This window comes from Lineus longissimus, chromosome 18, assembly GCF_910592395.1.
Source record: "Lineus longissimus chromosome 18, tnLinLong1.2, whole genome shotgun sequence".
NCBI classification, from domain to species: domain Eukaryota; kingdom Metazoa; phylum Nemertea; class Pilidiophora; order Heteronemertea; family Lineidae; genus Lineus; species Lineus longissimus.
In genome coordinates, this window is record NC_088325.1 from 5763531 (window position 1) to 5824182 (window position 60652).

The window sequence follows — 60652 nt, forward strand, 5'->3', positions numbered from 1 at the left end:
GTAAATTAGCTTGCAAGAAGACATCATTAAAGGAGTGTAAACGGATCATTCAAAAGGGCGTTTTTTTAGAGGCATTGCTGGTTCCTGCGATTAAAGCCATTGGAAGTATTTTTGGCGTTTAATTACTAGCGGTTGTGATCAAAACGTGCAACGGAAATTAGCCAAATAAGAAAAATGTCCCTAATACCTCATGAGATGGTTGAAAAATATCTATATCAGCAAAGTTACAAAGAGGACACTAAATCGTGGGCACACAATGCGATGGGTATAGACCATGAAATACAAGAAATATTGTCCTCGACCTCTATGAGTGATTACGATAAGGCGATAGCATACTCACAACTGCTGCGCAAATATTTGGGAGCTATACATTCGCCGTCTGTAGATTCAAATGTTGCACCAAAAGCTCAACAAACGCAGCCGCCTACTGTTGCTGCGTTTGTTGAGCTTTTGGTTCTGCTATCCTGTTTTCGAGATCGGCTCCGGACATTTAATCCGATCCCGATCTCGGAGACGTGACGCTCTATTTCAGGTTCTGCTACGCTGGTACGTGATATGCGATGTGTGATTCAGCCGAAAGATGTCAGCCTTGTATCAAAGTCAAAATGGCGGCAGATTTGAGTTTGGTCGAGCTGGCAGCTCTTGCAGATGATGACGATTTAATGTTGTACCCATTAGATAAAACTATAATTACTGGTGAATCAACCAATCCTCAGTTCGAACGATTTAACATCAACAAGTATAATGATGAGCAGTGTAAAGCTATGTTCAGGTTCACTAAAGCTGACATTAGCCAACTCGCCGATGCGCTTGTAATTCCACCTGTCTACAAATGTAAACATGGGTGTATTGCGAGTGGGCATGATGGTTTATGCATGTTTTTGAGGAGACTGGCCTATCCCAACCGACTTGATACAACTGGAACACAGATACACGTATGGTTAACCCGCATAGGGAGGGCGGGGGGGGGGGGGTAACATACAGTTTGCTCTTGGACTGTGTGTCCGTGTGTACCTAGTATGTAATGCATGCATGTAGGCTACATGTCATTACATGATTCACAGCTCTTGTCATGGTCTGTGTCTGGACTGTAAAACGGCACTTCACTTTACCGATGAAATGGTCATAAATACCATGAAATAATTGCGCAAAATGCCGATTCACTATGGTCTTCATGTGCTTATCTAACTACTTAGCACTTCAAATCAGGTATTTTAATTCACATAAAGAAGAAATTGAGGAAAACCCTGCGCCTATGGCAAGCGGATATGGCAAGCGGAGTGTCCAGTAATTAAAAAAACCTAGATTTATTTAAAAAAACTGATTTTTTTACCTAATAAACTAAGTTTATTTGGAAAAAACTTTAGGTTTTTTAAAACAACCTTGTTTATTTGCTAATAAACCGAGTTTCTTTAATAAAACCAATTTTTTTACTTTCTTTCCTAATAAAGTACATGTAGTTTTTTTTAACAGAAACTAACATTTTATGCTAAAAAACCTGGTTTTTTTACCTAAAAAACTTGGTTTTTTACCACATAATCGTATAAAATATAAGTTTCTGTACAGAAATGTCTATGGCAAGCGGAGTGCCCAGTAATTAAAAAAACCTAGATTTATTCAAAAAAACTGGTTTTTTACCTAATAAACTAAGTTTATTTGGAAAAAATATAGGTTTTTTTAAAACAACCTTGTTTATTAGCTAATAAACCGAGTTTCTTCAATAAAACCAAGTTTTTTACCTAATAAACCTTGTTTCTATCCACAAATGTCAAGTTTAACAAATAAACTTGGTTTTATGCACTAAAATATAAGTTTTTCATCCAGTGGTAATAAACTTAGTTTTATAGAAAAGAATATTGGTTTATTAACAATAACTGGACAAATGGCTAATAAACCTACCTTTTTACGTAAAAAACTTGGTTTTATACAAAACAACCCAGTTTGCCCATCCTCGTCCCGATAACATCGCGGATTTGTGTACATGGGGCGAGGTAGAAAATACAAAGTTTCTCGATAGAAAGTAGGTTTTTGCACGCCGTTTGTCCAGTTATTCAAAACAACCTACATTTTTACAATTAACCAGGTTTTATTGCAAAAAACTAAATGGTTTTGTATAAAACCAAGTTTTTTACGCAAAAAGGTAGGTTTATTAGCCATTTGTCCAGTTATTGTTGATAAACCAATATTATTTTCTATAAAACTAAGTTTATTACCACTGGATGAAAAACTTATATTTTAGTGAATAAAACCAAGTTTATTTGTTAAACTTGACATTTGTGGATAGAAACAAGGTTTATTAGGTAAAAAACTTGGTTTTATTAAAGAAACTTGGTTTATCAGCTGATAAACAAGGTTGTTTTAAAAAAAACCTATATTTTTTCCAAATAAACTTAGTTTATTAGGTAAAAAAACAGTTTTTTTGAATAAATCTAGGTTTTTTTAATTACTGGACACTCCGCTTGCGCCGTTTGACACTTACGATATACAGCTGATTTTTCTCGGGTCACGGCAACGCGATAGATACAAAGTGCGCGCGGATCGATGACGTCACGACATTTTATGATGACGCGACGCTGAGCTATCCCGGAGGTGATCTCGGAAACGGGATAGCAGAATCTGTCTAGTACCCCTGTAACAACGACAGCGGCACAACATATTGATACAGCGACAGTAAGCCCAACGGCTGTCGCATCCCCATTACAGTCCCCTCTTTCGAGTAATGCAATATTACAGCAAGTTCCTGGATACTCGAAATCAAAAGCCCAAAATTAGTTAAAGCACTGATGGACGAGGTCATTCTCAAATCATGCCTTCACTTCAACGTCAAGGACCTTGGAACTCAAGGTAACTGGCAACTAGGTCGATGATAATAGCCCAGAGTCATCGTCGATAGTTCGCAGACTGCGGAGCCCGAGGTCAACTCCCCGCCGTCAGCACCGCCGTCGCTCGGCCCACCGTTATTTCCACGTCAAGTCGGCGTTATCTCCATTTAAAACATAACCTCCCTCTAAATCGACGGTTATATATACTACTTCCCTTGCTGGGTATATGCTTCCGATGTCCAGTGTGGCTAGCCTAATACCATTAAGCCCCGCGTGGTGGCGCTGAGGCGGCCGCTGCAGATTTCACATGAGTCAATCTATCCTGTGCAGTCAATCATGGAAGGATTATGATTCTGCTGGTGTCAAATTAATCGAGAGAGCTTGCTCTTCAAATACATATATATATATCTATAGAATCGGTTCTAAGACATCAAAACACTCCATACAAAATTCACGCCCCGTTCATTATTACGGTGCAGCCCAGCTTCGTGTTCGATCGTGATGTCCTTACGTCTACGACTTGGGTGCCCGTTCTCGCGCACGTATACATTGGTCGCATATCGAAGAGAAAGAAAGTCTCATCAGCGTTTATGACAAATCGCATCTCCAGCCCAAATCGGTCAATGGAATCGGTAACGTTATTTCGAAAGCGTTCACAACGGTCAGCGGCATCAACCGGTGACTGGGTAGTGTTTTTATTCACCTTTCTGTACGAAATGCTATTCCTCCTTTTGAACCCATCGGCCCATCCGCAAGATGCTCGGAATTCATGCCTGATTGGCTTGGTGTTCGCAATGTCCTCCCTATCCGCCTCGTCTAGTTCTTGCCACCACGCTTGGAACAGTTCCAGTCCCTTTTGCCAGAGGTCTTTCACGGAGACAGGAATTCTTCTACCACGGACACCGTCGTACCATTCAAACAGTTCATTATCCACTACCATCCACGTGCCCACGTTCTTTGCTTTGCACTTCCGGGAGCTCGGTTTGTGGCCGTTTTCAAGCTTCTGTTCCATATCGAATCGGTTCCAATAACGTATTGTCCCATACGGAATTTTGTAGTTAGCTGCAAACTGTTTCATGGTGCGAACAGTTCCAGCCACAAGTGCAGCCTCAAAGTCGTCTAGGTACTTCAGTTTCTCTTGAACGGAGTAACTCCGGCATCTTTTCGGCAACGCGTCCATACCGTCGGCTTGGTGGGCGTGCAAACGGATGAAATGTATTGGAAGGGAGGTCATTTTATACTCTCTCGACCGACTAAAATTGCGTGCAAATGCATAAGGACAATGTTTTAAAAATAATTTCCATTGAAACACAACACAATGACCCTATCCTAGGCCCTTGTCTTGGCCACAGTCGGTTGCGAAAACTAGACTTACTGCATAATAATGAACGGGGCGTGAATTTTGTATGGAGTGTTTTGATGTCTTAGAACCGATTCTAGGTTATGTATGTTTGAGGGTAAATGCCCAAATAATAAAATATATTAATCATTTTGTAAGTGTAACGTTTTTATTGAGCCACTCTGTATTATTTCATTAACTGCTAATTAGGTGTAATCTCTTTCCTGCCTCGCATGCATCACTTAATGTAAAATTATCTCACCGCGTCATTCTTTTTCACCTCATATAGCTGCCGAGTCTAGCTTAGCTTGAGTAATTAAATACTGATTTCACGAGAGCAGTTGTATAAAAAACGAGTTCGTTGATTTTGCATTTGAAATTTCGCCGCAACGGCAAACTGTGACGTCTTTCCGCTGTAGTGGAAGAAGGCCCTTATGCTTAATAATCCTAAAAGCTGTTTACAATTCCTCCGATCACATTGTGTGGTGCTTGAGCCCCTGCCCCACCCAGATCTGATGCAAACTTATTAATATTCAGATGGGCCAGAATAGATCAAGTCAATTTACACCACGGATGTATGTACAGCACTTTCCAATTGTGTTGACACCCACTTGGCATGTTTCAAAGTGTGTCCTTCTTCTATACAGGATGAGTCAAAAAAGGTCATCTTTTTTATTGACTTGTCCTGTATAATTGTTTATTGCCATATAATGCTAAAATTCTGATTCGATATCTCTATTTTGATCGAGTTAACCATCAACACATGACTCTGAGCATCGAAGCTGAATTGCGTAAACGGTTTGCCATTGATTGTCAAGCTGTTTGGCTTCGTGTCAACTCCTAAAACCCTTACGGTGCCCAGCGTCATTGAGGTTTCGAAGTGGCTCTGGACTACTACGCCGTTGATATAACCTCCTTGGTTCGTCTGAAAAAGAGAAAGCGACTGTAAAGACTCCATTTTTACTGAATTTAGCGCCTACATTTTTTGGTATAAAATGCTATTACTACTCTACAAATTATGCAAAAAAACGATGATAAAGTCCGTACAGTGGGGAACGGAATCGGGTACAAAGTATTTTTTGCATTCTCATCCTAAAATAAATACTTTGTGTCCTGAAATTAATGTTCATTTAACTTCCTGATAGAGTTCAGTGTAGGTACAGGGGGTGTTGGACTCCAATGCTATTCATTCGCCTTCCGGCCCAGTTGGAGTCATTCTTAAGGCCCTTTCCACTACCATACAATCTGTCCCTGTTTAACTGTGCCGTGCTCAGTCCGGACCCGGCCCACTTGTTTTGTACCATTTCCATTGCGCGCAATAATATCCAGGCCAAATTCATCTCCACTGGCCAGATCTCCGGCAATACTATAGATATCCTCCACTGGCTCTGACAGGCTCTCCCCCGAAGTGGAATCCTGCAATTTTGAACCTGCAGCTGCATTGGCAATAGGTGCCCCTAACGCGGCAGGACATGGCTTCTTGGTCTTGGAAGTTTTCGTTTTTGCAGACTGGAGCAGAATTGACGGCCTTGACATCGGCCTGTTTCCCAAGATTTCATCCATCCTATCGTAGAACTCCCAAGTTTTCCGCCCACGGCCGGACCGGCCATTGTTATCAAGAACTTCCCGATACTTTTTTTTCATTTTTTTCACTTTTTCCTGGTACTGCTTGCCATCACGTCCTTCGAATCCTGACATTGAGAGGGACACGGCGATTTGCGAAAAAAAATCTTGTTATTGTGTGGAGCCCCCTCCAATTGAGCCTGTATCGTCTCCTCGCCCCAAATAGTAATCAACTGGAGCGTTTATGGAACGCTCCATGTTGCCCCTCTTGTTGTTGCTGAAGGTGCTGCTGCTGGCATGTTGTAGCGATATAAATCAATAACTTACGACAGAACTGCACAGTGACAGAAATACCGGGGAATGACAACGGTCAAGGTCATTAGTGAGCATGCGCACTATTACTCAGATAAGTGGGCCCGGCCCAGTTCGCGTTTCCACTGCTCATTTTTATTGCCGAACCGTGCTCGACCCGGGTCGAGCTCACGTCCTTTTGGGGGGTTCGGCCGACATGGAAATGGCACCGTGCCGAGCCCGGTCGACCCATTTCCATTACGCTTTTTTTAACCGAGCCGTGCTCGACCCGGGTCAAGGCCCGGCAGTTTTTGATAGTGGAAAAGGGGCTATAGAGTTTTCCTACCGACAATAGGCCATTTTCCACTACCGTACAATCTGTCCCTGTTCAACTGTGCCGTGCTCGGTCCGGACCCGGCCCACTTGTTTTGTACCATTTCCATTGCGCGCAATAATATCCAGGCCAAATTCTGGTGTCCACATCGGCCGCTGTCAGCAGCGCTACTCTCCTATTTTTGGAGTTAGGAATGCTCCATGATTTGACAACTCTAATGCAGTATGCTTGCTTCATATGTGATCGTAATACATACTTTCGCTGCTGTGAGTGAGATAAGGTTGCCCATGTACTGTCCATTTTGCACTAAAAGAAATGGAAACAAAAATCTCTTATCAGCAGATAAGTAATTCAATATGCACTCTTATCAGCAGATAAGTAATTCGATATGGTATTATTTAAGCCCCCCTCCCCCCCCCCCGTCCTAGCTGAACACGTACAGCGACGTGACAATTGCTGCTATGGAAGGACATAACAACGCTTGCGCATCATTATAATTAGAATTGAAGTGTTGCACGGATATAGATTATAATAATATGTTGGTGATGATATGATATCCCAAAAGCGCTTTGATCAGGCAAACATGGAAAAGCGCTATATAAGAACTCAATATCATTATTTGTGTTATTAATTCTTATTTGTATCAAATTGGCCTTTTGTAGACAAAGTTACATATCCCCTAATGTGATGCATTGATAAATGTACACAAGCTACTTTCTGAGAATACCATCGCCACTATGAATAAAAACAAAACTTTTGATAAATGCTGATAAAGCACTTTCTCGCATAGCTCGTTTGGCCTTAATGAAAATAGAAACCCTTTTTCGGTCATTAAGTTGTTTTGCCCCTCATCCTGTGGTTAAAAGAATTCAGGCCTACTACCGCATCACACAATTTATTGTCTTCAACTAAAGCCCACTTGCACTCGCTAAATTCCCATTGTTTTATTGTTTTATCAGGGTTATCAGGACAACTCTTGTTGACATCGACCCCCCACCAAACAGTTACATGGGAGTCAATAGGCATAAACCGGCACGGGCAAATAAACGCGATCGTACTTACTTGGCGAGTCACCGTCATCACAGTACCATTGAAAGTTGAACGGATTAGTCGTATTAGGCAGGGCAGCGACCAATTCAAACGGGTTCTTCCGGCGGGAGGAAAAGAAGAACTCTATTTGAAAGGATGAGGCAGATTTTCCTTCAATGCATGTTCTTCTCTTTTTTTCAATAGTAAACATTTTTTTTCTGTACATGTTTGACGATTTTCTTCTTTTGTTTCAACTCTTATTTTTGGCACGGGCCGCACAAATCCAGGTGCAGGAAACTTCACGCCTCCTTGATCGAGTGAACCCGAATGTTCGACTTCATAAACGTCACCTCATCAGACCACGAGAATGTGACATTTATAAGCTACTCGTTATATTTATCTTGGTCACCGCAATAACACAGCGCTGTACACGTCATTGACAGTAGTGTCATCATTGTATCGGGGGAATCGAGAACAACTCACTGACGTCATGATGCCGTGCCTCACCCCGTAGCCAGGCCCGTTGATATATTCGATGCTTCGAAAATAATCAAGCCCTTAACGCAGAGGTAGCAAATAAGAAGATTTCGCAAGCCTTACGAAGCGCAACGAACGAAAAAGTAGCAGTGGGTAAATGCATATTATCGACGTATTATCAATTTTCCGATTCCGCCTAAAACTATGTAACAATATATTAAATATAATTTGTTCGAGAGGCTAATTAGCCGATATAATTAACTAAGTGCGGTTTAACATTTGCCCCGTGTTACGACTATGCGGCTGCCTCCTCTCTCGGGAGATGCATGTAAGGCTATGTATCATAATTATCTAGCAGTCTGTTGTAACTACATGTAGTGTATTACGCGTGCATTTTTCGGGAGCAGAAAACAGGTCAAAGGAGCCCTTTATGCCAATAATTTGAATCATGTAAGATGATGGAAAAACCCTGGTTGTTAAGATGTACCTGAGTGTAGTTGTAACATTTGCCCCCTGTGTAACTACTATGCTACCTCCTCTCATATGCACGTTGATCTTATCCAGGGGAGCGTCAAGCGTGACCGATGCTCCCGAAGCCGCCATCTTATTGCCCGTCGCGTAGTCGAACCAGACATCTTTAGGGAAGTAAGCATCAACGGTGGTGGCACCCTAGGCAAGAAAGAGCACGTCTTATTTGCTGTGTTTTTTTTTAGATATTTAGTTGACACTCATCGAATAACGTATCAGTTCGATAGCACAAGGATGTATTAAGGAACAGGCGATACAGATACAGCATAAGTACATTACCGATGCGATTCCATCTGCATTTTCTTATTCTTAATACATGTAATAATAGGCCGGAACTTTCTCGAGCAATGTTCGATTTTCTGCTCGATCCCGAAGTATTAGTAAAATGTGGTTTAATTTCATCGATCCATTTTCGCGGACAACCAAAGGACACAATTCCATCGACATCGACGAGCGTACTGGAGCTATTTGCTATCTACCTGAGTTAAAACTGGTGAAATCATCAACGAGTCTCCCCACAGGAACTGCTTATCAATGGTATACGTCTTGGAATCTTTGGGGTACCTGGCCAAAGGTAAAATTTGAAACGTTTTTTAATTTTAAGATGTTTACTACTTTCGGCGACAGAGGCATAGTGAGGACAGAGTACAGGGTTTAATTGCCTCAACCCATGTTGCCATTTGGGATTAAGGCGGCCATGTTGAACTTTAGGCAAAATCCAGGGTGACCCCAAATAATGTTCGCATTGCTTTTCAGCCATGTCAACCTCTACTGCAATCCCACCAGACTTAATACAGAATGCTTCATATTTCTCAAATATGTTGTTTACTGAGAGTCAAGAAAGGCACTGACCACTCATTGGAATGTGACACTTACTGGAAAAACAATGGCCTAGCTACTCCTGTACCATTGATATGACTTTTGTAGAGCAGGGAGTATAACGTTGGCAATAAGGTGTATCTAAGGGTGATGGCGTCTCTCATGGCGTCCTGGGCCGATTTTGGGAAACTTGGGTTGGCAGGGTCCTGGTCCTGGTGGGAACATTAAAAAACATAATGTTTAATGTGAATGAATTAATGTGAATAAATCTGGCTGATCTTCGGACCAAGCCTTAACTTGCCTCGATGAAATGTATCTAAGAAACCATTAGTTCTAAAACGCATTTAAGAAATGCGAAAACCGAATTGTATAAGCCTAGCTACATAATCAAAAATACTTTTTATGGTATCGGCAAACTGGATCGAGTGGAACACAGTCAAGAACATGGACGTGTTGACCCTCATCCGAAGGCGTTTTATGAAGTTTCTATTGAACCCTTTGGTGCAAGAGAGACCGGATAAAGGAACACAAAACGTAACATAATTTACTCACGGGTGCACCTTTCGTATTATGGTTCCTCATGAAAGGGTAAAATGCTCCAAGTTGCATCCATCGCGCGCACAGCTCAGCGGTGGTTGAGCCCATGAAACCACAGATGTCAGCGCCAACCATTGGAATACCAAACATGTTGAAGTTCAGGATACCTGGTGTGGAATACAACAAAATGATACTTCATGCAACCATTGCAAATATTTTACTATCACAATTACCTGAAAAGGTACGTGACAGAAAGCGACGACTCTCCACTCACTGGGGTTTCCCGGAATGGACGGTAAGAAGAGGTCAACAGGCCTGGCGCTCAGCTGTGTCATTGAAGGAGGTAGCTGACAAATAGAAAAATAACTGCAATGTTGATGGTTTGTTGGGAAATATCTCACGTTAGGCCATTCAAAATTAATTTTTAGATTTACGTTACCGCCCGCCCCGGTTTTTGCCTCCGTCCCAATATTTTTTTGTTTTTTGCTAAATTTAAAAAAAAACGTTTTTTTGTATTAGTTCGGTATTGAAGCCCATTGGAAACCTTTTTTTATGGCCCTACTGGCACAACTCCTTATAGGGATAGCTTCGGTACAGTGCTTATATGACCATTTACTAGCCAAAATATCCAACTCCCGTTAGATGTAGTACGCAATAGTATACCGACGCCGCATTGCAGGAATAGACTAGAGTGGAAGGTTCTTTCATCTTTTTCGAACTGAGGAGGACACGGATGCCGCGAATTTGCGTTTCAGTTAATTAGTATAGTCCTAAGCTTCAAAATGATATCTTTGACAAAGAGATTAGAACAATATGAACTGAGTTATGAACTTGGAAAGATAGCGTACTGGGACTAACGATCGGGTAGAGTTGTCTCATAGTGTGTTAATACTCGGACTACTGCTGAATTGTTGAGTTTAAAGCTGACTGCTGTGACAGCTATGTAATTTCTCATGTTTGTAGTTGCCATCATAGGCTCATAGTGTGTTAATACTCAGGCTCCTGCTGAATTGTTGAGTTTAAAGCTGACTGCTGTGACAGCTATGTAATTTCTCGTGTTTGTAGTTGCCATCATCATTGGCTCATAGTTCAAATTAATGATAAAGATAGTCTGTTTAGCATATCTTTATTTTGTCCATTTTATACATGTACATGTAAATTTGAGTGACGTAAATCTAAAAATTAATTTTGAATGGCCTTAGTGGAAGCCACCCTATAAATCAAACGAGGAAACGGTCCAACTGGACTAAAAATTGAACCCACTATTGCAAAACTTAGAGGGATCCGCATTTCATCCATTGGCGGTTCGGGATTGTTTGGCAAAAAGCAACTGATGGCACCAACATCTAACCTGGTATATGTTTGTATGAGGGTCCAATTGCACCATCAATATAGTTTGCATAATCATGTATTTACGGCCGACAGGGGCAGATTCTGGCACCACAGCTGGTGATGGTGGCGCTGGCAGACGGGATGGGGGATATTTTCAGCCTGCTCTGACACAAGGGTTGCATTTGCAAGGACTTTTTTACACAAGAAACAATCTTACCGGGAATCGAAAAATATATATTATTCCAATCGGCATTGTTGTCACCGAGCCAGTGGAATCCGTATTTCCCTGAGCCAGCGAAGGTAGAACGGCTCACGGTGAATGGTCGCTTCTTCGTCAGGTTGGTGAGAACCCTAAGGAATAACATTAATTGACACTTCATGAAAATATTCACGTTTTCTTGAAATTAATGATGTTGATTACAGGGCATAACGTTATGAAACTGTAGTCGTTTCATCGCCAATTCTGATTGATTTGGTCCGTATCATAACGAAGATGACGATTATCATTGTGATTGTGGACAATTTCAACCTTTTCGTTCATTTCCCGCATCACCAAAAAAAGAATGAGAGGGATGATTTATAGACCAGCCGACATTTTGTTAAGAATAGTTAGCTCTGCAATTGGGTTTCAAATTTAAAATGTATGTGTTATAGCCTGGCTAATCAAATTCAAGCGAAATTTTTTTGAAAAGAGGTCGTTGTACGATAACAGCTTGTTAGGAAATTGGACAATTTTAGATTTCGTTAGGAAATTGGCGTCTGATAAGATGCTAAAATCTCACTTGTTTGTCTGTACAATCTCAAAGTGTCCATACAGACTGTGAAGATTGTAATGAATGGAGAGGTTCTGCGGGGAGGACGGACAGATAGTCTTGTCTCGGAGGTTGCCGCCAAGGACCCCGGGGACGAATGGTGGGTAGTCATATTTGCTGTTGGCAGGGCACCCCTTGGTTGAGCCAACAACAAAGTTTGATGGTTCGTTCATGTCCTGCAAAAAACATCACAATAATGTAATGTTTTGCATGTTAATACAGTGTTCAAATGATGCCCTCCCGACAAAATATTCACAGTCAGATTAAATATTTTGGGCTTTTCCTTCAAGAAGGTGCTTCTAGAGGTTGCGTTCCTTTATGTAGGCTGAAAAACCCTAAAGGTTATTCGGAGTATCATTCCAATGAACTTCTCATCAATCTCAACAAGCATTAATTGCACCAGACCAGCCTGTGGGCGAGGCTGGCGAAGTAGAAAACCTCCTTATGATTTTAACTTACAATCCAAATTCCATCAAATGGGATCTGCTTTCGATAGCCACTTGCCAAGTCCAACCAGTAGCCGTAGGAAGCTGGGTTGCTGAAGTCTGGGTAGGCTGTGGTACCAGGCCAAACCTGAAAGTAAAGTTAAAGGAGGATAATCATACTTGGAGAACATCTTCTATAATAAACGTGACTCCGAGCCCCAAATAACTTTTTTCTGGTTTCGATCTCAGATTCGTGCCTTTAGCGCCCAGCAAACAAGCAATTTTTGTTGCTGCAATTGTGCGACAGAAAGATCGCTCGTCTGCGGATAAAACCTGTATCTGGGTTTGACGTTAACCGCAGGTCGAAGCGATCATTGACCTTGTATATCAGGCACAAAAATAGTTTCCTACATGGTGTCAGAGGATTTGCATGAAATTATGATGGCCAAATCCAGGGTATTTAAGGGGGTTGCGTCACATACCTTACCGTTGATTAGATCATGAACCCGTCATTCCATAGCCGTATGTGTTGGATGAAGATACACCCTTCTGTTTCCCTGAGCAAGGTGTTGGGGATGCCACGGCAAAATATCATGGTGTAATGCTTACCAGTGTGTTTAGGAGGAATGGATGACATGCCACGCCAACGCTTATTTTCATTATTAATACTAAATGCATACGGGCTGTATCCCTTGATGTTCGAGATAACCAGTCCCACGATCGTAGCTAAAATCTTTGTGAATAAGGTCCAACACCAGGGCATTTGGAGGGTTATTTGACCTACCACACCGATAATTGGACCAGAGCCGTCCGCCGCCTGGATGAAAATCCCCTTTGCTATACCAGAATCGTAAGGGTTGTACCCCTTGATGTTGGGGATTCCCGGGTCCACGATCATGATGTAGTGCTGGGTGTGGTTGTGGAGATCTTCGACCACTTTGTCGAGGTATGGATAGTTGACGGTGTCGTAGGTCCAGTCGTAGTGGTTATGCATGTAGTCAATGTCGTTCCATTGAGTGTCCTGCAGGTAAGGAAATAAGATCAAAGTGACACTCTCATTGTAGCTAAACGGAGAATATATGAAACCTCGCCACAAGTCCGAAAAACGTACTTGTACGTCACCTCCAGGGCTACAAGGCATTTTTTGTCGTTACTTAGTACCACCATACAGACCTTACCGACGTTGAAACAAATAAAAACTTACGTAAGGGAAATTTCCGGCTCTCATTCTGTTTACCACACGCATCATGCCATCTGTTCCTCCATAACCCCACCGACACAAGTGAAACCCGAGCGCCCAGTATGGCGGCATTATGGGCCGACCAATCACAGCGGTGTACTGGCTGATGACGTCATCAGGAGTTGGACCAGTGAAAACCCAGAAGTCCAGAATGCCTCCAATGGTCCGGTAGGTGATCGTTGAGCCGGATATAATGATATCTGTGAGTGAAGATATATATAACCTCATCAACATGCGACAGGTAACATCCAGTCCGTGCAGATTAACTAGTAATATTCCCTAGTTTTATTCCTTCAGGCGTTGGTCCCTCTCTTAGGGACAAATTTGTAAAACCTGCAGTCATCGCACTATAGCCAAACAAGTGCTTCTATGATAGGCCATTATTGAAAGGCTAGCAGTGCACACCACAAGACCCAGAGGTACACTCGCCATGAAGGAGGCCTGTTTTGAGACATCTACACCTACGATGTAGTGTCGCAAGCTCTCGATCGACTCGTTTAAAGTTTCTCGAAAGAAAATGGTGTCATCTTCCTCCTTCCAATTAATCTTCATTCTGATCAACACGGCAACACCATTTTTTTCTGATATTTGAAGTAGATGTCGCTTTCATGACAGAACACTCACCCATTGCATTGCTGTTAAGCAGAAACACGCCATAGGCATCGCCATCCTCTTCAATCCCGATGAAGAAGGGGTGTGTCCCGTACAGGTTGGTATTTTCCTGGGGTGGGACGTCCCTAGCCCAGAAGGTCACTTTCTTGGTGTTGGTTCCATCCAGCCAAAGCTGTCCCCGGTGTTCACCGAGGCCGTAGATATATTTTGTTGGGAGACTGCTGGAGATTTCGATGAACTGGTCGGCGTAGGTTAGCTGGTATTTGGTTGTGTCGAAACTGAAAATTGAAGCCGAAAGAAGGGTCAATGACAAAGGTGCTGCATATCGCTGGAGCCTTGGCGAGTTGCAATATGCTAAAAAAAGCAACATTTAGCCCCAAAATATGTTCTTTTACATTCTCTGCACATTACTTTTCACTGCGTTAAACAATTGGCATTCCAAAATAATGTGTGAGAGATAAATTATTAATATTCCTCATATAACTCAACAACATTTGTACAAAAACATAGGTGCTGCCGATGACCCATTAACTTACAGTTTCGAGCCCGTGCTTGACCTCGAGATGGTCAAGCCAGCTGGAACCTGCTGGAAGTCGACCTTGTAGTCTGTACTGCTGACCTTGCTTGTGACCTTGGGGGTGTCGATTGGGACTTCGTAGCGCTTGTTCTGCGGGTCATAGATCTGGGGAAAACGGTGTAAATACGCTGATTTTAGAGTAGTAGGCATATGGTCATCTGGACTCAGATATGTATTTGAATACATCAAAGTAAGCACAGACTAATATAATTATACTTTAAGATTTATTTGGATGAATATACATTACTGACAGTGAGCGTACGGGCTTAAGCTCAGTATAGCCTCCGCCCATCGAGTTCATCCAGACCCGTAGCTTTATTTGGATGAATATTTCACAGTATATACAGTTAGCGGACGGGTAGGAACACATTTTATGACTTTTTTTCCGAGTAACTGTTGTTTTGTTTTGTAGAATGTTCGAATTCGTCTTCCTAATTTTGCGTTTTGAACTCTGATCAATTATGCATCCAAACTCCACTCGCATTTTGGTACATAAAACACACAACTATTTAATATTGTTTTCGTGAAATAAGATGGTTTAGAATTCCAAAACTTTTACTGACAACATACTGACAACATTTTAGCAACATTTTTGGGTTGCAACAAATGTTGGCAAAATCTTGCCTAGTGTGTAAAGTGAAAAATGCGTGTAACAATATTTTTACAACACGTTGTAAAAATGTTGCAAATTAAATTAAATGCAAAGCAATTCTTCGTTGCAGTACAGCTGGCACGCGGTAGTGTGGAATTCCCTTGGCGGGAGTGGAGGCGGGGACCCAACAACAACACCTTGCCCTGCATGTGCAGGGTTAGACCCACTATATCAGAATGACAGCCAAGGCGAGTCGATTCCGATACGTTGCACTTGACGTCAGCTGGGTAGAAGCAGTATGGAATTCCCCTTGGCGGGTAGTGGAGCTAGGCGGGAACCCAACAACAATCTCTCGCCCTGCATGTATCAGGTTAGACCCGCTATCAGGATGACAGTCTGTGCGAGTCGATTCCGATACGTTGCACTTGACGTCAGCTGGGTAGAAGTAGTATGTAATTCCCCTTGACGGTAGTGGAGCTAGGCGGGAACCCAACAACAACCTCTCGCCCTGCATGTATCAGGATGCAAACTACAGGATGACAGTATATGCTGGTCGATTCTGGTAGGCTGCATTTGACGTCAGCTGGGTAGAAGTCGGAAGTGGCGGCGAGAAATTAAACCAACAAGAGTGCCGAGCCATTTATGTTAACGAGCTAAGAAAAACGGTGCCATTGCATGTAGAGTTATATTTTTCTGGAAAGGCCAGACATTTGCCAACAATAAATAATTGGAATTCTGTGCATAACTCCAGTAAATTATTTTTTAGTGTGATATTTCCTAAAATGCAAAATGAGGAAGAAGTGAGGAAGAAGTCAAAAACCGGTGTGACAGCGGATATAGTCCCCCTGGAGTCATAGTCCGGTAGCATTGTATTTGACCAATTAAGCAGCATGATCTATTGTACCGCTAACCCTAACCAAAACATTTAGCAATGCGGGCTATTGTTACACGGACTATCAGCCCTAGGACTACTATCCCCGTCACACCGGACAAGTCACCTCGGCAGTTAAAGATAGAGTGAATACAAATAAGAAGGCTATCAACCTTACAATGTAAAACGGGTTCTTGTTTTGGTCTCCATCATTTGGTCTGTCTGCAGCGTCATCACATCGTGCGACCAATGGGAGTTTTTTTTGTTACGTTTAAGCTTGGCAGTTAATAACCTCGACCTCGGCAGTTTATAGCGATATAGGAAGAGTGAATGCAAATAAAAAAGGCTAGTATCTACCTTAAAATGATCTCTTGTTTTGGTCTCCATCATTAGGTCCATCTGCAACGTCATCACATCGTCCGGCCAATGGGAATGTTTGTTACGTGTAAGTTTGGTAGTGTAACCAAAGGACGTCGGCTGTGGTTGGCTCATGTTGTATCCTGTAGAATTATCAGCTGGGTAGAAGCAATACGGAATGCCATTGGCTGTACTGGATGCCGGGACCCAACAACAGCCTTTAGCCTTACATTTATCAGGGCTTGCCCCGCTCTCGGGGTAACAGTCCAAGCGAGTCGGATCAGGGACGTTGCACTTCGGATCCGGGGGAGTCGATGAGGGGTAGAAGCACCACGGCGTATCCTGAACCATGCTGTCAACTCGATTGCTGCGCTCTGTTGGCTTCCAGCAACATCCCTTTGCCTTGCATTTGTCCTCAGAAGCTCCGCCCTCGGGAAAGCAATCTGTCCGCGTTGCAACAGAACAGGACGGGCCGACAGCACTCCCAGTCATCCCAGGCAGTAGAGTCCTGTCAGATTCTGGCCCATTCCCTTCGTATACCAAATCCTTATTTTCTAAATCGTTAAGACATATTTCGCTAGCATAGAGAAATAATGCGGTAATCCCAATAGTCGCGAGGAAAGCAACTCCAGATACCACCATCACGAAGACCAGACAGTTCCTCCGGGCTCTCTCGGGGTCCTTTGGGGAATTCTTCTTGCTACGGACGGGATAAAAGACGAGCGTGGGCAAGCCGGACTTTACTAATTGATGCTTGTCTTCCTTCATAGCTTCGTCATGAAGTTAGCCTGAAAAGAATAATTAGAGATGTCTGCCCTGTATTTTTCACTTACGAAACTTTTACGTACGCACAGTGTATAAACGAGCATGCTATATCTCCCGGAATAGAGTCCATTGATCACATTCTTCCTGTTGGTATAGCATGCTCTGACAAACTTGTGCACAGTGTAAAACCCGATGTAAAAGTCGATATCCGGCCCTATTGTATTCCATGCAGGCCTACGGATGGTATATGGTTCTATATAGAGACCATGATCGTCAATTGCTCAGAGGTTAAAGCGCATAATATAATCCTTTGTTTCAAAATGTTTGAAAATGTATTTCTGTATCTTTTGTTAAGGTGTGTAAAGGGTTGATAACACTGATAAATTTTTACAATATATAACAATGGAAAAAATATGCATCACTCAAGAAAAACGTTGAGAAAGTTGGCAAAGACCGCCTAACAAAATCTGCACTGCGAATAGGAAAGGTCAGGGTAAGACATTTGGTTGCATGTTCTGACGCGTTTCTTACCTTTTCGTTATCAAGTTGATAGTCAGTTGTTGAATAACATAGGCCTAGTAGGAGGTCTGATATTTACTTTGGAGCGATAGTGTATGATAATTCTATAATTGGATAAGTAATTAGGACAATACGAATATGATCATCACGAGCTATGAAAATTTGTCAAAGTTCAAGAGAGTTTTTGTGCAGGTAGGAGTTAAGAAGACATTGAGAATCAATATCACGACATAAACAATCCACCATTATCATAATCAATATAGCAGCTCGTAGGACGTTTGTATGCCCACAGATGGTAACGGACATGCATAGCATCTTGACCCTCAATGTATTGACATTTCCTTGGACATTGCTCGGCTTACAGAAAATGTGCGTCGAGGCTACGGAGGCAATTCCGATGGAAGTTCAGTATGCATGCTTAGCGGCCTGCACTCGACCGTGGGAGCACCATCTTTTTACGCCATATTTCATCAGACACCCAAATTTCTTGTTGCTTCCCCCTGCAGCGCCAATGATGATGATGATGATGATGACTATGATACATACATCCTTTACAGCCTGTGGTCACAGGCGCGTGATGAAGACACCAGACTAAATCAATCAATTCGCAATCGATCAGTCGCCAACCTTTAATGCCTGTTATTTATTCTTATGCATCTTGACCACCAAGGTTTTTACATCCTAGCAACATTTAGGATTTTATATACGCCGGCTACATTTTATAAACCCCGGCTACATGAGGTCCCGGATGAACGTATATGCTGAAAATCAGTATATGTTGTAAAATGTATTCTAAACATAGAATAATAGTATGTGGTTTCAAAACAGCTCTGCAGATGGCGATAGTGAGCTTCGACACCGTGAAGAGGCTTTGATGTACGTACCTTTCGGCAGGAAAGCGAAGGCTCATGTGACCGGCGGGAAAAGTAACCAATCCAAACAATACTACTCACTTTCTTCTGTACTCGTGACGGGAATCCCACTCGTGGCATACATAGGCCAACGCGGAAGACCTACTACAGCTAATTACAATCATGTGACACAAGTGTCCGTAATTGCCAATTCTGATAACGGTATAACATGTATAATGGGTGAGAGTGTCACGCGAGATGACCTCAAATGGGTCAATGGGAATAGCTATCCAATGTATGTATATCTCAACAAGCTGCTGATCTCAATAAAAAAATAGTTTCTGAATTTAAATGACAGATACATGTACCATTCTCCATAGCAGACATGATAATATTCAGGCATGACCGCCTGAACAAACTTCTATCACTGAGCCGGAGTATGGGCCAATATAATGACATTATCAAGGGCATTATCACTAAAGCTGTTAGACTCCCGGGGCAGTCTATTTCGTCATCCTATTCAGATTGTCTCATAGCTGTCGGCTACCAATTCACCTCCTTCCACTCGAGTGTAGTATTTCCCATCATCAAATTCCACATAAAAGTGTTGAAATTTTAATCTGACTGAATTATCACGCCACCCGATTTCAATCCCGACTCGAACCTGCGTGCAGCGATCATCTTGTATTTGTGCGGGCCGGTACATTTACGCCGCGCAGCGTTCATCATCACCTATTCACCTGTCTAGAATAAGACATCCCAGTTTTGAGACAGACAAGTTATTTCTTGCAATTTACTGCACACAGTGTTTGACCCCTAATAGGCTGCAACTAGCGCCATATACAAATACTCGAAATCTTGGGACTACCCATTTCCCATTTAAATGACCGGATCGTAGACCGTTAAAATCACTGGCACCGCGTCAATCTGTGTCTTTTTGGTTCACAATGTGATCCTTATTTCTGTCACTAAATTTGTTTTTCCGTCGATTTTTCTCCTTGAATTCTATCACAGCAGGTCTTATTATTGTTCATAGACTAGCTGAATTTGTATGCAATTTTGTCTCTCATCATATTTATTTCGTATAAAGGGCTGTTTTTTTTAGAAAAGGTTTTTTCGTGGTCATTTGTCCGTTTATTTCATGGATATTTTGGGTGATGTCCGTTTACTCGATAACCGCTTTTAAAATCAAATTAAAGGTTTTTAAGGTATTTGATATTAATTAATATTACTATTAGTCGAGTGGGATTGTCGTTGGATGTTGACTGTTGGACAGTTGTTATGAGGGAATGACGAAAATATGACCAAATTGTTGAGATTATATTCACTTCGTGAATACCTTTCCCTTTGAGAATGTCGAATTGTAAAATAGAACGTGATCGACAAACCTGGTGTTTTTCGCAAAAATTCATGTGTGCACGTGTTATATGTTCATTTCAATTTATTTTAATTTATAATTTCGACGTGTTCTTATGGAGTATTGCATCTCATTGATTTTCGTATGTGCGGACCGCCTTCTAAGTTTTTCAAGGCAGTAAATTTGAATCGAAGGGGTGAAAGCTAAATAGCTCAATTTTTGTCATTTGAAGCTGTTTCGGTTGCCTAGTGGATACACTCTCTGCGTATCACACGGTAGACCCGAGTTGCCCTTTCACCGCCGTAGTCATAATAATATTCCGACTACACGGCAGGGCGCCAATATTTCAACACTGAACTTTAGTTCACTCCCCTGTTATGAGAGGGCTTTCCCGTTGATTTTCGTCTGCATCACAAGTTTAAGCCGGTGTAATGTTTTTGAGTGTTTCCCCTCATTGTTTTGGAACGCTCAAAAATAGATTGACAAGTTTTTCTGTGTATCCCCCCTATTGAAAAGTCGTGGTCTCTCTAGCTGCCTATTGTTTGGAAACACTGACACATGGGAAACAACCACAGATGTTACACCGGGTCGCAGTAGAAAGTTTTTTGCTATTTCACCAAATCAATGTATTCGTCAAAATTCTGAAGGCACGTTAAAATGGCGTCCAGAAGAATAATTAGTTGAAATGAAGTTGTTGGTCCTCGATACAACCTAAGTTTCAGTGGCCTGAGGCCTAACCAATCCCATTGTAAACCTGACGCCGATAGGCTTGCTCTGTTTTTGCCTATATGCGGGCCCTCTATTTTTTTCGTAACGTGTCAACTACTGTTTTTACATGATGACTTTTCTAATTGGACATCATAGAGGCTGAAAATAATTTAGAAATCAAATTAGAAGTAAATGTAGTTTCAAACATTTCCAGCAGATGGTGTTATGGCTGCACCGAACCCCTGGTAACAGCTTTACGTCATATGCCGCATCACCGCCAGAATCTCGGGGTTGACGTAGCATGTCTGACCTCTGACCCGTCTAGTTGGCCGTTACGTGTCACTACTAACTGTTTCTACATGACAAAAACATTTTTGTGGCCCACCAAATAGGTTTTAAAGGGGGACTATAGGCAGGAGGAAAGGGGCTAATTTGGCCAACTTCAAGTGACTAGTATACATAGAACCGGCCAATGGTCATGTCAGGCTCAGTACTAAATATATTCCTCGTACAAACTTGAATAATTTCGACGTACTGTGAGATATTAGAGAGACCCCTATTGGCGGCTTTTTGTAACTTTATCTTGCCTGCCTAGCTGCTGCCGATAGTGTCCTTCGTCTTATGGTAGACATAAATCAAGATACCTGACACGAACATACGAAAACAAGCCCATTGGGTTCCAGAGTCGCAGCTAGTGAGGCGGACGATGGCTGAGGAGAGGTAAAAGGGGTAAAATACGGACTAAAACTCACCAAGGCAAAAATACCATCAAACTGGGGAAGGGGAATCCCCAGCAATACACTGCACGGCGTGTTAGTACTTATCACTAGACGGAAAAAAATCATGCTCTAGATTTCTGCTCTAGTTTTAACTGCAGACTACCAAGGCTCATACACGGTCACAATGTACACTGTAATAACAAGGAAAATGTCAAAGAGCCTCCAAGATTTCCTATAGAAATACTTCATTCTCTCTCAAACTGAGTTATTGGCATCAACATTAGGCATTGTGAGATTTTAGAATCAATGTCAGACTAGTCTGTGTATTATTCATTAGCTCGTTTAGACATGTAGGCCTCCTCCACAAAAGTGCAAAACGAAACGGCTTGGCTATGCGTCAACTATAGAGGGAGCGAAAAGCTTAAGGCTAGCTGCTCCCAATAAATCCTTTGTCGATGATTGTTATATAATATTTTGCCACCTGTTATAGAAACAAATCCACGTGGCTGTCATTTAATCCTAATGAGAAGTTTTTGTTGCTGTTAATTCACAATAATCATGGAGCAAATGGTAAATATTTGTCTTTGATATTCTTGTTAGTGTAGTATAAGATATCTTTAGTGCAATTTATTTTTTATTTGCCGCATTGGGGAAATTAATAGGGTAAATATAACCAAAGTTCAAGAGCGAAAATTCAACCCATATGAGGCTTTGATTGCTGTTAATATGATCACCAGAAACAAACTTAAAATTCGATGTGGCCATTATCATAATGCAGATGAGAAAATGACATGTGATAACGAGTGACGTCGTCGATATTTATGTTAATTGTCAGTAACTAATCAGAGCTTTTATTTGTGGATGTGCCCAGGGGTTATTAAGAGGACCTCCGGAAGTGGGGAGCGCATTGAGCCCTGGAAATAGAGGTTGGAAATTGTTGGCCTCTTATTCCTCCGTACTGTTTTGTTGTGACGTATTCCTTAAAATGCCACCTCGAAACGCCTATCCTAAGGAAATTGTCCAAGTAACCTACCTATTCCATTATGCGCGTTGAAGGGTGGTCACTGGCACATGCGCCACAATTAAATTTGGCCAGAACTTGAACACCTTAAGCAATACCTCCATCAGAAAGATGCGAATGTCTATTTCATGGGTGGGAGCCTGTTCCTTGGAAAGCAACGAACTGACTCTCACCCTTGAAATTGGCATCCACCCCGTTTTGAAAAGTTCTAATTGCTTTTAGGATCTAAAATGGTGGTGCCTATGGTCACTCCATAATTATCAGTGGTAATTTCGGTCATGGTCTCCAACAATTAATTGAAGGCTCTACCTTAAACTTTCAGAATACAATACAGAGACGGACATTATTATCTTGTCGAGGGCGGTGCAGTGATAATGCAGTGAGACTCGTTCTCAGTTCAGATAATGTGCAGTAGAGAAATCTTGGTTAAATAACTTTCATAATCATGTCTGAATAGTGTGTCCATTGGATTTTTCATTTCATTTAGTTAGGTCATGAAGCTAACATAAATATTAATGTTAGCTGCATGGTTAGGTTCAGTGGAGTTACACTGAGTAGCCTACCACTCAATTGTATCTCAAAAACGCGGTTTTCAGTTCCTCAAATAGCCACTGCAAGTGTTTGGCGCTGCAATGCCAATTAGGTCAAAATTTGAGAAGTGGACACTCGTATCGTAAAGACGATGCGAAGGTGCTGAGGAACTCGCAATATCTTTTTATCAAAACAATAACAAGTTCTCTATTCACCTGTGCCGAATTCTTCTTGGTGTTTTTAATCCGTTATGAGGACAATTTCGCAAGGATTTTTCGACAGATCGTTTAAAAACCGGTAAGACAACTTAACCACTTCAATTTCTTGAGTGTTAAATGCATAAATGCCAATACCGGTACATCTGGCATGTGTACTTCATACTCGACTGTGTATGTCGTGAGCAGTTGGCAGTGTGTGGGCATTAATGCCTTTATTTGGAGCTATTCATCATTGTTCACTTTTGTTATCTTGTCATAGAAATACCTATTTCGTTCGTCATTGATCAGCCATGCAAGTTGAGTCGTTTTGAGACCAAATGATCAGTACTGCACATCATTAGAATTTCAATTCGTCCCTTCTCAAAGCATATTCTTGAAGTGGTCTTCTGGTTGACGTTGTGGTGAAAATGGCCCAGGTAAATGAGGTAGGCATTTTCCGTTTGGGGGGGGGGCTATATAAGTCTGTGGCAGACTGTTCAAAGCAGCCTGGCCCTGTCCCTATGGTCCCTTGTAGTTAAAGTGAAGGGCATTTTGTCCGGTGTAGACAATGGCACAACCAAGACAGATTGTATGGGACAGGCGTTGTGAAGACCCTATACCCAATGTTGTGCATAGCTGGCTGCTTTCAAGTGGATCGAAGGATATCGTAGGATTGGAACACTGGGATGACATTGTCCATCCCTCATTATTCAACTTGTACCATGGACGTGACTGCAGATATTTCTGATATTTTCAAGCAAAAAACAATTCCCCAGCCAGAAACAGAGAGTTTTATTTCTAGGCCTGAATCAAGTCCTTATAATCCACTACACAATGCTGTCACTGGAGCACCCAAGAACAAGAGCCTGATTGCACATTTGTCAAAAAGACATTCACAGTGTCTCAATCAGGATGAGCAACAGGGTCAGCCTGTGTCCAAGACCCACTTTAAAGTCGAGCCAACAATTTGACCTCTCTAATCAGGACACTTCTCTATTTCGTAAATCCCCAGGGTGACCTTGAGAGGAAGGGTCGACCCTATACTTCAGATTGAATAGTATTATCATCAACCTGGAGACAAGCATTTGTTCATCAATAAACTTGTGTATAGATCGTCTCTAACATGTCTAAGAATGCCGTTAGGCGGTCTCAGCATGTGCTGTTTGCTGGGTGGTAAGGGCGATTTTTCTAACGTTATTCCAGTTAAAAACGGCAACTTCAGGTCCTGAATTTCACCAATTTGGCTGATCCAATTTTCATTAAACTGCCAGAGGAGTTTATCAAAGGCATTTTGTACCAATGGCACAATTTTCTCAAAATTTGGGCCACTTTTCAAATTAGGAATAATGTAGAATAATGTACAAAAAGTGACATTTCATAGTTCAGGCAGATCCAAACTTCACATGATCTTGCATGCAGATTGAGTCTCCCTGTATCTCTCCCCCCCCCCCCCCGAGGGTTTGTGTCCCTTCTTTCTCTGAATCCACCCCTATGGCAATGTATGGTGTATGTGATCTTAGTAAAACATGGTGCAATTTTTCTTCTTGGTATGGCGGCGGACAGATTTCAGCAAGGCAAGGCACAAAATGCTAATATGATATTATCTTATTTATCTCATGAAATTGTGCCGCCATGCCTGACCGAACCAATATTTGTGGCTTCCTACTGCGTAACCCAATGGCCATTTTCTCCCGGGCTAAGCCTACAATAAGCGACATATCATTGTATGAACTGTAAATTGTGGTGTCTTAAAAATCATGTTTTTAAGCACAGTACTAAATTCAAGATGAATAGAATCCTCGCTGAATTTCCATAGTGTTTTTTGCGTGTTGCCGCAGGGGATAACTTATTTACGGACATTCTCGGTAGGTAGTTGAATGCGATATGATATGTCCTGCTGGGTCGAAACGTCGTCCCTTCTGGATGAGGTTATGCCTTTCCAAAGTTATTCATTTCGGGCCTGATGGGAAATAGAATATATACAGTGGAACCTCCCTTAGCGGACACCTCTCTATTAAGGACACTAGTTCTGGTCCCAAATTGGCTGTTTTCATTCAATTTGACCTCTCTAATCAGGACACCTCTCTATCAAGGACAGCACTTGTCAGTCCCGAGGGTGTCCGTAATAGAGAGGTTCTACTGTACTATAGTTTCAGTGATGTAAGACCGTTTCTGAATATAAAAAAGGGAAATTCGATACATCTCAAAGTGTTTAATTTGGATATCAATGGGTTGGTAAACACCAAGTTGTCTGCTGGTCTTGAAGTCCTGTTATGGTCTTGATCAATGTTGTAGGGTTTACGAAAAATGAATTTGTCTTAGATTGGTGAAGCTAGAGTATTATTGTAAAGCCTTGCTGAGGACTGTAAGGCTAATAATATTATGATAGAAATTGCATTTCATGTATTTCATAAATTTCATGTATTTGGACATTTGATATTAATATTTTCAGCCAGGGTTTTAAAAGGGAGGCATACCTTTTATTAGGTGTCAGACCAATTCTATTAAGCATATGCTAAATAAAAAAAACACATTGTTGAAAAAGGCAGGGCGTTTTCTTCTTGAAAAATTGACAACGGGGTGCCCTGCTATTCTGCTTTAGCTGAAGCACTAATTAGAGCAGGTAAGAATAAAACTGTTTCTAACTCAAACTTGTTCTGTGGACTGGGGTGGAGGGTCAAGAGGTCTTTTTTCCTTTTCTATTGATGGTACAGTCCGAATCACAAATGATATCCCGTCAGTTGTGGGTAATGTGAAGCTATGTAACGTCACGTGTGACGTCATGTAACGTCATGTGAATTTTCACTCATTTGGCGTATTCTCAATCAATCTTGAGATCGAATCGCTATACACCTTTCCAGAAATGGGACGCTGAGTGTCCGAAATAGTGATGTCATAAGGGGAAACTAGGCCTTATGGTGGAGGGACAAAAGAGATAGTCATGGTTGACCAACACACTTGAATGCCTTTAATGACGGACAAGGGGGGAAAAATTAGTTCCAATGCAAGCCACCAATTTCAGGAAGCATGGATATACTTATATACTATATAGGCTTATATTTTACCTGAAATCAATGATGGTTTTAAAGAAGACCAGAGTTCAAATAACCTAACCGATGTGATTGAAATGTACTACTGTAGAACCTTTCTTTTAAGGACACCCTCGTGACTGACAAATGCTGTCCTTTAGAGAGGTGTCTTGATTAGAAAGGTAAATTTGAATGGAAACAATCAATTTGGGACCAAAAATAGTGTCCTTATTAAATATGTTGTCCTTAATAGAGAAGTGTCCTCTGTAATTGCTTTCCCTGAGCTTTAAAAAATGGTCCTGAGGGTACGTCAAATAATCTTGATTGACCCATTTCGTGTTTGGAATGCGTAACTTACATCACTAGCCTGCAGCACAATGCACCATATACTGCGCATTGCAGAGGAGATGTCAATTTTGATTTAGACTGTAGCTATTGGTATGAGACGTTCCGACATTTAGAAGATTTCCATTTTCTCTCCTATGTGTTGGTTTCAATGAAAAAATCTTTGTGCTAGTCGCAAACAATTACAAAAACCCAAACACTAACATGTTTTTAATGATTCAAATTGAAACATTATCTATCCTTATCCATGCATTTCAGCCACCAATCAAATAACTGCATGTTATTAATGTTAGTTCTGATAAGAAATAATCATGCGGTTTCATACAGCACTTCCTGCATATCAATTGACATATATTTTTTTAGCTATTAAATGCGTACGCCGTTCATAATTACTGGTGGTTCACAGGGTTACCTCGAACATGTTTTTCATGGGGGTACAAAAATAAAAGAAAAATGACCTCTCCAAAAGCTTTTTTGCAGTCTGTATGCAGTACATGCAGTATATATGCACGCATACACAATGCTGAAATGATGTCAATTGTGACTTGGAATTTAAAAGCATTCTTCTTCTTCTTCGGCATTCACTCTGCACTTGGAGGTGAATAAACCCCATGGAGTTGTCCACCTCGAATGCGGGATAGGCATTTTAGCATGTCACTACAGTTAGGTTCCAATTGGGTTGATTGGCCTATTGACTCCGACTTCAGCCAGGCCGACACACTCTGATTTCGGCCAGATGAGTCCACGCAAGCTACTCATGTTTCTCACTTGGTGGGTTTTTTATAAACCTGCCCTGGCATAGACACCAGAAACAAGGAACCTCGTTGAAGGACTGTGAAGGGCCAGGAATTTTAGTTACTTGAAAGCCACACCGGTTCATTCAGAACTACAAACCCAGGGCCCTATTGCGTGTGTAGCGGTAAAGGGCTTATAAAGGTTGTCACTGTAAACGTTTTACAACTCTGAACTCGAACCCAAAGACTTAGCCAACTAATTATATCTACATGTATTTACATCATTTAGTACTCATATCACCCTCAAACCTCTCACCTACAAACAACACTGAAACATTACAAGTCAAAAAGGCTCTGGGGCTTTTCAAGATAGTATCTTGATTAGCTACAGAATAGACTTGTCATGGTTGGGTTCTGGATTTTGTGAGTTATGGGGCTACCAGGAACTGACTAAAATATCCAAACATCAACCTTTATACCTAATTACCCTCAGCCCTAATGGGTGAATAGCCCGGCCCAAATATCAGGCTCTCAACCAACTCACACTCAGTAATTAAGAAGACAACCAATCAGCACACAGCTGTATCAATATAAAATTACCAGACAGGGCCTAGGGCAGGGGCCTAGTAACCAGGTACTAATCAGCAGCTTACAATTCAATTCAATTCAATTTATTCTCCACTTTTAAAAAAAGTACAGAGAAGAAAAACCTAACAGTAATTATACATGATGGCTGACGTACACGGTCAAGGGTGGACACAAGGTAAATGAATCACATATAGGGGCTAAACTAGATTAAACAATCTGCGACACGCCAAGAGGAATTTGGATAGTTTTACATGAAAAAAAGGGATCAAACATCTTAACAGATAAAGATAGTAAAACAATGGAAGAGATCAATTAAACAGTAAGGTGTTGAAACGCGTAGCAGCTAACGAATCTGGATGTCTTAGTTTACTGACAGCCAGAGAAAAACACACTAATGACACTAGATTTGGTACCCAATTCCAAATATCGTCACACATGGTAGCCAGCAGTGTTAACCACTAGGCTATGAGGCTCTTAGGACTTTAGCATTTCCTGATAACCCTGTTAAATTAAATTTACGAAGGGTGTTTAAGAGTTAGACGCGTGTAAATTCTACATAATCAGTTTCAGGGCCTAATGCGGTTTTCATGAAGAAACCCTGCAAGGCCCTGACTCTGTCTATTCAGACATTAAACGCTGTTTTAAGCTAAACACCCTTTGTAAATTCGGCCCAAACTGTTTTAGTGGTGCTTCGGAATCACGATTGTGATGGTGACACATTTCTTTAAAATGATTTGTGTTCCTACATGTATCAAGGAGGATATGGAAGTGCATAATAATGGAATTCAAGTGGTGCGTGAAGTGGTTTTTAACACATTGGGTGCCAAATAATGGCGGTTTACACTTTTGGGGTAAAATCCCCACCTTTCTGAGATCTGTTTACGTGCTAAAATAGAAGGAATAAAATGTTGTTCTTCAATTAAAAGAGTTGAAACAAAATTGGAAAAATGTCAAACACTTCAGTGCGGCACCGGCACATCCAGAATATAAAGAAAGGTGGCTCAGAGTCCAGGAACGAATCGAGTTTAAGGTGCTTTTGCTTGTTTTCAAGTGTCTCAACAACTCTGGCCCTGATTATCTTAGCTCCCTCATTGATATTCATCAGCCAAGGCGGCAGCTTCGTTCTACAAATGGCCTACTGCTGTCACGACCAAGGAGCAGGTTGATTAATTTTTGAGACCGGGCTTTTTCTTGCGCTGCTCCAAAACTTTGGAATCGCCTGCCACGTTCTATACGGGAAAGTGGCAGCATCCCGGTCTTCAAGAACAACTTTCAAACATTCCTCTTTCATCGCTACATGCATTAGACTTATTGTACAAAAAAGTAAGTAAGTTATTGTAAAGTGTCATTGGTCACTTCAAGTGGATTTTGGCACTACAAAAACATTTAATTATTAATTATTAATTAATTTTTATTGTGGAAGTTACCCAACTAAAGTTACCTTTGGCAAGCTGAATAATGACTCACTGTAGTGCATTTCAGTATACACACAGTATTTCACAGTTTCCTCTAAATTTTTCTAAGTCCAATTCTAGGCCCAGAGAGGGGAATGGTTCTGACTTACTTTACCCAATTCTTGATATACCCTCATTTATTGGATAGGCCATGCATTAGTCATGCATCCGAACCCTCTCGTATTCCCCTTAACTGTGAACTTCCTTTAGTGATTTATAGTGTTTAGTTGGACTTAAACGAATGAAAAGATGGAAAATGTGGTGTTTCAAACATGGTGGCCAAATTAAAACTGCCAGGTGGCATCACCATAGCAGGTATAAAAAGAGAGGTTGAGTGAACTGGCCAACAACTTCAGAATAAAAGTTTACCAAGGTAACTGTAACTGGACAAGAACAAACATATAGAAATAAATAGCGGCCCAGGCACTTTTTAAAGCAGGTTTTGATTCTGGAAGATTCTTCCAAGCCAGCGGCCGGGTTATAGTCTCTTCACAATTTCTCCATGACATACTTGAGGAAATTTTCTGGCATGCCTTGTTGGCTCACCGTATAGGGGAGTCTATTCAATACTGCAGTGTCCGGCGTCTGTCATGAATTAATTCTTAACCACAAAATATATATACGGTGAGCACAATGGCCTCTGGCCTTTTCATTTGTGGGTGAATGACTATTTTTTGAACAGAATTAAAACCAAAATGTTCTGTACCCTGTCTGCCTGAGGTTTACATCCAAAATATACAATTGCAGCCTTAGATTTATTCAAACAGACTAACAGACAATGGTTGAGGCCATTTCCTAAATCACAAAATCAACCAGACAAAGATAAAACAAATATTTTCTTTGACCACCCGCTAATGGCATTTTCGTCTAGATATCTTTGAGCCAATATTCAGAATATTTGCAGTATTTTGCCGTGTCAGGGTTAGATTAATAAGGTACTCCCTGGTTCATCAGAGGTGTGGCCAGTATTTCATGAGGGGATGGTTTTCTAGCATATGTCCTGTGATACAACACATTTCGAGGGCAATTCATTTTCGGTTTCAAAATGTATTTCAGTTAAGGCATTTCCTGGTCAGTTTCAGCGTTTTTCCCCAATGCTCGCGTCATTTGCCTACATCGCCCCCTGCTTTCTCTGACTGTGGGATATGTGTGGAATGTTACAGTCCAAATCACAAATGACCTCTGCCCTGCTTTGCGTCAGTGACGCGCATCATACGCGCGAGTTACGTGTCAATGACGCATCAGTGACCCGCTTATCTCTCTATGTTTTGCACAAATTACGCGCGACCTACACGCTGGGAAGCGCGTCATTGGGGAACAATTGTGATTTGGACTGTAAATTTTCAAGTGAAAATTTTCTGCTGTTCATGCACCAAAATGTTCCTCTTCATGCACTGGTCAAACGTAATCTTCAATCCCCTCTCCTCAAGGTTGGATGCAGAACCTCCATACTAGTCACCTTATGAAATCTTTGCCAATATATTTCTATCATGTCATTTCAGTCAGAATTTCATATAAACAAAAAATGTGAAAATAATAGGCCCTATGTATGCCTTGGTTTACAGAAAAGTTTTATTGATAGTTTATGAATCCTTGGTGAATCTTGACCCAATCACTTCTAAAGTGGACTCGAGGTGAATTTAAAGGAACATGTGAGATGGGTTGGGTCAAGGCGTAGTTTGACAGCTGCATTAATTCTTTGTAAAGGAGTGAAGAGCCAGTCATAAAATTTGGAAACTTGCCATTATGGTGAGGTAGATAAAGTGGTACAATTATCACCCTGGTACAATTATGATAGCCTTTGTGTGCATTTATTTATACTGTCAGCTAATTTCTATACTGAAAGGTGCTCTAATTGTACCATGGCTAGTTGTACCACTTCATCTTATATCGACACCTGTGAACATGACCTTTATTTTGCGAACAACACATTTCCAGTGTAATTTTTCCCTGCTTTAATTAGTGACTAATGGACCATGGATTCTTTGACAAAGTTTTCAGAAAATTGGGTCAAATACAAGGTAAATGTATACCTAACCTGATGAAAGTCACAGATGCATGAAATTCCTATAAAATGCCTCTTAAGAACCTGTACTATATGTTTCTTGTTCAAATTGTAGTCCTACATGATTACGATTATTTACTTATAAAGCAAACCGGTCAGGATTGTCAACAATATTTTGGCATGAATTGTGGATCAGTTGGACTTGTGTTTAACCCTTTGAAGCCCGATCTCGACTTTGGTCAAAAAAGAAAAAAACTCTCTATTTGCCCGATTTCGACTGCATGACTTGTACAGTCTCCAAAACTTGATCGTCCCCCCCTTTGCATAAAACACTTATAACAGCTTTGTGAGACTGATGTATTCTGAATGACAACTTTTGTTACATAGTGCGGTAGCTGAGCATGAATTTCATATACGGTTTTGCAGGGTGAAAATTAAGATTTGTGAGAATTTAGGCGTCAAAGGTGATGTAAAGAACATTTTGCTCCAGACACTTGGGTTTGTGGAAACTCTGCCTCTAAAGGGTTAAGGGACCATTCGAGCAATTAAGGGCATTATGACTGAACTATCAGCTGCTCAATAACCTTGTTGTTGTACACTACAGCATCAGCTACCATCACAAAATTTCACAGAAAATAAAACAATTTCAAGGCCTACTGAATTATCAGCTTTGCCCAATTTGCAATTAGTCCCCAGAGTGAGCTCTCTTTACAGCAATCATCATAGAGAAATAACAAATTGCCTAGACTTCTGAATATACATAATAGGTGAAGCTTAGTTACACCATTGAAATCTGACACAACCTTACCATGTATAAATCACAATCTAGGCCTTATTGGATCTCCTGAGGTGGCATCTTATTCCATTGTTAAAAGCAGTTGAATCAGAACTTGTGCGATTGTTGTTGTCAGTCTTTAGTTTGGGGCTATCTGACGCATTGCATTTAAGGAATCGCCTACAATTTTGTAAAAACAAATTTAATCATCAGTTACTGGCTCACTTCTATCATTAGAAATATAATGTTTTTGATATCTGTAGGGTACTTTTTCATATCATTACATGAACATGTGATATTTAATAAGAAACATTGAGGCCAGGGGGTGGGGGGGATTCATGACCTGGGTGCAAGTCCATACCAAGTGGTGATCTCATTAAACTTCCCCCTGGATACAAGCTTGTGGGTAATGTCGATTGAAGGGGGAACCCAGGTGGGCATTTTTGTCTTCTCAACATGAGCACTAAGCTAACAGATCTTAAAAAATCTCGAAAAGTGGCGAGCAGAGACAAGATTAGGGGACTGGCGTATATAGTCCATCTAATACCACCGGACATTGCCATATTGAAAGAAAAGTCCGTGTAACTACCACGTGGTGATTGTGACGAAGTTGTACAGGTGGCATAGTGAATTGGCCAAAATATTTCTCCTCAAAATAACCCAACACATCAATATGTCATTGTGTGCAGTGTTTCCTCTTAGTATGGTATTCATACTGCTCAATAAAAAAATTGATTTTAACGTTTGACTAGATCTTCCTGTTATAATAACGTGATAACACTTATAGATTTTTCATGATGTCTTTATATAAACGCATATCATTGTGGTGTTAAATATGCATGTATTGTCCTTTCGGTCTCTGATCCCCGCCCAGCCATGTCATTATAGACTTAAGATTAACTTTACTCTGACCAGGAAGAGATAACTGACTTTAAATATCTTTTTATTTTCCGTATTTGTTGTCATAAGATATCAATAATGGGTTTAACCCTTTGTTGAGGTGATAGTGTGAGTGAATAAAGAATACAAATGACTGAAAGCAGATTTGTAGGTGTGGTGTTTCAAATCAAGTTTGTCCCATGACGTTGCTTCTAGTTTGCCATACATACTACAGGGTGGCCCAGAACACTTTTTCATTGCACAATGGAATTCTATTTTGTATCCATTGTGTGAGGAAAAGTTTTCTGGGCCACCCTGTAGACAGGATTCCTGTCCCTTTCGATATACCCTCACATCCGACAGCTTGGGGCATTATGCTTCCACCCTGGGTGTCTGTTTCTCTGTCTTTCTAGCCCTAAACTTTTCATATCCAGAGCATATCTATTGTAATGATAAAAAGTGCTGCACTTGGTACAGTCCAAGTCACAATATCTGTCTTGCTTTGCCTTAGTTACGTGCAACGTATGGGCGAGTTGTGTGCCAATGACGCTTTAGTGACACACATGTATGTTTTGTGTGTATTACACGCAACCTTCACTCTGAGTAGCGTGCCTATGGCGTGAAATGCGGGATGTGTCAATTTTGATTTTGACTGTAGCTATTGCTTAGCACTCGGGGATACCATTAATCCCTGAGAAGGACCTGGCCAATAGTATGTCCTATCTAAACTTCAAATCCACATTCCAAGCTAACCACAGCCTAAAACATGTAGCAAATGCTGGGCAGAGATGTCTTTTTGACTTTGAAAAACATCTGTACAGTGCTAAAATTTTAATTCCCTTTAAAGGGGGGACGATAGGCAGGAGCAGGAGGTCAAATTGAACATCTTTGGGTGACTTATATGCTCAGTGACGGCACTGGGTCAAGTTTGATTCAACACTTGATATATTCCTGGTACAAGTGCGAATAGTTGACGTACTGTGAGAACGGAGAGACCCCTATTTGGGACTTCATGTAACTTTATCTTGCCTACCTAGTGGCTGTTTATGGAGTCTCTTCGAAATGTTGGTAATCCTGCTATCATTAAATGTTCCTTCTTTTTTTAGGTGATGACGAACAAACGAGAAAAAGTGCCATATTCCCACCATGTGATCACAACACTCTTGTTCATTAGCCTGATTTTAAATTGTGCAAATGGTAAGGTTTTTTCATGATTTCTGTAATGTAAAGACGGTAATGTCACATGACCAATACAATAATAGCTTTTTTATGATAAATTTAATCCCATGCCAAGACTCCATCCCTGTTTAGCAAAAAACTATCTCAAAATCACATGCGATGCCATTAAGGGCAGAAAATCATACCAAACCCTATGTCATTTAATAGTCTTTCGGTTAAACAGGATTACAGCTGATTTCAGACTCGGTAATACATCTTTATTTAAACGTTTCATTGTGTTGTCAAGGGTGCTGTCCCCACCAGTATAATATTTTTAGCTCAGCTGACTAAGTCAGCCGAGCTTGTCAAATAAGTTGTTCAGTGGCGTCCGTCTGTCCATCCATCCATCCATCCATCCGTCCGTTAAACCCATGGTGCACATTTTGTAACCGTAAGACCTAGAGACTTCAATTTTGCATTTCTGGATACTTCTGGTCAAACTCTACTTTCAAAACAAAATTTGTCGCCATTCGACCTACTTCCTGCGAGCGAGAGTGCATGAAGGAAACTGGCCTATATCGGCCTAGGAGCAGCAGAATGAGTCGAAATATGCTCTAATATTAAGATAAAATTCTTTAAAATCTATTTTATTGAGAAAAAGTTCAAAATTTTAACAGGAGAGGGCGCTACCTGCCTTTTAATTATTTCTGCCGATTCAAATTCCCGCCCGATGACGTCAGCCATCAATGAAGTCTCCTATTTGCCAGTTCTCAAAACATGGCAGCTACACAACAAAAGCAGTAGCTCCAGGAATAAATCACTGTTCACTTCAGCTTCGTAATCGATTGTACCCCCCCACTTTATTGTGTTTTGTGTGGTGTTCCTATTCAATCAACGATGTTAGGCCTTATTATGTTGGTTTTAATTGAGAAGGTGCATTATAAGCGGCGTACGAAATACCGAAGCGGAGACAAAATGGCGGCATGTTGTTTACGTCATGTGCAATAATCTTGGAGCTCAATGACACTCAAGTACCCAATTTTCTGCATAAAAAGTAGTCTGGTAGGCGATATTATCACCAGTTTGTTTCAGTGGTAGTCATAAGGTCTTTAGGGACTACTTTCAGAAATTAGTTCTTGAAAATTTGGCCACATTTCTGTGAAAACGATATCGGAAGTGCATGCTCTGTTCGCGATGACATCGCCGATGTGTATTTTGAAGTGGAGAATTCCCACAGTATGTGCAGTGAATCGGCATGATTCTGTTCGCCTATTAAGTTTTAGTTCTACGATTCTTTCATGAGTAAAAAGTAGACATTCTCAGCAATACAATAATGTCACTCCCATAAAAGTTGATTGGAAATTGAGGGAACTACGGCATTCTGTTCGGCAACTGGCAGCGCTGAAAAAATACATTGCATACAATACCAAATGGCACATTTTAAAAAGCGCTCATTGGACAACGTAGGGAATCACCAGAAATGACGTCATCGCTTGTCTAAATAGAAAACTACGGTGGCGCAGTAGAGCACAAGAAAAGGTTTAGCATTAACTTTGTCATGCAAGCTTCAGCAACAAAACGATTTCTCATGAATGATTTATTTGATCATCATCAGCTTGTTTCCCCTGATAGATAAAAAAATGATTTACAATTTCCATCAAAGTTTTCTATTTTGTGTATAGTCACATGTTATTTAACTGGCAAGGAGCCAAGCAGTTTTGAATATTCGCGGGAAAATACTTCGTACTTGTAAACGAGGCTATGACAATGAGCATCCTCATTCAAGGCATAAACTTCATGTTTCGGTAAATATTTTCATACGATGATTTCACCCGAATTATGGTCAGGATTGAGGAATGAACAGTGGCATAATTATGTCAACCAAAAACATTGGTACCGTAGTGAACGCAAAAGGATATCAAATACCATGGAGCATGCCATTTTCATGCATAATGAACTAAACACCGGGAAGATATTAATGATATTAACTCAGCTGAGCGCCAGGCCCTTGGGCCTCTTGTTCCGTATCACGTACACAGTTGTATCACATGGGTGGGTGCGCAGTTCAATGAATCCATGTAGTAGAAACTCTTGGTTCATTGATCTAAGGCCACATCATAAACCTATAGGAACTCTACACAAGGGCCAAGCCAAAATATGACATGATAACCATCATACAAACTGGTGTCGTCAAACTGTTGTTTAAGGAACTATTGTTTAAGGAAGATTTTAGCTTCACCCTCGCGGTTTTGCTTTGACAATCAATACAGACAGTGAGGTATCAATTTCTATTCTAAAATATCTCAAAGTAAACAACAAAAAATGTGGTTTTAAATGCTCTTTAGCTCACCTCTCTGAGATGGCAATGACATGACACCTTGGAGGCCAAGTTTCGGTCCAATCCGATTACCGGTTTGCCCACCAGGTGGCTAAAACCGAAAACACTAAAAGTGTTATATTCCCTAAACTAAGGGCTTGATCGTCGCTAAATTTCTATCATAGCTGCATTTAACAATGATACATAACTTTACACCCGGGTTTTTGATTCGACGTACTTTTCAAGGTCACAGAGGTCAAATGGAGTAAATTGGCCATTTGAGTGTAACTATGGCACGTTGCTTAACCCCTAAAGCTATGAACTTGAAATTTGGTAAACATGACTCCCTCTGTCATACAACCTCCGAAACCGAATTTCGGCTTGATATTATTCTTGACTTGGCCACCAGGGGGCCAGAAGTGAAAACCTAGAAAGTGTGATATATCTTTGAGTGACTCGTTTCTTGATAACATTTTATGGTAGGTTCTCCTAGCAAGGATACATCACATGTCATACGAGTTTTTGATATGATCATTTAACCACCATACAATATATGTCGCACAGATTTTTAATTTCACCTTCTTTTCACGGCCACAGAGGTCAAATAGTGTAAATTGGCCATCAGGCTGTAACTATGGCAAGTGTCTTAACCGCAATGACTATGCCTATTCATCACAAATTGAGTACACAATGTACGTTATTGTTTGACCTACATCAGACTTATAAGGGTTGACCATATCGTGTCTGAATGAAGTAATTTTGTCTTTGATCAGACACTGTGGCTATTATAGATCGGTGAAACTACATCAACTGGTGGAGTGCAGAACTTTCCTTTTATCTGACGATTGATGAAGTAAAAGTGATTGGATTTTATACTCCATAATTCTCAAAATGAATGTTATTGTTTTTTTTTCAGCTGCTCCTTCTTACAGTGTGAATGTTTCACCGACTACCGTTGGTATAGGCGATAGTGTTACGTTATCATGTCGGATTACTGACCCTTCTGGGTTCACTGTGCAGTGGAGGAAAGCTATCAATGGTGAATTCAAAGATGTTGGAACCGCAACTAAAAATGGTTGCAAATTAAACAGACAGCTTGATAGCACAAACTACAGATGGGATATCTGTGGTGCTGCGACAAATGTCTCCCCAAGAGACTTTAATTTAAAGATAATCAAAGCTCGACCTGCTGATGCTGGTACATGGGATTGTATTGATATTGGGAAGGGCACGCCTAGTGACCGTGTGGAAGTCAAAGTACAAGGTATACAATGAGTTTCAATGTAATATTGATTTTGCTTTGCATGACCCAACCATATAATATCTTGTGGACAGATAGCATATTATGAAGCTGATTGATGATTGACGGGCGGATCGACCTGTGATTTTCCAAAAGATCTGACATCAAGGGGTTATGATTTTCATCTGATTGTATCTTGCCCTTGACAAAACTTGAGGTATACTGTCAATGGTATTTGTCGAAATCTCTGCCAAAGTACAGATAATATCCTGATATATCTAGGGTGTTTTGGGGATAAACTTCTTTTGGTGACCTGGCCCCTCCTCCTAAATAGCTATGACCTTGGATTTATCTGAAATTTTAAGGAGCCCTTAAAAACTTGCACTCATAGGTGAGTAAAATTATATTTGTACCGCACTGTTTCCACTTATGATAACGTTGCATCTAGCGAGCAGTGAGATTGAAGCAAAATCAAATCTCATTAGTCCATAATGGACAGCCGAGAAGTCTGACTGTGACAGCCCTGAACTTCATAAGTGCTATCTGGTTACAAGGTATTAACATTGACACCCCGCTATGCAAATGGCTTACCCCACCGAAGGCTTACAAACTGCATGATTTTCTGCCTACGTGTTTAAATACCGATTTTACAGTCAGAACCAGCAAGTTTCAACTTGCCATTGGGGATAATGTCATCCTCTATTGTCGACTAAAACGCCCCTGGGGTTTTTACCGTTGACTGGCGGAGGCGGCCAACTTCTCAAGGATCAGCAATTATTATCGCCCAGACCACTTATAAACAAGCTTGTACGATTGTATCAGGTACCGGGAAATATGAATGGGATACATGCCAATCTCCAAGCCGCGCAGCGACTAATCTGAATTTCAATTTGTGAATTCTGAAAGCTGAGGAGTCTGACTCCGCCTACTGGGATTGTTTCGACATTGGCAAAGGTGACGCTTGTGATTTGTTGCATATCCAAGTGAAAGGTGAGAGTGATCTTGTTTGGCGTAAGGAATTGAAACCAAACTGGAGGTACAGTGGAACCTCCCTATTAAGGACACTAGTTCTAGACCCTAATTGGTTGTTTCCATTCAATTTCACCTCTCTAATCAGGACACCTTTCTATAAAGGACAGCATTTGTCAGTCCCAAGGGTGTCCTTAATAGAGAGGTTCTACTGTATTGGTTGTCTCACCAAATACAGCAAGGGTGGAGCTAAGAATTAGACCAAAACCTTGTCGAGGTTTTGGCTAAAATGACAGCTCAAGCCAAGCAGTTTTTGGCAGTGAGGTATCTTTTTGAATTCGCATTTGTGGCATATGGAGTTGTCCACAAGTCCATATGGCTCAGGCTATCAGCTACTCAATCTCCATATCTTTTGTGGTGCCTGTCTTTTTCTAATACACTGTTTGCTAGCTTAACTCCTGTGTCTTTAGCCTTAATTAGTACTCCAATGTCTTTTGATACTTCAGTGTCTTTTATATGTATCCTTAGTTTCTACATGTACGGCAATTGTCTTTGTTCCTGCTCCTTCAGTGTCTTCTTAGGCTTGTAGCAGTGCACTCTGTCTTTCGTCATCTGTACTTTGTTCCAATGGCGATTGTCATATCATAGTATGTGAGAGTCTAAAGTCTTCAAAGCGCTCCATTGTCTTTTGGCACTTAAGTTTCCTCTATCCTTTGAGCTGAATACAATTGTCTTATCCTGTTGTTACATGAAGCCCTCCATTGCAATTTGATACTTTAGCATCTATTATCATCAATGTGTTTTTGGCTCACCATAGGGGCGTCTATACAACACCGCAGTGTCTGTCGTCCATCGTCGTGTCTGTATCCTGTTTCAAAAACAGTGGCACATTTCTTAACTGTTAGAGCTATGAACTTGAAACTTTGTACACAGGACCCCCCCCCCCCCCCCCCCCAGGTCCGGTGACTTCTGACAATGAATTTCGGTCTAATCTGATTCTCGACTAGGCCACCAGGGGGCCAAAACTAAAAAAGGTCGAAAGTTCAATTTCTCGCTTATTAGTGACTTGTTTTCGATGATATTTGTACGGTAGGTTCTCCTAGCAAGGCTACATCACATATCCTACGGGTTTTTGATTTGACCTTATCTTCAAGGTCAGAGAGGTCAAATGGTGTAAATTGGCCGTTTGAGTGTAACTATGGCACGTATCGTAACCGATAAAGATATGAACTTGAAATTTGGTACACGTGACTCCCTATCACCATAATTTGCTGGGTTTAGCCTTGGTGCAGATGACTGGTTCTTGTAGCAGGCACATATGATGACAAACGTGAACCACATTTTTTGTCGCATGCAGTGATGATTGTAGGACACAGCAATGAAAATCCCCTGTTTGCGGGGCACTTTTGCCATTTTTTAGATGCAAATAGTGTTCCCACCAATATGCTTAATATGGCTCTGCACTGCTTAAAAATAGAAAACATTATTTTTACTTTGTGATTGTATGCATATCAACCCTTTGCCTACAGATCTACTCACCAAAGGCCACTGGTGCCATCGTGGGTTTTATGTATTTTTTGGGAAATATCGAAAAGAGTTGCACAAATGTTTGGAAAATCATTTTGGCAAATATCTGGCCTTTCCAAAAAATATAACTTCTTGGACCTTATTGGTAAATGGTAAATTCACCAAAAGTGGCCAAAAAAGATGATAAAAAAGAAGAATATAAATTATAGACATTTTTAAAACTATAAAAGGTAAATTAATCACAGCAGTCATTTTACTTGCTTTTCAATAAGTTAAAATAAGGCATTAGTACTTACTCCTCTGAACTCAATATCTCAATTTTTGGAACCTCTCTATTTTGAGCCCAGGATCTTCAAGCTTCAAACCTCAAATTTCCTGCCATCGCACCCTCTCATGGTGTTAAAAAAACTATGGATTCGATATGGGCCAGAGAAAATTATAATTATCTTGCTTGCTCATAAAACGACATTATCTTATCCTTTCCTTTCGTTCGTAAAGTGCCACCACACACGCCTACAGTGACTGGCCTGGACAAACCAGTGGGTGTAGGGACGACACATACCTTGACATGCGATGCCCACCAGCCGGGAATATCAAACTCCATCGCCTATACCTGGTATAAGGACAACATCGCCAAAGCTACTCTCAGTGATCTGTCCTTTAATCCGGTCTCGAAAGCAGATGCCGGATCATATAGGTGTGAAGCGAAGAATGCTGTTGCAACTACAACTAGCAAGAGTCTAGACTTTGAAGTGTATTGTAAGTATGCTGGAATAATGATACCAAGAAATAATAACGACTAAAAATATGGAAACAAGACTATGTCATCGTATCTGGCACTAGGTACCACTTTCAGACAATAGGGGATCGTCCAAGATAAATCAGCCTGAGTTTGTAATGAAATCGACAGTGATAAGCGACTGAGCAGATTACTCCTATCTTCTACCTCTATATTGTCGTTGAAACTTCTTCTAGGGGTATGAACTTTAATTAACGAAGCGAAGTTTAATCATGAAATATTAACCTTTGATAGAGTAAGATTGATGAAGCAGGGTGTGTAACACGCATTGGTTAAGCATTTCATACAACGTGTGTAACATGCACTGACGTACTAAATTACGTCCTGATATCCAATCAAACACAGTATTTAGTTTTTGCTAACTTTGCCAACCGTATCTTTAATTGCAGACCCACCTAATACAATAACCCTTTCATCAACAAAATCAGTGCGTCCATTAAACCAACGAGAGACATTCACCTGTATGACCTCTGGAAGTAACCCGCCCAATCCAATACTGACCATCTACCGAGATAAGGGCGGGAAAAAGGAGCTTCTTACTAGACCTGGGCCAACAATCCTATTGAATGATCGGACGATGGCAAAATCAGACAACCAGGCCAAGTTTTATTGCGAGTCGAGTGTGAGCGGCTATCCGAGTATGTTCAAGAAATCCAATGAGATTACGTATACAGTATATTGTAAGTCAAAAGTGATACAGAGGCAAAACTATCCGTGAAATTGAATCCTTTACAAAATCAATAAAAAGTTGTCGTTAAAGACGTTTCTGTCTAGAATTTTCATGGATGCTGTAGAATGTTCTAATAACATTAAACAAAATTTGAAAGCTTTTATTCATATACGATTTAAATGGTTGACCCCTTTCACCTTTTGACAAAAGATTCTGGTGAATCTATCATTGATTGTGACCGGTGTGAAAAAGTAAAGTATTGTTTATTATCGTGTCACCCCTACTGAAAGGGCCAGCCAGCTCTGACTTATGAGACACTCTTTACTTCCAAACTCCTATCTCTAATGCTTCGCCAGCGAAGAAGCAGTTTGTACCCTGCTGGCGGCTAAACCAACCGGCTCCATCGGAAAGAGGTTCCCAACGGGCCTCAAACTTTTGACTGCCCGTTCACAAGGCAGACGTCTTAACCACTATAGGCCATCGAGATAGACGTGTATTAACTTGAATCATCAAAGATCCGTTACAGTCCTGGTCATAACTGACATACCCTCTTCTTTGGGTAAACTGGTGCCACGTAACCTCGCCGGCAGCTTACCCCCAACTCATGATGTGGTTGTGAAGGTTTCGCGTATGCTACGCGTAACCAAGTATAGATTAGATTGTTAAATCCATTTTAGATTCTGTAAATCATACTTGGCGTAACATAATGCAAAATACACTGCGATCCTCATGCGCGAAAGGTGTGTGTAAGGTGCACGCAGCTCACTCCAAGGTCATGTAGATTGTGTTTGGAGCATTAGTGCAACCCACATGCAGGTTTGTGAACAAGGGACTTTAGTTATTACTTGGACTGTAATGCCATGTAAATCAGTATGATAATGTCCATGGTTGGCAGTGTCTGTGGACTGATATCTATATATTTTTCGAGTACAAAGAATGATTGTGGGATATAAAATGATTCCCTTTTCAGATCCACACACCGTGACCTTGCTGACTAACTCAACAAGGACAGTGGTAGCAGGAACGACCTTCACCTCAACCTGCAATGCCACTGGTGGAAACCCAGAGAACGTCAAGCAGTACAGGTGGACACGAAACGGAAAGACGCTGCAGTCGACGTCCCGTGTTTATTACCGTTACGACGTGAAATATGACGACGGAGGAAACTATGGGTGCACTGCAACAAATGATGGTGGTTCCACATCAGACAGTATGAACATAACTGTAAATTGTAAGTTCTCTCCTTTAACCCTTTCACTGCCTGTGCACGGTAGTACCTTGCATAGCAAAATGTCATCATCCTGTGAAATGGGAAATGTATTCGTATTTGCTCTTGCTGGTTAAGGCCTAACAATATCCATTAAACCTGCTGGGTGGGGGGTTGATGTTATCATGTTAATAGGAGATAATAAGATTCATCCTATTTGTGACCCGTCACAGCAAAACCAGGCGCATGTCGCTCTGAGCTTGGCAGTTTGAGACGGACTGCTGATCAATTCTCTATTGTCTGCCTTTTGTGAAATATGAGCACATCAATTTCTTCCATTATCTCCTGGTGTCACTTTGGCTCATCTTCTGTGCCACATGCGCCTGGTTTTGCTGTGACGGGTCACATTTTTCAGACCCACCAATATGGAACCCTGCACTTCCTGAAGTCCTGATATATCCTAACGATATTAGAGAGTGTATAAGGCTAGGACTTAATACAGTGGAACCTCCCTTAGCGGACACCACTAGGGACAACCTCTCTATTAGGGACACTAGTTTTGGTCCCAAATTGGTATTTTCCATTCAATTTGACCTCTCCAATCAGGACACCTCTCTATTAAGGACTGCATTTGTCAGTCCCGAGAGTGTCCTTAATAGAGAGGTTCTACTGTACTTTTTACTGCGATGTTACGGGCAAAAAGGTATCAGGACGAAGCTGTTTTGACGCTACAATGTGTTCCTTGGACATTTATATCATGTTAATAGGAGATAATAAGATTCATTGTATTTTTCAGACCCACCAATATGGAACCCTGCACTTCCTGAAGTCCTGACAACGACCGCCACCTTGAACCAGCCGGCCAAATTCACTCTCCACGTCATAGCTAACCCAGTCGCTACGGTTGCTACCTGGTTCCGCTACCACAGCTCTACAAACTTCACAGCCCTGGACTCCGATTTCACCCCTGCAAAGGTCAATGAGACGACGTACACTTTAGAGATAAAATCAGTAAAGCAAGACTATTTTGGGCAATATAAGGTGGATGTCACAAGCCCAACTGGTCCAAGCGCATTCATTTTCAAATTGACACCACCTGGTAAGTGTTAGGAGATGCCACCAGTGAATTCAGGTCCAAAGTTGATAAGTGGGTAGCTTTCCACCATCAGCTCAGTCATGAAGATCAATCTCTAGATTCTCTCAGGAACTCCAATGGTGCTTGTTATCAGAACACTGGACCTCCCGAGGTGATAAGTGCCTGTGATATATCATCTTATAATTATTGGCACAAGCCGTTTTCATAACCATGAAGTCTTAAATCTTTTCCTCATATCATGTAACCTTGAATATGTGCTATACAAAATAAATTTAAGGCTAGGTAGAGTAGACAACCTGAATGTAGGGTATGTACAGGTAAACCTCGCTGATATAGTAGACCAACAGTAATTAAAATTTCTTCTGACCAATGTGGGCTTCCTGCTGAGACAGATCCATGCAAGATACCGCATGAACATCAATAAATATTTTGCTTCAATGATGACTCTAGACTTGACCCCTAGCTTGTTTTGGAAACCTGAAGACAAGGAGGGGTCGAGGATTTGATAGTGGCTAAAGAAATCTGCATGGCATGGTAGTGTGAACTCGGATCTCGGCGTGCACTCGCGTGGATGGAAAGTTATTTCGCGCCAGGACATGCGCGTACTAAGAATAACGAATGACGCGCTTTTTTTACTATCTAAGAGCTGAAACAAATTTGGAAAACCATTAAAGACGTTCTGGAAATAGTTTACTGATGAACCAGAAAACAAACATAGCCGATAATTACTTTAATACCGTTTTCTTCCAACTTAGTTATCAGAAATACACAATTTAAATGTCCATTCAGATGTTTCCTTGCATCGGCTATCGTTTAAGCATACTAAGAAGTTTTGTGCAAGGTCAAGGTCATTGGGGGAAGGTCAAGGTCAAATGAAGATTCAATTTTTTGGGTGGAAAAACTGGACAAACGGCGTACAAGGAACCTACTTTATCAAGAAACTTGTATCTTCTACCTCGTTTCCTACGTACACGAACTAACGATCTTTGTGGGACGAGGATGTGCAACCTCGGCACCACGGGTTGTGCATGCGCATGTGCATGTGGTACTCCTGTCTGGACAGGGAACGGGTACATAGCTAACCTCATCCCAGCGAAATCAGTTGTCGGTGGGGTCGATAACAAGGTAGGTTGTTCTTATAAACCAGGTTTAAAAAATAGTTTATTAGACATAAACCTGTTTTTCAAAGATAAACTTGGTTGTTTGCTTGATGAACCAAGCTATATTGAATAAATAATGGACATTTCGGTGAAAAACTTACATTTTAGGTGATAAACTTAGGTTTTGTGTTGAAAAACCAGTATTTTTCATCATAAAATATAGGTTTATGGAAAAAAAACTTAATCTATGAGGCAGAAAATTTTTTTTTTTTACATATAAACTTATATTTTTCAAACAACCTGGTTTATTAGGAGAAAAAATAGGTTGTTTTAAAAAATATATTTCTTTCAGACAAACTTAGTTGATCAGCCATTAAACCAATTTTTATTGAAGAAATATAGGTTGTTTGAATAACTGTACACTCCGCTTGCCATAGGCGTAATGTATCAGTAATGTTTAAGGATCCATCCCTTGGATTGTGATTGTATGACAAAATACCACGGCAATTGTTTTACTGTCTTTTCATCGATGTAAGACCGGTTCATTATGCTTAATGCAGACGCCTATCGCGAGCACAGGGCACAATACCATTTCACTCATTGGTCGAAAGTTGAATGAAGTAGGTGTGTTACTAGTAGAAGGACAGATTGGCCTAACGAGACACATAGGATATGCAAAGCGCTCGCGTTTATTGTGGTTTGCGGTCTGAGTTTGCGGTTTCAGTGCGGTTTTTCGGTTTGGGTCTGTTTGATAGATCAACGTTAACCCTTTCTCACATAAAACGCGTTGGAGTGGGCATCACAGGCCTTTTGGGGGCTCTACCAGCATCGCTTCAAGACAGCGACGCTTCATGCATTAAGGTTTATTCAGATTGGCTTTCATCCAATCTTTATTCATCTTTTTTTGCCTTTATTCATTGTTTTTATTTTTTATTTCTCATTTCTTTTTTTTAAAATATTTTTTATTCATTATTTTGGATTTTTATTCTGGTCCGGTTGCCGATTGTCTCTGTTGACCCGATTGCTTACTGCCCTGCTATCTCAGGCTCAAACTCATCAGGCAGATTGAGGAATTGAGGAATTCTACCCCCTGTTCGTCGTCATCGTCGTCATCTGGAACTGGGTGTGGACCTGCGTCTATGTTCTGTGGGCGTAACGCTTTCTCAAATCCATGCTCGACGACCTCTGGGCTGATCGCTTCCAAGGCACGGCTGACGATGTTGACAACATCTCTGAGTCCAATTGGATCACACTGGCCTGCTTCGTTGGTGTTTTCGGTCTTCCATGACTTCCATGCCTGTCTGGCGTGACATTTGAAGGATCTCATGACAGCCACATCCAGGGGTTGTGCCAAAGGTGTTAATCCGGCCGGTACAAAGTTGAGTCTGCCCCCTTCTGCAGTGAGACGATTCCTGAAGTTCTCCGTTCGATTTACTCTGAACTGATCCACCAAAAGTATGAAATGTTCAGCATGGGCCTCATGGACGTATGGGATGAAGATTTCGTCAAGCCAATGGTGAATCGTCTCCTGTCTGACCCATCCCGTGGCGGACGATGCGACCACAACGTTTTCGGGCAACCCGGCCTCTTCCAGAGCTCGAAGCGCGCGAACAAATCCTCTTCTCGGAAAGGTGATGTTGGCTCGCATCTTATCGCCATTCGCCGCCACGCAAAGTGTAACAGAACATCCCAGCTTTGGATTCTTCCTGGAGATTCGTACATCAACAGCCTTGCCGCCTTTCTCATTGAGGGTGTACATTAGGCGGATGTCAAAAAGGAGGAAAGTCTGGTCCATGTTGAAAAACAGGCGCATTGGTATACCAAAATTTTCGATGGTGTTGGTTATTTCATCGCGAAAGTTTCGAACCAGGATAACGGCGTTTTCTGGAATAGTGGTAGTGTTCTTCGTGACTTTTCGCAGGCTGATGTCCTTCCTCTTCATAAAAAGTTCCACCCAGCCGTTGGATGCATGGAAATCATGCATTAGTGGTTTTGCCTCTATGGCGAGTTGTCGGCGCTCTTCTGGGAGGGCATCCCACCAGGTCTGGAATAGTTGCACGGCCTTCTCCTGGACATCCTGGATCACAACAGGTAGACGTCTTGGCCGAACATCCCAGAACCAAATTTCTAGTTGGTCTTCGACCTCAGGCCAGTAACCAATCAACCTCTGCTTCACCTTTCGGTCTTTGCCCCGGTTCTGCTCCTCCTTCTATTCCAGGTCATGACGGTTCCACCTGCGAAACGTCTCAAAAGGTATGTTGTGGTGGTTGGCAAATTATGTCATCGTTCGCACAGTGCCATTTCCAATGGCAATCTCAAAGTCTCGCAGGTATCGCAGCTTCTCCGACACGGAATAATTACGCTTTCTTTTAGGCAGTGGCTCATCCATATTTCTACAAGTTGTAGGCAAGGCAAGAAGAGGTTTCCGACAGTACCCAAACTTTATATACGCCTGAAACCTCACTGATTACTCAATAGTTTTTGCCCTTTTAGGCCCACATAATGTCCAACTAAAATGCTAAGGTAATTCTCCCGGATTCCAAACTATGGACCAGACATTGTTGTTCGAAGTTCCTTGCCTTTTTTACGCTTTTTAAGGTACTCAAATTTTGAGATCAAACACCCCGTAAAAACCGGTGGAGTATTTTGTGGGACACCCCGTATTATTCCGCCACGGCACTCGTCCGTACAAATGACGCAACCCTATTAGGTCACCTGCGAAACATACAGCAGCCCCTCTAAAACCTAGGCCTGCCTTCTAAGTTGACAGTCTACTGCTATTGGTCGTTACCATGCGTGTATTGTGATCCTCTACTACGTACAATCATAAGGTGGGTTTGGCCTGAATATTAGGAACCGGTGGTTTGTCGATGAAAAGACAGTATAATCGCATGGATGGCACCATGGCCCAAATCATTTATTATGGGAAAACAGTGGATTGACTTTGACCAAATTATTTTCTTTTGTCTTGCTTCAAGCCCCAAAAAGTAGGAGAAATAATGATAATTTTACAACGAAATTACACATCAAAATTGCTGCGACAACCTCAAAGTCGACAAGACGTTTATGAACTAAGTCTGCCGTTACGTACACTCCATCATTCAGTAACATGCCTCTAGGAACTGAATCGTCCATTTGCTATCTTCTTTCCACAAATTGCCTGTCGAACAGCGACGCCAATTGCCAGTTGTTGTGGCATTTCCGAGGTACTGGAGTACAGTGTTTTGGGTCAGATGTTTTGGGCTGTTCTTGTGGATACGAAAATAAACTCTGTAGTCAGAGCAATCCCCTTTGCATTTCGGCTGGCCAGTGAAGTTTTTCCATCCATTGACAATGGTGTGTTTGGCCTTTGCACAGCTTCCAACAAAAGAAACTGCACAGTTCCTTTGGTACATGCTGATCAACTGTATCCGTCAGCGAACCCGTAAAATACCACTTTTCTGATTTACTGTGTGAACGTGTGAAAACAACAACTCAGTCATTCAGTATTTGAAAGTGAAAGTGAAAGCACATGACGTGAAGCTATTGGCTTTTGGCATTGGCAGCAATCCGGTACCATCAGTGAAGTTACTACAAGTAAAACGCCAATTCAGTATTCCCAAAAAATTATCAATGCAGGTTCTGGCCTTGAGTATACACTACTCCTCTTTAACTTTATTTTGTTGCTTCAAACACTTTCATCAGAGCTGCATTGATACTTTGTATCACATGGGGGGGGGGGGAAGATATGTGTTAAACAAGGGTGCGCTTGTTGGTTCAGCTTCGAAAAAGCCTCCGTCTAAGTTTTAATTCTAGAGGTTTTTGTAGATTTAAAGGGGGTCGTTGAGTTTAAAGTTTTATATGGCATGTCTTGTTGAAATTGAATCTTATAGCTTACAGCTTATAAAATTAATACGTACTAGCAATTACCCGTGGGAGGATGGGGCATGGACACATGGAGTGTTCGGAAAAGCTACTTGATATTCGGGGGGGGGGGGGTAAGAATAACCAACAGACACAAACATTTGTATTTTATATTGATTATAATTTGGCCTTTATTTTCCCCTTCAAATTTGCTGATTACGTACTTTTGACTGAAACAACTTCTCTCTGAAAATTTAACCAAACGTTTAAACCCGTGTTCCATACAGAGTCCTTTTGTGATGTCAAGGTTCGGAGAAGCATAACAATCGCACCCTATTTCAAGTAATTGTTTGAGGGAGAATTATCCGCTCAATCCTGATGAAGAGAAACAAGCCTGGCGGCGACTCTGATCACGTAGGGGTGTGGCTTTGGTTGTGGGTGTGGCAGGAGGGGTCTGTAGGCATGTTGATACCATTTAACAATGAATCTGTTGTTATGATAGGGTAGGTGATGGTACAAATATGAAGAAAGAGTTTGAGTTATGAAATGTAAAAGTACACTTTATTATTTTCTCTTGGTACATGTGAACTGATGGCAATGAATAAGGATTTTCGGTACATGGCAGTTTTGTGGAGAAGATATACAATATACTAGTAGTAAGTTTGGCAGGTAGTTGTTTACAATGTACATATTTTAACATTGTGATAGTTACACATGAAATTCAGAGAAGAGTACTAGTATACTAGTTGTAGTATATTTACAGGAGGACTAGCGATTGTCAGTGGGTGCCTGGACGATTTGTGCAAATTAATCAACAGTTTATAGTACAGGAGTATGTAGAATCTCAGTCAAAAGTAGTTGCAATAGGGGTATCTCACATCTCCATGAGTTTCACAGTATGTCGAAATTGATAATGTTCAATAGCATCCACAGGATTGGTCTCCTAACCGGGGAAACCGATAAAGGCTGAAAATAGAATGGGTCAGAAATGACGGATTTCCCCCTCAAAATGGCCTTTAATAGCATTCTTCAAAAACAGTACCGAAACTACACAATCATTCGTTACAATTATTTAGCTGAATTCGTTACCAAAAAATACATATAATTCGCATGTAATTCTATCTGACACGCATTTTTCGTTCATCATACCGTTCTTGCGGTGACACCAATCACAGAGAATATTGACGTCAATGCCAAACACATGTAGTTCATGACTCCAACTGAGAAGTTGAAAAACCAAATGTACACATCAATCTCATAACTGTAGATCACAACAGTTGCTTCATTTTAGGTCCGCCCTCTGCACCCAGCATTCTCAAAGTAGTCAACTCATCTGCCGTAGCAGTGACCCTCAAATGGATCTCAGAATTCAATGGTGATTCGGAGCAGAGATTTTACATCCAATACAAGAAGTCTGCAGAAAACTGGGATGTTGCAACGGAGGTTCCCAAAGGAGGAATAACTGATCCAGGTCTCAAGAAAGCCGTGTATCATAAGGTTATGGGTCTTGAGTCGAATGTCTGGTATATGTTTCGGGTGCGCAGCAATAATTCTATGCCGGGAACTCACGCGAGTAACTTCAGCAACATAACATCAGGGAAAACACCAGGTTTGTGAATACTGTAGTTTCATGAAAATAACACCACTTCGGGATATTCAAGGCCAGGTGTGGCGGGGATAGTAGTCCTAGGGCTGATAGTCCGTGTAACAATAGCCCGCATTGCCAAATGTTTTGGTTAGGGTTAGCGGTACAATAGATCATGCTGCTTAATTGGTCAAATACAATGCTACCGGACTATGACTCCAGGGGGACAATATCCGCTGTCACACCGGCCTCTTCTCTCGAGTCTATTCGCAGGAGGTAACCAATGAGTGACTTCGCTGGCCCTTGTGATGGCTCAGTCGAGCTGTCACGGTTACGCTAAACCACTTATTACCGCAGCCCTATTGAGTCGAAGTGTTGTGGGCCTCCAGGTGGATGAGTGCGCATGTGGAATGACGTAAATGGTAAGGCCACTCGCCGACCGTTTATACAGGTTGTCTCATAAAACTGAAGCACCTTTTAGATTGATCCAAACCCCCCAAAACAAAAAAGTCCTTATTGAAACTCTGAAGAAAAATCTACGAATGCTTGCATTAGTATATAAAAGCAAAGTGAGATTCAGGCAATGATAGTAGTCACGAAATTCCGAAGAAAAACGAGGAGCTCATCCTCTGTTTTTCTACAACCCTCTTTTTTATTTAGACTCTCTAGGCCTACGTGGGAGAAAACAGAATCGAAGTTTCTAGGATTTGTGGTTTTCTTGAGTAATTCTAGGGCCTCCTAGGCCTATGAATGAAGCCCCACTGAGGGTACCCACATTGCAGGCAACCTGTGCGACAATGGATGCTGTAGAGCTGCTGAGAAAATGACGCCGGCGCTACACCGTGACATAAAAACTTGCCTACCTGAGAGACCAGGAGGCACTGGCGAACAGTACGGTGCGCAGTATGAGAGAGTTCGCCGCCCACTATAACATCCCCTGGGAGACGTTTAGAAGGTGGAATCTCGAGGACCTCGAGCAGAAGCAAGAACAAGGGCATGGCCGGAAGAAGACGGTGATGGAGCCCCGTGATCCGTTATGGCCACAGGTTGAGGACCAGCTTTACCAATGGCTGCAGCATATGAGAGAGCGTCGCCTCGCAGTCTCCGTTCTCGACATTCAAGATAAGGCGTTGGTAGTGTGGCAAAGCTGGTGGAATGAGGAAGCCCAAGATGTCAGAGAAGGGATTCAGCATTGTCGCCCTCAGCTATGGGATTTCAACGCATCCATAGGCTGGGTGGAGTGCTTGATGAAGAGACGCCATGTGTCCTTACGGAAGGTGACCAAGAATACAACGACCGTCCCTGCTGATGCTGCTGCAAGGATCCAGACCTTCTGAGATGCGTTACTGGGAGCACCGATCGTCTTGATATACAGATGCGCTTCTTCTTTAACATGGACCAAACCTTTGTCCTGTTTGATATGAGAACCATGTACACGGCCAACACCACGGGGGAGAAGGCCATAGACGTCCGATCATCCAGGTCCAATACCAAGCTAGGATACACCGTCACCCTCTGCATCGCAGCCTCTGGAGCAAAGTTGCCGGCGGACATCACCTTCCCCAGAAGAGGTTTCGTCCGGGTGTTTGCAGCCCTCCAAGACAACCCACCAGCAGATGTAAAGATTACCCAATCGGAACCTGGTTGGATGAGGGAGGAAACGGCGCACCACTGGTTAGATGAAGTCCTATCACCCTACGTCACCGACAACGAGACCGAGCAGTTCCTGTTAATCGTCGATCATTATCAGGTCCACCGGACAGAGAACTTCCGGACGAGAGTCCGCGACATGAGAGGCAGCCTGGATTATGTACCTGCTGGTTGCACATCCCTCGTACAACCGTTAGACGTTGTAGTCATGAAGTCCTTCAAATGTCACGTACGGCGACAATGGAAATCGTGGAAGAAGGACCACACGGACGAACGAGGAGACTGCCCTCACATCGGCCTGAGAGACGTGACCAACATCATCAGAGATGCCTGGGATGGTGTTGATGAGGACGTTATCGTCAACTGATTTGAAGCATCGTTTCGACCAAGGCCAATCGAAGCTGGACCACATGCTATATTGGAGGAGGAAGAGGAGACTGCCGTCGATGGACCAGAGTTCGTGAATGTAGTCGAGGAGGACATTGTGATGGACTTGTATTGACTGTGGGTGTTGTGAATGATTGTGGGTACGATTCTGAAAGCTAGACAATCTAATAATGTGTATATTTAGCTTTGAAAAAAAATTGAATCGGGATATGCATCGTCTCTTTTTTTATTCCTTCACTGATCACTTCGGACAAGACTGTACATTCAGAGGGATGTTCGGTTTTGTCTCCAGATATGTGACGGACAACTTCTCATTCTTACCAATTTCGCGCTGCAAAGTATCTTTGAAAGCCCGAAGCTGGTAAGGGATGATAAGACCCGAAGACATGTTCTATTACCTCCCTGAGCAGCGCCTCACTTTGAAAGGGCAGGTCAGTCCCTAAAACCAGCAGAAGCCAATATGTCAGTTGAACTTTTTTCATGGACACCCTGTACACTATCAGCCATTAGCACTGGGACACCCTTTACGCTACCAATGACGATTAGTTGAAAATGTTCTGGGAGACTCAGTACAATGGCCGAAGGCCCGATCCCATTATCCCATTCATAGGAGACCTACGAATCGGTTTCAACAACCCAAACAATAAGGATTGGACTCGAAACTGAAGTATATTGGATATGAGGCCTGGACAACCCTCTCTGGAATCCTAGCCAATGATCGGCCTTCTCAACAGCTCTGTTCGCCACCCTATGAGTCAGGGGCGGCGACACCGGCTGTTAATGAAGTGGTGTTATTTTCATGAAACTACAGTATGTTTTATAGACTTTTATAGAATCTCGATCTCTTCAGCTACTTGGTTCACACCTGGATAAGCTGCATTATTTACCTCTTCGGCAATGTACGCCATGCGTTTATCAATACTCTCAGCAGTGCCTTTAACATTTGAACCTGTCTTTAAATAGCTAGGACGAGAAGCTGAGATGCGCCCCCGGTGTCTAATGAGATAGAGAAATGGTTGGTCAGATTTCGCAACTTCGCCAAGTGATCGGACGTGCGGCAAACTCCACAAGTAGGCAATTCCATTTCTCCGTAAATAGAGTTTCACCACTGGGGATGCTGATTCAAAAAAGGAGTGTTCTGTATACAAACGTTCTGCCCATGCCATACCCTCATCATATGCATGGCCTTTGTTCAAACCATTTCTTTTAAAATGTTTGTTTATCTAATTTGCAGAGAAACCCGAACTGTCCCTCATATCTGTAAATCGGATACGTAAAAAAGTAACCGTGGAATGGGAACGAGTGACCGGAAAATATACAGGGCTAAAGATCAGATACTGCCTGACCGGCACGGACGACTGCATGACTTACGCCGTGCCTAAACCAGAGGAAACCCATGCAACCTTTTTTGTTGATCCCGATAAGACATATTATTATTATGTACTGGTCGAAGATGGTGATGATGTTGTATACAGGAGCAGGTTCTTCAATGATGAAGTTGATGACAAGATAAACATAGGTGAGTCCAGTTAGCTTTAGCTAACTATGGACAGATAAAAGCTCGACAGATCGAACATAGAAACACCGATTTTAACATGTCCTGATCATCTCTTCATTCATATAAACTGCATGGTCTCTGGCTATAAAGCCTAAGTTTGAAGAAGATAAAATCCAAATTTTGTTTTTCTCTTTACAGGTGTTGCTGCTGTAGGCGGTCTGGTTGGAGCAGGCATTGTAGCGATAACAGGCGTCATTCTGGCTGTTGTTCTATGGTAAGATACTTTAATCAGATACATGTCTGTTGGTGAAACGTCGGGTACTCAACAGATTTCGCTGAAGTTGAAGGAGGGGTGGGGTAGTTTTTGACACTGGCTTCTTGGTCACACTTTAATAAGCTGTCAACACATTAAGGAAACTGATGAAATATTACTCAAATATTCCTTGGAATTATTATCAAACGTTGATGGTTCATTGTGAGTTGGCTAATCAATAATATAGGAACGTAATTTGACATACAATGTGAAATTAGCCTGCCATGCACTCGCGACGTTTTGATATTAATCGCTGTTTGCATGCAGTGACGAGATTCCCAACTTCCACATCTTAGCCTCTTTGATAAAACTGTATTTACTTCTGTAGGAAACGTGGTCTGGTGCGATGGGGAAAGAGGCACAGTCACCGACCTGAAAATGACACCGTTGATTACGATGATACCAGAGTTGAATTCACAACACCCGGGAATCGCCCTATACACACCTCCGCCAACATTGGGACTGGGTACGCTAATGTTGTGTTTCACCCTGAACGCTCGCTTGAACAACCCCCACAGCCAATGCCTATGGGGCACCACCTTTCAGTTCACGGAATCCGTGGGAATGAGCCCGCCGACTCAAACGATGTCGTGGACGGTGAAGTGGGTGCGTACGATTACGCGACATGGCAGCAGGGTGTCCCAGGTCAACTCAGAATCCTAGAAGAGGGGCAGCCTGACCAAAGCACAGCAGAGAGCAGTTCAGGCAAAGCTAATCGGGGCCATGGTCGTACTCCATGTCGTTTGAATGACAATATGGCAAACGAGCAAGAGTCACTATATGCGCATATTGATCCAGAAGGGCCAGTGAAGCATGGAGAGTATTTGGACTTCAGACAACTAAGTTCAGAATAATAGGGTATCCTCATCCCAATAGGCGGCGCTGATTATGAATTGGATATACCCTAGTGACAGTCAGCACCACGTCGGGGCGGCCGTGGTTTTGCTGGTACCCTATTGAGACCTATATGAAAACTCTTGAAGGGACACCCATGTCGAGGTGTTTGTCTGTACTTTTGACAACATCGACGTACAGTTGGCGCCCGTGTATAACATGATGTACTGTATTGTTAACGTAGTATATAGGGAAGGTTGTGACCGTCAGTTACGTCAACCGGTTTTCGTTGATACTTGACTCCATCAAGGCCGCATAATTCCGCTGAAAAACTTTAACAGCTAGAAGTTATTTTTGCCGCAAAAAAGTCGTTACCAGTATATCTTCACAAATAACGGTTTTTGTAATATATTGCGTACATTTGAGCACTATGACAGAAGTACTGTGGTAGCGTACCTGGATATGGATCAAAGTCGAGCTTCCTGACGTAACCGAAGGTCTCCACCAGTCCAATCAAGGTATAGATATGAACGATATACAAAGTCTGCATTATACGTATGTACACCCGAGAAGAGTCTAGCAGCCCTATTGGTGGGGAGGTAACTATAGTAGACACAATTTTTATGGAGTTTTAAGGATTTTAAGGGTAATTCGTTGAAGGAGAACTTTCTCTCATTAGACTAACTGATGGAGTGCGGCGAACGTGTTCGAATGCGGGCTTGGCGATTGCTCCCCGAATCTGGTGATTAAAAAGCAATTCGCCGTTCATTACTCCGAGTGGAAGACCATGCGTTTGTTCGGTTCTTCGCCGAGTACGAATACTTCTCTTCTTGGTAAAGAAGAACGTGTTTTCCTTCGGCAGAAGCCGCCTATACGCGCGGTGTCTACCGAGACGAGCTCGCTCGCTCTTGCTTTCGGTACTTTAGCCCTTTGCCGGTGTTGTTGGTGGAGTCGATGTGTGTATTATATAATCATATTTATAATCATATTTATTCATGTAAATTAAATTACATTACAAATGTGCAAAAGTACAAGTGCAACAAAAGTACAAAAAGTGATGACAAAGAAATGAAAGACCCTCCCAATCCCTACATAATTATAAGGCATAGACATTTTCACAGGGCTACCCAGTACAGAGTACCCCAAGAATTACATTCATATTGTCGATATCTATCCCCGAAAGTGAGTCTCTATACATTAAAAAATATCTGATAACAGCAGCAGTTTGCTGCAGTCTATAAAACTCGGCCTTTAAAGGTACCTTGAAAGTTAGAGGAACGTGGTTTCTGGGTATATCTAACTCACTAGCCAAGTGTGAGAGTGTATTTGATACATTGGAGCCACTGCCATTCAAAAAAAGCGTACTCGCAAGATTAACATAGATATTGGAATTGTTTACAGCCTTACGATAAAAGTTTAAAAATCTGTTTTGTAACTATATTTTTATTGAACAGGTATCTAATATTAGTGGCAACAGGGCACAATGAGTCCAAGGGTGAAGTCTACATAATTTCCGAACCGCTTTTCTCCATGCTGTATATAATACGCCTACTACTTTATTATTTAAATCCCACAGGACTGCACCATAGAGTGACGTGCATGAGTAAAAAAGTTTGATTTTTGTTTCAAAATTGCAAAAATAAAATTTTGATATTAGGACATTTACCCGCCTATTGAAATCTGATACTGTTTTATGTATGTCTTGATTATTTACCCTCATTCCAATTAAGTTTCCTAAATGGAGAGCAGTAGCTTCAGCAGTTACAGGAATACCCTGAAAAGTGATAACTATTGGTATAAGATTTCCACCACCCGGTTCCAGACAGAAATATAACAACTGACATTTCGCGGGATTGAATTTGATGCTATAATCATTTGAGTATAATATAGAAACTTGTAATTGTGTGTATTACGGGCAGTGTGCTTGGCGTTGCCGTTTTTTACATTGCCACGGCAGCAATTTTTGGACGTTTCTTTGAAGCCGCCTAAAATTTTGCCCGCTTCTAGAGCGGAATAAAATTAATGAATGCAAAATTCGTTTTCAATGGCTGTTTTATTACTGCTTAGACGTATAGTAGAATATATTCCGTTTTCCGCCACCCCTACACATTTCCAGCAGGTGTCTTGGTATTTAATTGAGTAAGAATTTGTTGTCGAGAACCTCTTTTCTAATTCTAAACTCTTGTTTGGCTAAAGCGTTGACTTTTCTATCGTTCCCCATCAATTGTTTTTCGTTCGAGAATTGTTTCGTACACTCCGTCATACTCCTGGCCATACGGGCTTGTGTTTGCAATGTAGGCACATGGCCGCCGTTTCCGTGCCCTTTTCGGCAATCCATTGCTCGGCGAGCTCCTGACAAACACATTTCGAGTGTCGGGATGGGCTCTTAGCGCCTCCTCCAATTCTCGGCTGTTTATTGTCGGTTAATTTTCTATGGTCACGCCTTTGTGACGCCAGTTCGCTGTTCGGCTCTTGTCGATCTCCAGGAACGAGTCTTATTCGAACATGGCGATCAAACTGGGGGTGGTTGGCAGGTCGACGCTGGTCGTGATGCTCGCGCTCACGGTGCCCGATTTGACTAGTTGTAACGCGTTCGTTCCTACATCGTCTGGCGCCAAGTTTAACATGTACAGGCTGTGTCCGTTTATGTATTCCGACACGGTGATTCCGTTGCTCTGCTGCCCCGACTACAGCTTGTTTCCGCGCATCGTTGCCATGTAGGCATCCGCCACGTTCTTGTTGGCGTAGTCCAATTTCAGTTCACCGTATTAGGGTAGTTCTCTCGCCCACGCTCAATTTCACGCTGCTGACGTCGAAGTGCATAAAATTAAACGGGTTTTTATCTAGCGCTCCGTTTCGGGCCCCACTCTCCACTAGTCCCAGGACCACGCGTCTTGGCAAGGTGCCCGGGTAAAAGTTCTGCTCCTCGATGGCCCAAGTTCTGTTGGCCGCCGGCTGGTAATGGCGCATCTCTACCCTGGTCACCGGATACTTGGTGTTGGCCGTCATCAACCAGTCTTCGTGCGCCCCTGCAATCACCGGCGACCCTTTCTTAACGCTGGCGTTGAACATCACCTGGTCGTGCTCTCCGACATGAGGCAATTTTTTTTGTCAGTTCGATGCGCATGCATTGGCACCTGGCTCACGACAGTTTGTTCTGCTGGAACATTTCGTGGTGGATGGTGCCGTCCATTACGAAGGCACGCTGGTATTTGGTCAACTTGAATCGATTGACTGCCCCTCTGTTACTCTCTGTCCCGTCGCTGACGGTTGCGCCGGTTGTTTCCAGATCGGTATGATCTTTGTAGTAGCCGCCCAGAGGCAGCAGGTGCTCCTTGGCATCTGTGGTGTGGTTTAATATGGCTTCCATCATGGCGCGATGTGGGTACAGGGTGGTACTCGAACCGACCACCTCGCTGCCCACTTGCACCACCACCTGTTTGAAGAAGCTGGCAAGCGGGTAGTTGACACGTACACGTACACGTTCACGGACACTACCACGCTACTTGAACTGACCGCGGTGGTGGGTGCCACCAGTTGGATTCGACCTTCTTCCATTGTCGTTTGTTTGGGTTTCGTCTCGAACAATTCCAACTCGCCTTTCCTACGAATGCACGAGTCCGCATCTACGATGGACATGGCTGGTCGTGTTGGCGGCTGCCCCTCGTTCTATTCCCTAATCGAAAATCACTTCTGTCTTTTTTTGTCCCGCTGCTCAGTCCTGCCGGTGTTTGCACGACGTCTTTTGCGCCTGTTGGTGGCGGGAGTGCCTTTGACGGGGGCGACGGGCGTCACAGGGCCTATATCTCGTTTTAGCCCGACGCTCTGGTCGCTTAGCGCTTTGGTCGCCTCCCCGACAGCCCTGCGGCCCACATTTTTCAGCCTCGCCATACCCCTTGTCTTCACGGCGCTGGCTAAATCGGACTCGCCCGAAGCCACGACCTGGGCCACGGCCATCAGCTTCGGCGGATCGATAGGTCTCGCATCTAGCCAACCCAACCATAGTTCTCGCCTTATTGCCTACTTTATCGCAATGCGCCTGTTCGACCTCCGTCACACGGCCTATTTTTTCCCCTGCCAGTTGGATCACTTGCGGGACCACTCCTTGGCGCTGTACGGATCCCACCTTTTTTTATCTTGGTGCTTTTCCCCTCCTTCCTGCCGCTCTCGGCGTCGTTGCCCTTGTCCTCGTCCCACAGAAGTGGCATCATTGACAGCGATCGTTCTAGCGCATGGCTCTTCGGCGGACTAGGCGGTGTGGGTGGCGCGGGGTCAGGCCACAACTCCCTTGCGCTTGCGGCCGAGTTGTCGCCTGTCTTTCGCAAGACCAGAGATGACAGCCAGCCGGCGGGGGACTCGACATTGTCGCCGGCTCCTTTGTCGGTGTTCTTGCAGCGGCCGCTTCTTGCTTCCCGCCGGTTTTTGCCGCCGGGGCCTGCCGTTCGGAGGCTCAGCAGGCGGCGATGCCGGAGAGGATGGTTGTGGTTGGTTTTTCTTTCGCTCCTCCAATTCTTTCAACCATTGAGCTACGATTTTCCGCTTGCCGCTGCTTTTTGCCCTCGTGCTGCCATTCTTTCCCGTATCGAGTGTTCCAGTTGCCCCCCCCCTTGTTTTGCCGGCTCGACCGTAGCTCTGCCCCGAGCACCTGCCATATACCTCTGCCGTTCTCCCCACTCGCTCTACGGCACGCCAGCCTCTCGGGGCACCAACCACCCGCCTGGTACGCGAATTTCGATTAGTTTCGATAGCGCAATCCTCTACTTCCTTTTGGTTGTATGTTATTGACTTCTTCTGGAGCCAGCAGGAAATGCAGCGCTCGGATGATGTTCCTGTCCCCCAGTCGTTCTCCGTTCAGCATTATTTCGTAGGAGTCGTCGTGTACATGGTTTGAGTGACGATCCATGTAGTCTCTGACAATTCTCATCAAAAACGGGTGCGCCCTTCCCACCAGACCAGTGTACTTTTCGATCAAATTTGTTTGGCGCCACCTCCTCTGTCTTGGCTTTGTGCTAGGCCGAGTGGCTCTACGGAGCCCGTTTCTTGGTCGGCCCATTGTTTCATGACCATTGCGTGAAGTCTACGTTCGGCGTCGGCCACCGCCGCCCGATCATCCCGCCTTCGGCCGCCCTCGACCTCGCGCCGTTGCTTTTCGCATCTTGCTCGGCTCGATGTAGCTTGTAGAATGACCATGGAATGATGGCCGCTTTTGCGAATCCCCTCTCCCTTTCATTCTCGAAGAAGGCGGTGGCGGCCATTTCCTCCTTTCCCTACTTTTACCGGTGAGACTACTGATAAACCCTCCTATGGCACTTACAGCCAGTGGGATCAACGAACCCAGGAATCATCCGCTTTGCGCCGGCAGTTCTTTTTTCTTGCGATGCTAGTGCCTCGCTGTTTCAGTTGGCGAACTAATCTTCTGTACCTC

The 60652-nt window shown here is 42.3% G+C and overlaps 2 protein-coding genes across 4 annotated transcripts; one reads left to right on the forward strand and one right to left on the reverse strand.

Annotated features, from left to right (window-relative positions):
- Nucleotides 1-4336: 4336 nt before the first annotated feature.
- Nucleotides 4337-17802, reverse strand: LOC135502451 (lysosomal alpha-glucosidase-like). Of its 3 annotated transcripts, none has more exons than XM_064795288.1 (16): nt 17714-17802; nt 16558-17345; nt 14697-14842; nt 14173-14438; nt 13513-13748; nt 13093-13329; nt 12343-12456; nt 11854-12059; nt 11289-11422; nt 9755-9906; nt 9260-9414; nt 8863-8947; nt 8343-8524; nt 7412-7503; nt 6606-6655; nt 4337-5086 (listed from the first exon to the last, which is right to left on the reverse strand). In XM_064795288.1, exons 2-16 carry the CDS (start codon nt 17323-17325, stop codon nt 4859-4861), a joined length of 3051 nt encoding a protein of 1016 aa, XP_064651358.1. In that variant the 5' UTR covers nt 17326-17345; nt 17714-17802; the 3' UTR covers nt 4337-4858. The 3 variants fall into 3 exon arrangements, with proteins under 3 accessions (XP_064651358.1, XP_064651359.1, XP_064651360.1); XM_064795289.1 differs by having other exon boundaries at nt 4930-5086; nt 7412-7496; XM_064795290.1 differs by lacking the exons at nt 6606-6655; nt 7412-7503 and having other exon boundaries at nt 4930-5086.
- A 5360-nt stretch (nt 17803-23162) lies between these two features.
- On the forward strand, nt 23163-57234 carry LOC135502495 (hemicentin-1-like). The gene is made up of 11 exons (XM_064795395.1): nt 23163-23325; nt 34141-34231; nt 37426-37773; nt 40744-41004; nt 41434-41724; nt 42685-42945; nt 43718-44020; nt 50252-50569; nt 53817-54101; nt 54279-54354; nt 54722-57234. The coding sequence occupies exons 2-11, from the start codon at nt 34144-34146 to the stop codon at nt 55245-55247; spliced, it is 2757 nt and encodes a 918-aa protein (XP_064651465.1). The 5' UTR covers nt 23163-23325; nt 34141-34143; the 3' UTR covers nt 55248-57234.
- Nucleotides 57235-60652: the final 3418 nt, after the last annotated feature.

What these genes read in the sequence shown, in the direction of transcription:
- LOC135502495 (XM_064795395.1), top strand. Translation starts at nt 34,144, where the DNA reads ATGACGAACAAACGAGAAAAAGTGCCATATTCCCACCATGTGATCACA. An exon ending in GATTACGTATACAGTATATT is followed by an intron (nt 41,725 to 42,684) that starts GTAAGTCAAAAG and finishes TTCCCTTTTCAG; the next exon opens with ATCCACACACCGTGACCTTG. An exon ending in AACATCAGGGAAAACACCAG is followed by an intron (nt 50,570 to 53,816) that starts GTTTGTGAATAC and finishes TCTAATTTGCAG; the next exon opens with AGAAACCCGAACTGTCCCTC.
- LOC135502451 (XM_064795288.1), bottom strand. Translation starts at nt 17,325, where the DNA reads ATGAAGGAAGACAAGCATCAATTAGTAAAGTCCGGCTTGCCCACGCTC. An exon ending in GCTTAACAGCAATGCAATGG is followed by an intron (nt 13,749 to 14,172) that starts GTGAGTGTTCTG and finishes CTTCACTCACAG; the next exon opens with ATATCATTATATCCGGCTCA. An exon ending in ATAATACGAAAGGTGCACCC is followed by an intron (nt 9,415 to 9,754) that starts GTGAGTAAATTA and finishes TGTTCCCACCAG; the next exon opens with GACCAGGACCCTGCCAACCC.